Here is a 72,089-nt window from a genome sequence, read left to right on the forward strand (position 1 = left end):
TGAATAAAGTATGGACTTTGGTTAATGATAATATATCAATGTTGGCTCATTAATTGTAACAAATGTGCCATGATAGTGTAAGATAGTGTAAGGGGAAACTGGATATGAGTCTGAGGTAGGGCACAGGGGAAGTCTCTGTACTATTTGCCTAATTTTTCTGTACATCTAAAACTTCTAAAAAATAAGGTCTTTTTTTTAAAGTATAATTTGCTTGAGACAAAGACATGACTCTTCAGAATGAAAAACCTAAAGAATGCTGAGTATAATGAAAGAAAAAAAACTCAGAAATTACTGTTTCATTTCATGATTCTGAATCCCTCCCTCTCATATTTGCCGAGTGCTTATTTTTAGGCTCTCAAGGGAGTGAGTTTCAACCCTTCCAATGGCCTCGGTTTCTAAATTTTTTTAAATGTTAGTTACGTGTATCTTCTCTGTAATGACAAGAACGCACAGTAAAAGGACACTACTATGCATTTAAAAAATTCTCTAATTCCGTTTTTAAAAACTCACACTTAGAGATAAATTTACAAAATTAAAAAAACTCCAAGGTAAAAGAAAAAAATCCAGGGCCAGGCGTGGTGGCTCACACCTGTAATCCTAGCACTCTGGGAGGCCGAGGCGGGAGGATCGTTTGAGCTCAGGAGTTTGGGACCAGCCTGAGCAAGAGTGGGACCCCATCTCTACTAAAAATAGAAAGAAATTAGCTGGACAACTAAAAATACATAGAAAAAAAATTAGCCGGGCATGGTAGCACATGCCTGTGGTCCCAACTACTCAGGAGGCTGAGGCAGGAGGATCGCTTGAGCCCAGGAGTTTGAGGTTGCTGTGAGTTAGGCTTACGCCACAGCACCCTAGCCCAGGCAACAGAGTGAGAGGAGACTCTGTCTCAAAAAAAATAAGAGAAAAAGAAAAAAATCCACATAGCTTTCAAAGGAAAAAGGTTACTCAGGTTCAAAATCAGAATGACATAATGCAACATCAAATTCTAAGATACTAGGATATAATGGAGCAATGTCTTCAAAATTCTAAGGGAAAAATATTGTCAATCTTGAATTGCATGAGAACAAAAGATTTATAAGACACACAAGAACTCGGGAAAGATTACCATCCACATTCCGTAAGAATTATTCAAGAAAATAGTTTAACCAAAAATATAAGTAATCCAAGAAACAAGATGACATGAAATATAAGAAACAGTAGGTGCTGAAGTCTATCCCAGATTGGAGGTGGGGACAGGAAAATTAGAAAAAAATTAAGAGGCTTTATTATATCTTGACACCTGGAGAATTCTCCATTGAATGGTGAAGTTTTATAAACATTTCCTTTTCTATGGAGCTAAGCCCACTTCTTGATTCTACACAGAATGATGTTTATATAAAGTCATTGTGCTCCGAGCAAATCAAATGTGTTTAAAAAAAAAAGAAAAAAAAATCACATTTCAAATTCTGTTCATGTTTTTCTTTTGAAGTGTGATTACTGCTATATTTGGATTTATTTTTGCCATCTTCTTTTATGCTTCTTCTTTATCTTGCTTTCTCTATGCTTCTTTCTTCTTTCCTGCCTTCATTTAGATGGGATTGCTTATTTATATGTTTGAAATGTATTTGTTCACAACTAATAGTAATGCGCTTGGGGACTGACCTTAAAATTTTAACATGCATACACACTCAAAAATCTAAGGTTAATCATTATATTTTGGAACAACACAAGGACTTTACACCACAACTCCAAATATTACAGTTCTACACTTGTTTTATTGTCCTCTCCCTCCCCCACTGACTGAATAGACATAACTATTATTTCACACATGCAGTATTGGCTTAGATTTACCCCCTATAATGGAGACTGTTGGTGCCCCATCCAGATCCCTTTTATTGGGACAGTACACCAACTGGCCAGCTCTAGTATTAGCTGACAGTTATCCCATTCTGAGAATTGCTTCCCTCAGGACAAGGCCTCCCTAGCTGGGAGGTTACCCATCCTAATCCCTGAGGGCACACTGCAGCCAATGCCTGCCAGGAGATACAAAAAGCCAGCCTCCCTTGCCACAGTGGGGACAACTCCGCGGTGCCTCTATTAGTTGTCTAGTGCAGCTGTAACATATTACCACAAACTTAATGGCTTAAAGCAACACAAATTTATAATCTTAGAGGTCTGGAGGAGAAGTCTGGCATGGGCCTTACTGGGCTAAAGTCAAGGTGTCAACAGAGCTGTGTTCCTTTCTGGGAACATTCTGTTATCTTGCCTTTTCCAGCTCCAAGTAGCCACAAGCATCCCTTAACTCATGGCCCCCTTCCTCCATCTTCAAGGCCAGTAACATGACATCTGTCTGACCATTCTTCTGTAGTCACATCTCTTTCTCTGACTCTCTCTTCTGCCTCCCTCTTCCTCTTTTAAGGACCTTTGTGATTACATTGGGCCCACCTAGATAATCCAGAATAATCTCTTTGTTTGAGGTCAGCTGATTAGCAACCTTAATTCCATCTGCAACCTGAATTCCCCTTTGCCATGTAACCTAACTTATTCACAGGTTCAGGGGATTAGGACGTGGCCATCATTCTACCGACCACAGTATCTGCAGATACTGCTCCAGAGCTATCTGCAGGATCAGGTCAAGGTTAGATTCCAGCTGAACCCACATAAGGGGACTTATAGGAAGCTGTGTCCTTATGCAACAGTAAACAGTATTTGTCATAATGTATAAAATTTTATAGGAATTTAATAAATTGTTACTATAAAGGATGTGAAAGGGAAGGTGTTAATAGAGCTAAATCCACATCTACCATAATAGGAAGTCTAAGTCATTTATCATAATAGAAAGTCTAAAAAATATGGTTGTAGTAATTACCAAAAGAAACAACTAATATAGTTGAAACTTCTCTGGGGAAAAAGCCACTAAATTAGAGACAGGTGGAACAGAGAAGTGTTCTTTTTCTTTAGAAGCCTTATAATAAGTATTTGATTTTTTTGAACTATGTGCAATATTTTGATAAAATTAACTTTAAAAATAGCCAAGCACAGTGGCTCATGCCTGTAATCCCAGCTACTTGGGAGGCTGAGGTGGGAGGATCATTTGAGGCCAGGAGTTGACCAGCCTGGGCAACATAGCAAGATCCTGTCTCTAAATAAATAAATAATTTAAAAATTTTTTAAAACTTAAAAAATAAATTCCATGAAGCAGAAAAGAAGAAAAAGCCTCCTAAGATAGCAATAACCTAATAATTTTAAATCCCTATTCCTGGTTCTAAAACAATAACTTTTTCTAACTATAAGTTAACATGCACTCAATATAAAACTGTTGAAAAAAAGTAAAAATCCTATATACCAACCTCTTAGAGATAACCACTATGAACATTTGTGTGCAAACTTACTCTCACCTGGGTATTTTTTTCCAAAAAATGCAAGAGCTGGTTGTAACCTGATTTTATTACTAACATGTGGATATCATTTTAGATCAATGTATACAGCTTTACATTGCTCTTAATAAATAGAGCCAGGTGTGGTGGCACACAGCTACTCAGGAGGCCTCAGGCGGGAGGATCGCTTGAGCCCAGGAGTTCAAGGCTGTAGTGTGCTATGTTCACCCCTGTGAATAACCACTGCACTCCAGCCTGAGCAACACAGTGAGATCTCATCTCTTAAAAAAATTATATAAAATTCTAGGATTTGAATATATAATTTAGTAATAATAATTTAATAAAGACTAGGAGGGAAGAGAGGCTCTATTGTCTTCATCTTTCATTATAGGGAATTAACAGATATTACCTAAAGTTGGTAAATAAAGACTGAAAAATTAATGTACGATATTTAAAGTAATAAAGGCAGCCATTAGACAAACTTAAAACATATTAGCAATCAAAACAAACAAAAGTCCTGCATATATGTACACAAAATTTTTCACCTTTCAGAGTGGACATTCAATATACACTATCCAAACTTTGACAATAAAAGTAAGTATATTAAAATCTATTTCAAGACAACTATGGTTGTTCCGTAAAGGGGATGAGGGTAGGCACTTATGTTATACCTTTCTGTTGTCATGTATGTACCTGTTATTATAAAAAGATATTTATAATATATAACTAAAAATAGCTGACTTGTAAAGTAGTACTTTTCTGTGTAAGAGAGGTAGGTGAAAAAAAGTCCATAAACTCTGACTCAATTTTTATACAATATACACGTGCTCATGCACAGATAAAAAAGACTCCAAAAGCTACACACCAAGATATGAAAAATAATTATCCCTAAGTACATATTATAAACATTCTATATATTCTTTATGCTGATCTATTTTTCTATAATGAACATTTCATTCATATTATATTTGAAGTAAGAAAACACATTGAAAAGGGGAAATGGGAAAGGCTATAAGAATAAAAATAAAATCAGTCAAAATGCCCCTACGTATCTTTCAAAGCTTAGGTCTCAAAATAGATACATTCCATATATCCAAGTTTTAATAAATATTGCAAACAGCCTTTATGCCCTCCAACATAAAAATATCCACTTTAAACAAAGGCAGGCTATACAGGCGTTTCATTGCAAGCAAGCCTCTGATTCACCAGATTGCCACACAGAGATACAGCATAGACAGGAGGCACAACGAGGAATACCAACAGAGATGGGATAGTACAGAGAGTACTGGTAATATTTTGTACTTGCATACAAATATTTTCAAATATTACAACAGATAATGAGAAATAAATAGGCAAAAATGAAGTGCTACCTTTTTCAATTTTCATTCTTATGTTTGGACTCTCATAGTAGTTATCCCAACTCTTCATTTGCCACTAGGTCATATTGCCAGGTTCTCCTATATTATTATATAACCATTCATATAGGAATATTTTAGTGTCTTCAACTGAAAGCTCAAGGGCAGACATTTTTGTGCTCCCCACTTTCCTAGTGTATCATGCACAGAACATACATTGTATTTTCAAAATGAACAAACTGAGCCAGCTACTAGAGCTCCCCACAGTAGCCTGCCTCACTGTATCACAGCATCATGCTGAAGTGTAAGCGGCACACAGAAGTCCAGCCTAGGCTCTACCTAATATGACCTGATCATATTTATGAATATTTTCCCTTTTTAATCCCACAGCAATGAAAAGCTGTGCTTGGCAAGGCAGAAATAGAGAAAAGCTCAAAGAAGAAAAAACAAGTATTTATAAGCAAAATCACTTCATCTTAAGAAAGTCTGAATTTTATTTAGCATTATATCTGAGGCACTAATGATAATACAAGAAGAAACTAAAGATCAATCCCACATTCAATTTTAAGAAGTCTCATGATTATGAAAGCATGCAGCCTGTAACCAATCTTGAAAGTATGCAGTGTCATGTATTTATAAGATAGAAAATATACTATGGGGACTTCCTGTCAAAAGGAAATGGTCTGAATATCTGCAAAGTCTTTCCAATCTGAACACTTCAATACACATTCTACTGTTTTTCCCAATTCCAACCTAGAGCTCTACAGACAAAACAAACAATACAGAAAGCTTTTTTGGGCAAATGAGCCTCTGGAAAGTGTGATATTGGCTCTGAGAAACAAGTACACTGACCTAGTGTTCAACCAACATAATGTTACCAAAAGTCTGAAAGCCTCGGTACTTAACATCTCAGACTAGATCAAGGAGACAGTTCTCTTTAAGCTACAATTTCATTACATAGAAAATCACCGTTCTTCAGACAGCAAATTCACACTATACTACTAAGTATTTTAAAGTGATTTTTACCTCTCAGTGAATAAGGGGCCAATTAGGATCTTTCAGAAAGAAAAGGTTGATAAGATGAATCAGTGATTCAACTATATGTACCCTCAAAGTAATTGGCTTTGCCCAGGCTGCCAGGATAAACAAAAAAATTATAAGCTTACACATAAGAAGGTACTTTTAAAATTACAAATACCAAAAAAAAGGACAGATACCAAAAAAAGGGAAAAGAGCTTTAGACATGTAGTATTCCCTTAGAAGACCTTTTTTGAAATGTACAGTTATTATATAAGAACTGCAGGAAAAAAAATCAACTTAAATTGATATTAAATTAAGTCAGTAGAATTTGTTTAATATCTTTAATAATTATATTCTTTCTAAAGCTTTCCACAAAATGGCATTACAGTTCTTCAACTTATTGAAAACATATCTTAAAAACAAAAAGTCAGCCCTAATATTAAAGCTATAATACAAATTTTTAGTTATTGGCACTATACCATAAAACACAATGAAGAACATCTTATTTAAATAAAATCATATTTCAATCCAACAGATTTTTTTTCTCTTCATATCTACACCCAATAGTGGTATTTTATAGGCTAATTTCTAAACAGACACAAATTTTTAAAAAATGATGAAAGCCATGTTTTGCTCAGGAATACTATTATTGTTCACATAACATATAGGTTGTTTAACAGCAGATACAAGTTTGCCAAGCTTCAGATGGCAAAATGCTAAGTTGTGGATTTAGTATTATCCAGCTAGTTGTTTCTCCTTTCCCTGGAGACTCTGGTAGCACATACTGTTGAGAGACCACCACCTTGTTGCCACCACTTCTCCTTACTGAATCCACTATAGTAGAACATCCATCCATGTCCTTAAGATGCAAGGCCTAGTAAAAAGCCTCCCACAAATCCACTGGATATCACGATGTTTTGTTTGATAAATTCTGTGGCCTGAAACAAAGTTTAAACAAAAATACTCTTAATTACTCTACAATGTGGATGAACCTTGAAAACATTATGCAAAGTAAAATAAGACAGACAAAAAAAGGACAAATATTATATGATTCTACTTATATGAATGATCAAATTCAGAGTTAAAAAGTAGAATAGAGATTATAAAGGCCAGGGAAAGGTGGAAATTGCGGGAATTACTGTTTAATGGGCACAGAGTTTGGGATGATGAAAAAGTTCCAGAAACAGATAGTGGTAATGATTGCACAGAAGTGTGAATGTACTTGATGCTACTGAATTGTACTTAAAAATGTTTAAAATGATACATTTTATGTTATATATATCTTACCACAATAAAAAAAAAAGGAAATTTAAAAAACAAACTCTTAGTTACTGAATCCAGAGTTAAGTAACAATTTTAGCTATTTTCTTCAATTCGATAAATATTCAGCAAAAATTCCTGTGAACCTACTACTGCAGGTGCCAAACACCACACAAAATCCCAGAAATGTCCATTACAAACAGAAGGGGCCTACAGGACACAGCTAGGCCCAGTAAGCTACTTGGCCACAGAGATAATAAGCATATGGGCAGAAATAACCTCACAGGTAAAAAGAAATCTACCTATAGGACAGATATAAGTGGTTCACGACCAACTTATTAACACAAATTATATAATAAATTGTCACAGCAGGCACAATTATATTTATTATTAGTCCATTTAGCCTGTAAGAAAAAATGTACATGATTAAAAATCACTTTGATAAAATGTTTAATCCAAAAAAACTCATGAGGAAGCCACTAGACAAAGCCAGACTATGATATATTCTGCCTAGAGGCTTTAAATGCCATGAAAGATGAGAGTGAAAAACCCCAGATGAGAAGACTGTTTAAGACTAGAGGAGACTTCAGAGACATGACAACCAAATGTAATACATAATTCTTAATTAGGAAAAAAAGCCATAAAAGATATTTTGTGGAAAAATTTTAATATGAACTATATATTATAAAATATTATTATATCACGTTAAGTATTTTTAAGAGTAATAATGGTATTTGTAGTTGTGTAGGAGAATATCCATATTCTTAGGAGATACACAGGGAAGTATCTAGGAGTGAAAAGTCATGACATATTAAATAGTTCAGCAAAAATATGTAAATCTCACCCACACACAGTTTATAAAGCAAATGTGGCAAAATGTGAACTTGGTGAATAGGTGAAGGGTATTTGGGTATTCACTCTATTTACCTTTCAACTTGGTTGAAATTTTCAAACTAAAAAATTGAGGGAGGTAAAAGGATAAAACAAAAACAAAGGCAAGGAAGTATTCAATTCAATTTTAAACAGAGTACAAAAAAGACGAAATATACATAAAAACATTAAGAAAACTAATATATTAATCACATTGATAAAATATATACATTTTCAAACTATTCTACTTCAAAAAAAGTTTTTTTTCTTTTTTTTTATTTCAGCATATTATGGGGGTACAAATTTTAAGGTTTCAAATAATGCCATTGCTCCCCTCCCCCCACGAGTCTGAGCTTCAAGTGTGACCATCCCCCAGATGGTGCAAATCTCACTCATTGTGTATATATGTACCTGCCCCCCTCCCCCGTCCCACCTGCCCAATACCCAATTAATGTAGTTCCTATGCATCCACTTAGGTGCTGATCAGTTAATACCAATTTGCTGGTGAGTATACATGGTACTTGTTTTTCCATTCTTGGGATACTTCATTTAGTAGTATGGGTTACAGCTCTATCCAGGAAAATACAAGAGGTGCTATATCACCATTGTTTTTTAGAGCTGAATAGTACTCCATGGTATACATATACCACATTTTATTAATCCATTCATGAATTGATGGGCACTTGGGTTGTTTCCACAGCTTTGCAATTATGAATTGTGCTGCTATAAACATTTGAGTACAGGTGTCTTTTTTGTAGAGTGTCATTGGATCTTTTGGGTAGATGCCCAGTAATGGGATTGCTGGATCAAATGGTAGATCTAATTGTATTGCTTTAAGGTATCTCCATATTGCTTTCCATAGAGAAAAAGAGTAGTTTTTAGTACATCTCTATGCACTGTACATGTACACATTTATAAAAACAGAGAAAAAATTTTGGAAAAATAATGTTTTCAGCTTTTACATGCAGATAGAAATGGGTGGGAGATGGGCAGGAGAATCTAAGTTAACCACCAAAAAATAATAATAATAATAATAATAATGACTGATTTAAATGGTGGCTTGATCCCAAATTAACACACTCTGAATATATAACCAAAAGATCATTTTTTTTAAAAAAGGAAGGTAATCCCCAGTCGCATTTTCTGCTAAGTGAGCCCATTAACAAAAACAAACAAAGAAAAGGAGCCAAAAGTGCATATCATCTTACTTCTTCAATTATGTTGTTGATTTCAGGTGCTGCTTTATTTGCTCGTTTCTTAATCTGTCTTTTTGCTTTATTTACATCTTTTTCAACTCTGTTCCAGTCGATCTGCACATAGCCACTGTGACTGGCAACCTGCAAAATGTAATAAAAACAGTTAATTCTAAACCAACTATGTTACTAACTAATCAATTACCCAAGAATATATGAACAATTAGATTTCAAGAAATCTATGAAACTAATAAGCAAGAAATTGCTTTTTATTCACTAATTTATTCATCTAACAGATACTGAGTGCCTACTCTGTGCCAAGCACTGAATATGGGAGACATAAGTTTCCACCCTGAGACAGCTTCAGGTCTGTTAGGGAAAACAGATATTAAGCATAAGTAACTACTTAGATATGATGAACACTGTGTTGAATACAGTAAGGAAAAAAAGATTCCAAAAACTGTATTATAACTGTACTATCATCTATCATACTTTTAGAATAGGAAATTAGCTAAAAAGATACCAAAACTATCCAGATTATATAGCTAATAAGAAATACCTTTTAATTAAATAGATATTTAATTATAAGGGGTCATGATGAGCCAATCAGTTATTAGGTCACTAAAGAAATTTAAGTAGCCTGATAAAAGCCCTTCACTAACTCTGACTCTTAAGAATACTTTCTGATAATTGCTTTTATAAGTATAAAAGAAATATGCTCTATACAAGTTTCATGCCATAAACACTTTTAATAAAACTAAATAAAACTATAGCTAAATGCCTATTAATAAGAAAAACCCTCATATGGTGGTACTGAGACACTGCAAAATCCAAACAGGAACAATAGCATACGTATAAGCCAGTACAGCAAGTCAGAGCCTCCAAATAATAGGATCAAAATATAGTCACGTGAGTAGTACACAATTAAGCCATATATGATTATAAATCACTTCATCAAGCTTATACTTTCTTTGTAATCTTTTAATGCAACACCGAGACTTATCTACACATAAAATAGATTAAATAATAAAAATATCTGATTTTATATAAATAGGTTGACTGGAAATCTTAGGTTCTATTTTCTCTGTGAGTGTGACTCCATAGAAGAATTTATTTATCTACATTTCTTCCTGTATTTATTCACCTATTACTTCAAACTCCACCCTCAGCAAAACACAGTGGTGATCAAATCCAATGACAAGTGAAAGCTTTTTGTCGTAGTATTTGACACAGCAATTTGAGTTACAGACGTGGAGGTGATGATGAACCTTACAGAAAGGAGCCTTTCCTGCATATAAATTGAAAAGACTTATAACTTACTTGCAGTAAGTAATCAAATTAGTTGATTACTTTGACGCTTTTGCAGTTTCACTTTTTGCTGAATTTCAAAACATCTTCTTACTCAAGCCAAAGCTTGTGAGAAGTACAAACATTTCATGTATGTATATGGCTTTATTTTATGGTTAGAAAAAAACAAAATTATTATCTATGCCACCATTCATCAGCAAACCCCAATTCAACTGTCATTTTCAAGCTTAACATTTTAAATTATGAAATCTTTTAAAAATCCCATGAGTTATATTGGTGATAAAATAAACAAAAAACTTCAATTATATTCCCTAGGTGACCCCTTATGTACCCCCCATCCCCAGCAAATGAATAAAGGAAGCCATTTAATGAGACAGGTTAAACAAATCCTCACAAACAGCGTTCTATACACTATATAAAAATATTTTTACACAGCCATTTGTCAGTGAAAATTTATAAATATGAGCTTATCTGAGATAAAGATTTTGCATAGTTTAATCTTCAATGTTTTGGGGGAAAATGTCAAACAGCTGCAGGGAAAATGAAAAACATGAGATGCTAACAATATTTATGCCTCTCTGGGTTCTCCTTCCCCAACACCTTCAAGCAGATACCCTTCTAGCTTGACACTGACCAGATCATTAAATTTATTTCTCAATACCTAGCTCTTCCAGTGGACTGTGAATCTCTTAGCATCCCCCCAAATGCCAGGCAAACAGATAAATGAGACAAATCGAATGAATGATAATAAAAGACAGTAAGTAAAGACTAAATCTCTATCTATGCTGGAGTAATCTGGTATTGTTGAACAAATTTCCTTAAGAAGTTCACTTCTATGCTTCCTTGGAAGCAGATCTGGTCAAACTGAAGAATACCAGTCCAAATTGAGCAGCATGCTCCAATGCAGAGATGACCAAGGAAAGCAATCTGCACCCCCCCCCCCAGTGGGATTCAGGTACATCCAACCTCATGAACAAATAATACCTTCTAAGAACTGACCAACCACACAGGACCCAATTCAGTCTTGTCCACCCAGAACTCATCAATTATAGGGAAATGCAAGCCAATGAATTGGGGAGAGGGTGGGGAAGTGATAACTGCTTTTTGAACAACATTTGACTATCCTACAACATTAAAATATTTAATGGAGTTAGGTAAAGTGGCTTCATTAGAATAAAAGCTTCCAAGTTAAAAATAATGCCAGGCTTTCAATAAAGATTCATGTCTACCAGAAAGCTCTAAACAGGTAGATGGGGCTTTTTGCTTGTGAACCTTACCATATGGTGATCTACCTAGGCCATTTCATTGGAGGAAATTCCCCCCACCTCCAACTCTATAACTTTAGATTATTTTTCTTGGACTGGTCAGATTTCCCAGAGAAGGAAAAGCCCCATATACACATTTAGAGCTTTCAGCAGTTTTTAGCGCTCAATTCTTAAATTTGAACAGACAACCAAGAATCATCAGGCATGGAGAAAGGCATCTAACATAAAAACTAGAGACCAAAATAAACAAAGAAGAGAAGAGGGGAAAAAAAAACTTAGAGGAACAGAGATTTTACAGGAAGAAGTTTTAAAAAATTGATCATTTATGTCCTCAAAGAGATTTAAAAAGGTAATGTACAACTGAAAGAGCTCCCAATGGCCAAAGCTGGAACAATCTGAGCAATAAAACAGTATTAGATTATAACCCAAAGTATAAAATCAATATCTATGAGTCCATACTGATATAAATAAATGATTGAATAAATAAATGGAGAAGAGAAAAATCTTCTAGCAGAAAATTTCTAAATAACTCCTACTCCTGATGTGTGGGCTATATAGAGTGACTTCCTTCTAAAGAATACCATACAGTATGGAAAGGGGGGAAAGCTGGTAGATTCTGTATATAGGGTTGGTGGGAATGTAATGGATGCAGACTTTCTAGAAGGTCACCTGACAATCAAAAGGCTTACATATATATATTTGCTTTATCTTAGACAAGTGTGCAAAGATGTGTATAAATAGCTAGTCACTGCAGTGGAGTTTATGAAACTGAAAAAATAAACTGCTAGATGAATATTCTGTGTAGATGCTAAGAATTCCATGCAGGACAGACCCTTTGGATCAACACTCTGCTGTCTATTGAGGCAATCATTTCAAACTAGCTTCTGATGATCTAAGGGAAACTTTCAGTCTCTGCCACTCTTTAAGAACATTCTATCTTCAAATTATAGAGGACAACTACACCATCTCTCACCAACCTTCTCAGTCTATAGACATGGAATTAAAATGGTTTCCAAAGATGCTAGTATTCTAGGATACAATGTATTTCTAAAGGTCTTATTGAAGGGACTGTCTTCTAACCACTGCATTGGTTGAAATGATGGGTTGAGGGAAGACAAGTTACACAAAATAAATACATTCCACCTTTTCCAATCTATTAAAAAAAAAAAAGGTATTGCATCCATGAAGGAAGAACAAGAAACAAGATGCTAAAGTCACATCAAGAAAAGAAACAAACAAAAAAGGAGCTCATGGAAATTAAAAATATGGAGCCGAAAAGAAAACTCAGTAAGATGGTAAGAAGATAAAGTTGAAGTCATCTCCCATAAAGTAGACCAAAAAGACAGAACTGGAAAATTGGAAAGAAAAAATGAGAAATTAGACAACCAGTCCAAGAGATCCACATAACAGGAACTACAGAAAGAAAAATGAGAAAAAAATAAAAGGCAAGAAATCATTAACTAAATAAATATTAAGAAAATTTCCCCCAGGGGCTTGAGGCAGGAGTTCGAGGCTGCAGTGAGCTCTGATTATGCCACTGAACTCCAGCATGGGTGACAGAGTAAAATTCTGTGTCTCCCCCCCCCCAAAAAAAGGGGGCTGGGCGTGGTGGCTCACGCCTGTAATCCTAGCACTCTGGGTGGGAGGACTGCTTGAGCTCAGGAGTTTGAGACCAGCCTGAGCAAGAGCGAGACCCCATCTCTACTAAAAATAGAAAGAAATTAGTCAGACAACTAAAAAATATATAGAAAAAATTAGCCGGGCATGGAGGTACATGCTTGTAGTCCCAGCTACTTAGGAGGCTGAGGCAGAAGGATCGCTTGAGCCCAGGAGTTTGAGGCTGCTGTGAGCTAGGCTGACGCCATGGCACTCTAGCTCGGGCAACAGAGTGAGACTCTGTCTCAAAAATAAAATAAAATAAAATAAAATAATAAAAAAGTAAAAAAAAAAGAGAGAGAGAGAAAGAAAATTTCCCCAAACTGAAAAATAGGCTCACAGCAAGGCATATCACTGTAAAAAAATCAGAACATGGGGACAAAAAGAAAATCCTGTAAGAATTTAGTGAGGAAACACACACACACACACACACACACACACACACAGGTTTAGGAATTAGAATTACTTTAGACTTTTAACAGTAACACCGTAAGTCAGAAGACAATGGAGCAAACCCAGCTAAATTATCAATCAAATGTGAATATGAAGAAATTTTCAAACATGCAAAGTCTCAAAAACTACACTTCCTGTGCTCATTTTCTCCAAAAGTTATTGGAGGACATGTCCCACCAAAACAAGAGAATATACCCAAGAAGACACAAGATATAGGAAACAACCCAAGACAAAAACAAAGGGAATATTCAGAATGGTACTGAAGGAAGATCCCAGGATAAGAGCTGTACACAAGGCCTAGAAAACAAGCAGAACAAAGGACTCTGGGACCAAGTTTGTCCAGAAGATTAAACTGACAAACTATTTGATGCATATGAGGACAATGAAAAGAGATTTAGACAACCAGGAGTTGGCTAAAGTAATCCCAAACTCTCTTGTAGAAATAACAGTCAAAAACCTTCCCAAAGATGGTTAAAGACATAAATTCACAGATTCAAGAAGTTCAGTGAATTCCAAGTAATGATCTAACGCAATTATGAAATAACAATACTAAGATGATGTGGGGGGAGGAGGCAGAAAGCATTCAGGTGTGTGAGATGGGGGGATGTGTGCAGAGAACAGAAGAACAGTTCAATAAATGATAAATTATCATATTCCATAGTGGGAAGCCAATAGTTAATACCTATACCATCGTCTATTTTAAGATGGCAGTGTGATAAATATCTACTGGAAAACACTATTATTACTATAAAAACTGTAAGTTCTAAATAAGCTAACAGTTATCTTAAAATATAAAGTCATAAAAATATTGATGGCAACTAGTCTAAAAGCCATTTGTTACTCTATTTCCACTTTCACTTTCCTTCTACTGAATTTTCAAGGCTAGTTATATTTGTGGGAAAAATTGGTTTGATGCAGACAGGGCCTGTGTTCTTCTGCCTTAGAGACTTCAAAGAATACGAGGACTACACACAGGAAAGTAGGAAATGGCAATGGCAAAACATGGATTTGAATGGCGCATATTAAGTGAACCAAAATGGACTTCTGAAAAATTGACATGCAGAGTAAATTAAAATATACAATTCTCTCTATTCTGTGAATATTTTAGGAAACTCTGCTTCAGTCCTGTACCCTATTGCACTAAACATAAATGACAACTGAATTTTCAAAACAGTTATAGAATTAAATATGTTCTTGATTCTATACAAACTCAAGTCAAAATCAGCTTAAATAAAATTCTCTACCGCACAAAGGCTGGCATATTCATCTAAAGAACGAAATTTAGATATTAATCATATTCTTTTTCACCTCTTACCACAATTAATAAGCAATTATTCCCAATAATGTCATAAGAGAAAGAATATTATGTATTTTAAAAGGCTGTTTAGTAAACAACTCAAAAATCTTTGCTTAACACATACGAATCCAGTTCCTTTGTACTTAAGGCAACTACTAGTTATTATATGATCAATGGCTTAGTTGCTAAAGTCAGATTTTGGTTGCTATGAACATCAATCATTTTTAAAATCTGGTACAACTGACAGTTCTCTGTATCTTTAAAATTGTTGCTAACATTCATTCCCAAGGATTTTCAATGTTTGGATTTACTATATTTAATCTTCAGAGAATGATATTTTTGGAAAAATATATGCCAAACAGACATGAATGCCAGATAGTATCCTGATAAACATTTTATAATGACAAAGCATTTTTAGACCTCATACTTAGAGGAACATGAACAAAACTAAAATTTCAAATCTACCTGCCACAGGAACAGAATTATAGATGATTTTTTTAAACTCAATTTTCCACTTTCTATATTATTATGGTTCTCTAGTTAAAAGAAAAATGGTAGAAATTGCTAGCAGTACTTTCCTCTGGGGAGAAAAACTGCATGGCCAGGAAACAGAAAAGAGACCTTTTGCATTTTATATACTATGTGTTGAAATGTTTATTTTGCTAGGGAGATGCTAGAAGGGAAATCTGGGTAAGTAATAAAAACATGAGGCACTTCAAATTTTAATAGTTATCTTTTTAATAGCTGGAATCAAACTATGCTTAAGGAACTTAGAAATATTTAAATTGTCGCCTTTCAAGACATGCCAGCTTTCAAAACTCATTATAGTTTTTCCATAAACTGATGCCTAAGAGAAAAATTCCATCTTTTATTAAAATGGACAAGAGTGTCTGGGCATGGTGGCTCACACCTGTAATTTCAGCACTTTGAGAGGCGGAGGCAGGAGGATTGCTTGAGACGAGACGTTCAAGACCAGTCTGGGTAATGTAGCAAGACCCCATCTCTACAAAAACTTTTTTTTAAAAAAATGGGACAGTAGTGTAATAGCTAAACTTGACTTTCTCAGTTCCCAAGGGCTTCCTATGTAAGCAGAGACAAGTGCCTAAAGCTCTGACATACCTGAAGGAGAAGAAAGCCACCACCTACTGCAGTTGCTGCAAGCTTTCCAACTTTCTGGAACAAAAATCCTGCACACCTTAATGAAAGAAATAACAAAAGATGAGAATAATCAATGATGTGATAAACCCTCTCCCTCTTCTACTTTTCATTGCTTTCCAAATAAAATCTGAATGTCTTCAATTTCTTTTGATCACATGCATTACCTGCTCAGAAACCTTTAATGTTTTCTTTTGATTATACAGGCTAGTCAAAAATGCACAATCTAAAATGTCTGAGATTTGCTTCAAAATAAAGGATGGAGAGAGGAGGAAGGGACTTTATAGGAAAAAAGAGTGGCTGCTGAAACTGAATGATGAGTACTCAGGAGTTCATTATACTCCTTCATTTGTATAAGTTGAAATTTCCCATAATAAAAGTGATTTTTTTTTGTTTTGCTTAATATAGTTAAGATGTTCCATACACCTGGCTGAGCCCAACTCTTACTCAAACCTTCTGTTCCAGCCCAATTAGTTTCCAAATAGGTCATTACCTTTCCTCAAGATATTAATCTCCCTGCTTCTAGTTGTTTCTGCCTAGCTCTGCCTATCTAAAGCTTTCCTACTCTTTGAGGTCCAGCTGTAGCTCCACCTCAATGACTATATTTCAGCCCACATTTCTCATGGCCTCCTTATCTATATCTATCTATTTTTATATGAAACCTGTTTTGTGTCTCATCTATCCTGTAGGAATGTCAGCCTATACTTCTTTTGTGATTAATTCTCTCCTTCAGTAAGCTCACATTCCCTTAGTATTCCAGATCCATACTGGGCAAAAGAATTCCAGATTTCTAACTCTAGCCTTCTGCACTGGGTTAATGGTGTTCCCCCACCCTCAAAATTCATGTCCTTCCCAGAGGCTCAAAATGTGACCTTATTTGTAAATAGGGTCACCAAAAAGGTAATTAGGTAAGATGAGATCATACTAGAGCAGGGTAGACCCTGAATCCAATATTAGACACAAGCTCACAGAGGGAGGATGACCATGTGAGGACAACAGAGGCAGAGATTGGAGTGATATTCTACAGCCAAAGAATGTCTAGGATTGCTGGCAACCACCAGAAGCTAGGAGAGAAACATAAAACAGATTTCTCTCCCACTGAGTCTCCAATAAGGAACCAGACTTGTTGACACCCTGATTTCTAACTTTTGGCCTCCAGAATTGTAAGAAAATAAATTTGTTATTTTAATCCACCTAGTTTGTGATACTTTGTTAAAACAGCCCAAGGAAACTAATAAATCTTCCTAAATGGAAAATTTACATTTAAAACTACATGATGGGTTTCTCCAGCATTCAGAATCACATATTCAAAATGTTCCAAAGTACATATCATCTTTCTAGCCAAACCAAGTATTGCTGAAGTCTTGCCATCTTATATTTATCTCAGACAATGCCTTCTTCATCCTTGGTACAATTGATTGCACAGTTCTACATACTATATCTCCAAAACATTCCTTGACTCTGTCTTCTCCTTTCCATTCTCAAGGCCATCATGACCTTACTTTCAGACCACTCTAAGAGCCCTCGAACTGGTCTTCAGACATCCCATCTCTCCTAGCAACTACTCATCCTGATGTTAGTTTTAATTTTTTATCATGATCAAAAACCTAGGGCTACCTACAGCTAAATAAAATCTCCTCAGCCTCCCATTCATGTCCTGAGTCGATATGAATTGTTAACTGGTTAGGTTAACACATATTTTCCTGATTAGGTTTCCTGATTAACCTGATTAGGTTAACGCTATTTCTCCTTAACATACACCACAATATCCTATCAATTTTATACCCTAAGAAGATGGCTAAAATTTACTACACTGAAACTAGTCATTGCAATAAATCACCTGTATAATATTAGAGTCCTATTACACAGCTCCTGGGCCAACAGCTGGTTATAATCCAAATGTATATACAGTCAGCCTTCTGTATCTGCAGGTTTCACACCCTCGGATTCAACCAAGGGAGGACCTAAGATATTCAGAAAAAAAACCAAAAACAATAAAAATAACAATACAGGCTGGGTGCAGTGGCTCACCCCTATAATCCTAGCACTTTGGTAGGCCAAGGTGGGAGGATGGCTTTAGGTCAAGAGGTCAAGACCAGCTCGAGCAAGGGCAAGACCCCTGTCTCTATAAAAATAGAAAACTTAGCCAGGCATGGTGGCACTGGCCTGTAGTCCCAGCTACTTGGGAGGTTGAGGCAGGAGGATCACCTGAGCCCAGAAGTTTGAGGTTACAGTGAGCTATGATCATGCCACCGCCCTTGGGCCCAAAGCAAGACCCTGTCTCAAACAAAATAAAACAAACAAACAAACAAAAACAGCAATAAAAAATAATACAAATAAGATTTTTAAAAATACTAATAAAAACCAATTCAGTATAATAACCATTTATATAGTATTTATATTGTATTAGGTACTATAAATAACTTAGAGATGATTTAAAATATATAGGAGATGAGCATAGGTTATATGCAAATATTACATCATTTTATATCAGGGGCTTGAGCATCCAAGGAATTTGTTATTGGGGAAGGGGCGGGGGTCCTGGAAACCAATCCCCTGCAGATACTGAGGGATGACTGCACTAATGTGTCCCTCAGTAGGGGAGTCAGCAACAAAGGCTCAGAAAAGGGAACAGAAGAGGCAAGCAGCAGCCAGGTCTCCACAATATTCCTGGGATGTGCTCCACAAGCAAATGGATCATTGCTTGATGGCATTAGTCACTAAAATGAACCTACTAACTCGTGCTGATCTGTCTCTAGGCTTTCCAAGCAAACTTCTGCCAATTATGAGGCTTCTCACCATGTCTGTCTACAAGGAAAAACCACACAATGACTGGTAATTCCATTTCTCAACTATTTTTTAGTTTCTTTAAAGATTGGGCATTAGGCCCTGACTCACATTGACTGACCTATGGCACCAAATTGTGAGCTTATTTAAACAGAGCGCCATGCCCTAAATTATGGGGATAGAGGTACCATCAGCCTGTGGAGAATCAGCTGCATGACTGGGGGGCCCTGACAGGTATCTCTCTTCTAATTGCAGGCTTTCTTCATACAGCAGCATTAATACACATCATGAATAAATATTGCACATCTGCATCACAGAATCTTCACAATGAATGTCTGTATCATAAAATGGCATTTACAAAAAAGACAAAGAGCTGAGTGTGCCATTGTGCCAAAGTGCATGTAAGATACAAATCAAAAACTTCAATTTTATACCTATCAAGTAGAAATATGTAAATATGTAAACTAAATCAATGTAAGATGAATTTGACTTAGAATCTAAGAAAAAATGATTATTCACAAGTTAAGCACCCTAACTTTAAAAATTCTCTATAGTCATGAACATTTTCAAAATAAAGGGTCGGATTGTTCTTGCCCCTCATTACCTGGCCAGCCTTTTATACAAAAAATAACAGAATTAGATCCATTGTAGCAATTGTGTAACACATGGTCTGAAATGTTAACTGGTTTAGGCTAATGCTTATTAACCACTTCTTAATGTATTACAATATTATTACAAAGTAAGCAATCAGACTTTTAATTCCAACATAGAACCAATGTTCTTCTACAGCTATTCTTCAAAGCATTATCATAATCTGATCATAATTTTTACTGAACATTTTACACTGCTCTCTACAGGGTTGACAATCCTAGAGGTCAGTTCTACTGTGGGAGTTTCTCAGGTTTTTCCAGTTGTCAGCAAGTAAAAATTTACATACAATTAACTCATATATTTCTTCCTATCTACCATCACTGAATCAGATCCACTACATCTGCTGAACTTGAGAAAGGGGAAAATGTAAAAGGAATTAAAAGAGTGAGGAGGGAGGAGTGAAACAATGGGTGGGCATGGAGGAGATCACCAATCCCAATAGGGAAGCCTCTGAATGTAGATTACACCAATTATAATTTTGAGAAAGCCTCAAAGTAGTGCTCTTTTGGAATTAACAATGTAGACCCACTGAATGTGCACAGTGACTCTGGCCCATGTATAAAAGGGCAGCAGTCAGGCCCCCAAATGAAATTTAATGAAAAAGATGTTGTTCTCACCAGCCAGTCACACCACCCATTACAATCTGGGTAGCTACTGAGTATTTTTCTACCATTGGTCCCGAACTGTGGCCAAACACTCGATTCCACCAGTGGTGTCTTCTCGCATACTCTGTTAAATCCAAGACTTCGTAAGAGTCGTCATCACTTTCATAGTCTTCAAGATACAAAATGGAAAAAATAAATTTAGAGTCAATCAAAAGTCAGAAATGTTCCACACATTTTTTTAAATCTGTCATATAACTCATTGTTACTTTTGGCCTACAGCTAAAAATGCCCAGATGAAAACTGAGTTTGTTAAACTCAATTCCTGAGCTGAGACCCTCAAGACTAAGAGCCTGACACTAATGCCCTCATCTCCTTTCCAAAGACCCACGGACCCGCCTGGGGTCACGGAGCCAGGGCCAGTTCAGTTACACAGCAGTGCGGGGTCACCCCCCAAATCTCAGTAGGGTCAAGGTCAGAACAGAGTCCATTTTCATCAGTGATCGGTCAGGAGCCCCACGAGGAGAAATCACTTCAGAGTCACGAGTATTAAAAAAGAGAGAGAGAGAGGTTTAAAGATGGAGACGAAGGGCCAAAGGTGAAGGTAAGACAGGAGGTAGGGGTGTGTTGAGGTAGGGGTCACTCCCCGTCCGAGTTCCGCAGAGAGGGGAGGGAGAAGTCTAGCTCGAAAGGGGTGCTCAAGGGGGCTGCCTCAAAAAAAAAAAAAAAAAAAAAATAGAGCTCCAGGTATCCTGGGGCTAGGGGAAGGAAGAGGCGCCCCGGGAACAAGGTCGAAAGCTGTGAGCCGCGTCCCAGATACCACTTCAGGCCCTGGCCGCTCACCTGGGGGAGGGGGATTCCGGGTCGCCATTATACCGCCGGCGGCCTGTTCTGGGGTGATCCCCGCCCACCCTCCTTTCGTCTGCACTTTAAGGGCCGCTCTAGGCCAAGGTAAAAGTCTATGGTTTCTTTTTTCCTCCTCCTCCTCCTTATCCGTCTTATCCTCCTCCTCCTTCCCCTGGCGCGTTGTCCTGTCCCCGCCCCCTTTTCTCAGCGGAGGACCTTCCGCGCAGGCGCAAGGTTCAGGGGCGGAAAGAAGGGCCGTCGGATCTCAGCCCCGCGAGGGCTTATGGGAGTTGGAGTCCGTTGGCCTCCGCAACTTGGGGTAGGGGGACCTTTCCCCCTAGAATTTTAATGATCTGAATTCCGTTATTTTATTTTAAAGTCTCCAGTCTGGAGGAATGGGGAGAAGGGCGCCGCTTGGCGGTATAAAGGGAAAACCAGCTTGGTACTGACAAAGACTCTCGTTAGCTAAACTTTGGTCAGGAGCCTCTTCTGAGCTCTCTTTTTGACCAAGCCTCCTTCTTGGGCCATCTTTGGCCTGCCTAGTCCAATGAGTGAGATGTGCCCCATCTGGGGGATGGTCATGCTGGAAACTCAGACTTGTGGGGGGAGGGGGGAAAGGGCATTTATTGAAACCTTAAAATTTGTACCCCCATAATATGCCGAAATAAAAAAAAAAGAATCCTGCTAAGTCAGTTAAGTGAGAATCCCCCCACCCTTAATATCTAATTACCCTCAATATAGGTTAAAATTCCTCATCCCCTACCCTTGATATCTGCTCACACTGGCTTGCCATCAGCAAGAATCCCATTAAACAGGCTTAGCAAGAATCTTCCCACCTTTGATGTCTCATCCACATATTGATCCGTTCACTCTCAGCATTGGCTGGCAATCCCCAGCTGTCTTTGCTGTATTCAGAATAAGCCCTATTGCAATAGTCCTGACACCTATTGCAATATCCTGAATAAAGTCTTCCTTACCATTTTGTTTGTTCGTTTATTTGCTTGCTTTTTGAGAGACCTGGTCTTGCTCTGTCACCCAGACTGGAGTGTAGTGGTGTGATCACTGCAACCTCCAAATCCTGGGCTCAAGGGATCCTCCCACTTTGGCTTCCTGAGTAGTTGGGACTACAGGTGTGCACCACCATGCCCAGCTAATTTTTTTAATTTTTTGTAGAGATGGGGTCTTGCTATGTTGCCCAGTCTAGTCTTCAACTCCTGGCCTCAAGTGATCCTCCCATCTCTGCTTCCCAAAGTGCTGGGATTGCAGGCATGAGCCACTGCGCCAGGCCTTTCTTGCCCTTTTAACAAGTATCAGATATTTTTTTATCTGGCCTAGCACTTGCACAGTGTAGGAATAATTTTTTAATGCTATTTTAAACACTATTAGAATTCAAGCGCTTGAGGAAAAAGGCTTTTAAAAAGAGATAAGAGAAATCCTGTTTCAAAGCATACTTTTCTAAGGATTCAAGGGTTCACAAAGGGACCAAAATTTTTCTAATTCCCTGCTGCTGGAAATTGGAACTTGTTTACCTACTCCCTCTCCACACTTTCCTGCCAGAAACCCAAGGGAGGCAGAGGAAGGCCTAGCAACCTCCTGAGTAACTCCTGACCTGGAAAGAGCACATAGTTTTTTTTTTTTTTGTTTTTTTTTTTGAGACAGAGTCTCACTTTGTTGCCCAGGCTAGAGTGAGTGCCATGGCGTCAGCCTAGCTCACAGCAACCTCAAACTCCTGGGCTCCAGTGATCCTTCTGCCTCAGCCTCCCGGGTAGCTGGGACTACAGGCATGCGCCACCATGCCCGGCTAATTTTTTCTATATATATCAGTTGGCCAATTAATTTCTTTCTATTTATAGTAGACACGGGGTCTCGCTCTTGCTCAGGCTGGTTTTGAACTCCTGACCTTGAGCAATCCGCCCACCTCGGCCTCCCAAGAGCTAGGATTACAGGCGTGAGCCACAGCGCCCGGCGAGCACATAGTTTTTTAGCATCATTTTTATTATTTAAATCTAACGAGGAACAAGATTGAGTTATTCATCTAGAAACCCCATGGAATTCTGTAGAATGAAAACCCATACTAAACACTGAAGAAGCTCAGGAAACTTCACCCCAAAATATGACTCCTTGGTATAAAGGGTATTTTGAATTAAAGGCCCTTGGGATCTATGACCAGCATTGAAAGGGGCTTTCCCTCTGGTTTAATCTTTATAAAACCAGACCCATCAAAAAGAGCAATCGACTTCTCTTCCCCTCCCAGTTATTTCAATATATTTCAGGAAAGAAGATCAAGAATACACTAGACCTGTCCCAAATCAATTTAAGATAATACCTGCTCTCTTGGTTAATTTAGTTTCCACAGAGAATTATTTACAAGTCAATCTGTTTCGACCCCCACCACAATCCATTCATTCTCCCAACTATCTATCCATCCTCCCCAGTAACCATTTATTGCCACAGAATTACCTATATTCCTCATTATCGCCTGCCCTATAAAATGAGAGTATATAAATTTCTGGACCCCATTAGGAAATTGGGGAATCACTGCATGATTCTTTCTGTGCACACAGTACAAAGGTAAATAAATCTTTCTCTTATTAATCTACCTTATTGTGAGTTGATCTTTCAGCATACCTTCTGGGGTGAAGGGGAAGTTTCCCCTCACTCCTACAACACCAAGCAGCTAACAAGTTTACATGAATCAGTAAACTCTAAATCTCTAAATCTAAACTCTAAAACTCTAAATCAGCTCTAAACTTGTTTTGAACTTACATTACATCCACATTTGCTGTACAATTAAACAAAATAGTCCTTTCAGTATTAGTTTTAATGGAAAAACAAGGAATTCTGGCATAAATTATATCACTTAAAATATTGACTTGCATAATTGCACTTAGATTTTCAAATCCTGGCACTTTTTTTTTACAATATCCTTATTTATTAATATCCTTATTTATGTACCTTGCAAGTTTATGTTTCAGCCAATTGTTGCCTGAGAAAGTAATTTTCCTTAGCATGTAATATCCCTATAAATTGAATGGCTTACCTTCATTGCCATTTGTATTATAATACTAATTTCTAGTAACTATTAAGTAACTTGTGTTCCTTTATGTCTTACAATATCCATGCAAATAATTAACCTGTTAGCTTCAACTATATGTTCTCTTTTAATATAAAATTAATCAGGCCGGGCGCAGTGGCTCGCATCTGTAATCCTAGCACTCTCAAAGGCCAAGGTGGGCGGATTGCTCGAGGTCAGGAGTTTGAAACCAGCCTGAGCAAGAGTGAGACTCCGTCTCTACTATAAATAGAAAGAAATTAATTGGCCAATTAATATATATAGAAAAAATTAGCCGGGCATGGTGGCGCATGCCTGTAGTCCCAGCTACTTGGGAGGCTGAGGCAGAAGGACCGCTTGAGCCCAGGAGTTTGAGGTTGCTGTGAACTAGGCTGATGTCATGGCACTCACTCTAGCCTGGGCAACAAAGTGAGACTCTGTCTCAAAAATAAGTAAATAAATAAATAAAATTATAACAAAAAAATATAAAATTGATCAGAAAGAGCCAATTATCTTTTGTCAGGACCCAATATGATTTCACTAATCTGTAGAGACTAGTAAGGACATGAGGACAATCCTGGCAATCATTTCATTTAAATTAATCTTCATGGAGATGGTTTGTAAGGTTGGAGATGGAGGAGCTGTTACAGCTCAACCAGGTTAATTGCCCTCTACTCAAGAGGAAGCCAAGACACTGAGACAGCAGGGGTTACAGTGGAGTAAGAGTTTAATATTGCAGGTGTGCCATTCTAGGAGACGGGAGGAATTTCTCACATCCCTTACTCTAAGAATTTGGGAGAAAGAGTTTTTAAAAATAGTTTGATGTGCAAAGGGCTAGGTAACTGATTGGCTGGGTTCAGGGTGGAATCATAGGGGTACAAAAATTGTCTTCTTGTGCTGAGTCAGTTCCTGGATGGGGGGGTTGCAAGATCAGTTGAGTCAGTTCCTTAGTATGGGCCACTGGTCTGGGTGACTCAGCCATTCAATCATTCAGACTGGAATGTAGGGCCTGGAAGATATCTCAAAAACTAGCCTTAGGTTTCACAAGGATGATGTTACCTATGGTAGCAATGAAGAAAGCTAAGAATCTTTTTGACCATGAGCTACATGACTCCTGAGTAGTAAGCAAGGAAAGCAAGCTAGAGAACAATGGCTGTTTATATATATTAGGTCATTAAATATGAAATGTCCAATTTTTGATCAAAAGTTTAGTTTATTGTATCTCAAACAAGAAGCAGTACAATTAATCAAAGTATGTGGCTGAACTATCAACAGTTTTGCCATCTTAATAGTAGCTTCTTTATGTCAACAGCAAAGAAGCCTAGAGAATGAGTGGTGATAAAATTGCAAAAGGTGTTTTCCACACCTTGTTGAGAATTGAATATTTTTCCTTGCAAGAGGTGGTCCAAAGCCTGGGAGAAGTGGTAGTCAGTTGGTGCAAGGTCTGATGAATACAGTGGATGACCGAGAGTTTCCAAGTCCAGATTCTGTAGTTTGAGCAGCGTTGTGTGACATGTGGTCGAGCGTTGTCTTCTAAGAGGATTGGCCTGTCTCTAATAACCAATCTCAGCTGCTTAATAACAAGCCTCCTCATCATTTCATCCAATTGGTTACAGTAGACACCTGCTGTAATCAACTGACCAGGTTTCATGACACTGTAGTGGATAATACCAGCACTGGACCACCAAACACATACCATTAGCTTTTTTTGGATGAATATTTGGTTTTGCACTGTGTTTCAGCACTTCATCTTTATCCAACCATTGTGTCAAATGCTTATGATTGTCAAAAAGAATCCATTTTTCATCACACATAACAATACAGTGTAGAAATGGTTGGCTTTTATGTTGTGACAGCAAAGAAAGGCAAGCTTCGAGATGATTCCTCTTCTGTTTCTCATTTAATTCATGCAGAACCCATCTATCCAGCTTCTTTACCTTGCCCATTTGTTTCAAATAGCTCAGTATTCTTGGAATAGTACGTCAAACCTTGCTGCTAAGTCACCCATAGATTGAGATAGATTCGCTCCCACTATAACTTTCAGCTCATCATTATCCACCTTGGTCGCCCATGTGGCTCATTTTCATCACCAAAATGGAACTTCTCAAACCCTTAACGTACTGTGCATTCATTAGCCACATCCTTCCCAAACACTTTGTTGGTATTTTGAGCTGTCTGCATAACATTGTTTCCACAACAGAACTCATATTCGAAAATAACACAAATTTTTGACATATCCATGGTTTGATAAAAAATTGCTCTAAAAACAATTTGAAAGATAATCTCAAGCCAAATCTTCTGTTTGAAAGAATGAGGGTATACCTTCACAATAAAAATAAAACAAGAAGTGTCAAAGTGAAATGTCAGAGATATCAACTGTCAAACAGTACTTAACGGAATTGGACTTTTCATACTTAATAAACTTTATATATATTTTAACTATGCCTATACCTTTGCAGAGTTCAGGTCCCTACCATAGTTCCCACCTTGTGGCCCTTTATTATTAATAAGTTTTTAAAGGACAGTTTCAGAGGGAGGGGATGATGAAAAACTCTCCTAACACAGGACAGAAAGAGGACACAATATAAGGGAGTGAAGTGTCTCAAAGAAGGTGATGACATTGGAAAATTTGGACAGGGTGGTCTAACAGGTCTAACACTGAAACAGGTCACTGTTTCACTACAGAAACAGTGAAATAATGTGCCCATTCTAAGGCGATTAAGTTCATTGTGTTGCTGATCCCAAGAAACAGCATTTTATCCACACATGACTAAAATTTTAAAAATACTGTTATGACTGAACCTGCACTCATCCTGTAACTCCCCAAACTCATACCTAAATTGAGAATGGGACTGAGAAAGATGCCTTGTTCAAGATTTTAAATCAAGCCCTGAGAGTAATTAAAGTGATCATTTCAGGACGTTGGTTAAAATTTTGTGAATAAAGGAAATAGATATTAAAGCAAATATGATATAAGGAAATCCTGACACTTTAAATGCAAAGTTTAGTTCTCTAAAGTTCCTCATCCTGTAGCCCCCAAAAGCAATTCAAAGACTGACTGGAGATGTTAGTGTTCATTTAAAACTCAAGAATCAGTTACTTTTTGTAAAACTACACTTTTCGGAAACAAAATGAATTTATGGGACATAACTTCAGATCTCCTCACTGAAATACTTTTCCAAAAATTACAGATTTGAATTTATACACTCCTTCTTCCCCATTGTTGGCCCATTCCTAATGAGGTGCCAAGAATAGAGAAATAGCAAATGACAGGCCACTGAAAGAAGAGAAAGGAAAAAAGAGAGAGAGAGAGACAAAGGAAAATTCTAACTTGGAAGAGCAAATTGGAGGGTGGACTAGGCCAGTGACAACCAAATGACAGAGTGACATATTAATATTTCTAACAATGTCTGCCAAATATGGAAAGAAGCCCACTTACCTATCAGGGAAATGGTATTTAGAATCAAATGGCTATGGAGAAATGAGGGACAGAATTAAAAATAACACTACCTTTAAAATTCTGTTAAATCAAATTTATACGAGGCCATTGGTTTGGACTGAGCTCGTGCACTAGGTCCAATAGACCAAACCAAAATGGAGTCACTAATGCTGAAGTTCCATGCCACCAAGCCAAAACTAAGTTGTTTATCTGACCTTTGGAGAAATCATAAGAAAGAGATAATAGCCAAATCCCTAAATAGGCCAGTTTTAGCAGGTAGGATAAGGAAGTCTCCTCTGCTTTAATCTTTACAAGGAAAGTGACTTTGAAATGACCAGTCCACAATTGTTCTCTGTGTCAGCTTTCCTAAGCCCTTTGAGCTGATGAAGCCAACCTCTTGTGTTCAGATCTTTGTAACACTCATTCTACTTCACAGAACAAAATGTTGCCTGATTCTAGAATCACAAATAAAAGCCAATTAAGATCTTTAAACTAAATTTGTTGTAATTTTGTCTTTTGACAATTCCAAAGAATATAACTTTGTATTGCTACAGAGGGAATGGCCTGAAAAAAATGGCAAAAAATTTTCTGTCTATTTAAAACATCCTCCACTCCTTTTTGAGAACTAAAACCTGCATCTCTGTCTCAGGCCAGTGGTTGGGAGAGGTAGGGTAATATCTTTTGTTTTTGTGCTACAGGAGATGACTCTGCAGAACTGCCATCTACCTGGACAGGGCAGATGGAAGTCCTGGAAGTCATGGAGGCCCAGGTGAGTCTCCCAGGTGGGCAGAGGTCAGAGGATGGTCTTAGTTAGAGATGAGACCATCAGAATAATCAACTGTAGTTGAACAGAAATTACCTGAAACTGAATGACCTCCTTTAAAGCTCTGTATTTCTTCTTATTATTAGAATGATGGCATTTTTAAACAGTAGTCTCCATCCTCCTCATTTGCTGGCAAATTAATAAATTCCTCTTTCCTTCTCAAACTACTTGTTCTCATTATTCTCATGCGGCCTTGAGGACAAGTGCCAAGCTTTCAGTAACAGTATCCAAAAGTGAATTAAAAGGCAACCATTTCTCTAATAGCTTTGAAGCCTGAGAAGGAAGTTTATAATATGCTTCCTTTCCGTCTTGCGGTGACATGCCTTTGCCATTACCTTAAGGAAGTTGGTTGTATAAAGTATTTTTCTAGTGTGAATTTTTCTTTCCTAGTAGTGAAAAAATTGTCATTTTGGTGGCTGAATGACAAGTGGTTTAATGTGCAAATTGTATACATAGACTTTCCAAAGCACTATGATCCTCTTCATGTGTTCAAGATGATAATTTTTTAAATTCCCATTTTATTTTTTTTACCTTTTTATTGTATTTATTTATGTTTTTGGCTTGGTGCAGTTGAAAGATAAATTCCCATTTTAAATAGTGTAAATTTTTTTCACTCAGCACAGATAAATGCTTTCATTGTGAACACGGATATCTTATCCATGACTATACCAAAACATAATTCAGATAATGCTATGGAAAGTTCAACACTTGTCCCAAGGCTGCATCAGAAGAACAAAGGCAAGTGGTTAGGGGAGAAGGAAAGAGGAGTTCATTAATTTTCTGGCAAATGAGGAGGTTGGCAGATTCCTGTCTCAAAGTACCAACATCCTGCTTCTGAGCAGAAGTACAGAGCTTTTACAGGTTCTGATACATCCCATCTTTGGCTAAGACAATCTCGTGAGCTCTGTCTAGACAATTCTCTTGAGCCATCTCCTGTGGTACAAAGAATAAAGGACACTCCCCTGCTTCTCCTGACCACTGTCCTGAGGCAGGGATGTAGGTTTTAGTTCTCAACATGGGTAACGGGGTTTTGAAGAGACAGAAAACATTTTACCCCTTTCCAGGCCATTTTATCTGTTAGAATAGTCCCCAACTTTTCAATGCCTAATGTTACAAAGAATGTGAGCAACTTATTTGAAATAGAGAATATTTTCCCTTTAATCCATATTGAAGCTATCTGAACCCCTATCATCCTTTCCTGATCTCCACCTTCCCTTAAGGTCTTTGGAAAGCTCAGTTGTTAAAAATAGTTTAGTGAGAATTGAGAAAAACAAAAAGCAGACAGGGTAACAAACAACACTTCCCACTCCCTGGGCAACCTCACTCCCAACCTTGGCTATACCAGTCAGGCCTACTAGGTATGCACTACACCAGGCATGCTTAACTAGATATCTGCATTTGAATGATCTACGGGTTCAATCAGGGCAAACAACTCCCACTATCTTTGAAGCCACCCAAAGGAACAAGACAAAATTCAAGCTCGATTTCTCCTTTTCCCCTTCCTTTTCTCCCACAGGTAATCATCCTTTCTCTACTTGAATACCTGGCAACAATTTCCCCTTACAAGATAAAGTCTTTATAAAATAAAGTCTAAATTTCTCCAGGCACACTGCGGGGGGGGGGGGGGGTAGCACTTTTTTTGTAAAGGACCAGATAGTAAATATTTTAGGCTTTGTTAGCCACCTATGGTCTTTGTAGAATATTCTTTTTTTTTTTTTTTTAATAATTCTTTAAAAATGAGGCCGGGCATGGTGGCTCATGCTTGTAATCCTAGTATTTTGGGAGGCTCACTTGAGGCCAGGAGTTTGAGACCAGCCTGATCAAGAGCAATACTCTGTCCTTATAAATAATAGAAAAATTAGCTGGGTATGGTGGCCCTCGACTATGGTCCCAGCTATTTGGGAGGCTGAGGCAGGAGAGAATTGCTTGAGCCCAGGAGTCCGAGGTTGCAGTGAGCTATGACACCACTGCACTTCAGCCTAAGTGACAGAGTGAGAACCTGTCTCAAAAAAAAAAAAAAAAAAGGGAAAAACCCTTCCCTATACAGACTCTACAAAAATAGGGTGTAGGGTAAATTTGTCCAGCAGATCTTGGTTTGCTGACCCCTGGCATATAAGACCCTTCACATTTTGGACCCAAATTACCTGTCTTGTCCCCTTTTGCAACTTGCTCTAATACCTCTTCTTCTAGGCCTATTAAACTTACTAAGTTTTCAGAATACACATTGCTTTTTCCAACCTCCATGACTTGGTTCATGTTCTTTTCTCTATATGAAAGCAATGGCTCTGCCAGGCGACACTCAAGACATGTTTAAGAAACAACTTAAACAACTTCTACATGGTTTTTCTCTATTCCCCCCCCCCAAGGACCTCCCTCCCATTCTCGTGATCCTTGTATTGAATTTGAAGCAGGCAATTTAGCGTTTTGATTAAACATTTGGATGAATGTCAGAGTTGCCAGACCTGAGTTCATATTCCAGCTCTGTTCTTCCTAGCTTTGTCTTTGGAAAAGGTGTTAGCCTTCCTGAGCTTCAAGTTTCTCCTCTCAAAATTTAGAAAGATGAATTAAAAATAAGATAATACAATCAAGTATGTAAGAGTTTTGAGCATGGATCGTAATGAATATTCACTAGTGGTTAGATTTTATCATTCAATCATTTATTCATTCACCAAATATTTCCTGAGCACTTCCGAAGAGCTAGGCAATGTGCTAGTCACTGTCAGTGATATATCAATAAACAAGATGGGCAAGTTTTTGGTCTTCCTGTATGTTACAGCAACAAAATGAAACAGATAATTACAGATTGTAATTAGTGCTGGGAAAGAAATGTGAAGGGCATAAGGCCTAACATATAATCAATAATCTACTTGGAGTAAAATGAATTAAGTCTCAAATTTAATTGAGACTAATCTTTTGAGCTCTTTGGGCCTCCCTTAACTACAAAATAAGGATTAGATTTCTAAACTCGCTTCCAACTTCCAACTCTATGTGTAATATCCCACATCAATTTTGGTATTCTCTACTTCCCTGTCCAAACTGCCAATAGCAGCAAGAACTCTAGAGACCCAAGCTACCCTCCTAAGGATCCTGTTGTCAACCTTAAATAATGAGATTCAGCAAATATGATAAAGTATAGTATTTATTCAAGTGCAAAGCTTGAGGATAGCCACCCAGGAGACATTGACTTCAAACTAATGGTATCAGCATTGTAGGTTTCACTTATTTAGGCAGACACAGAGAAATTTTAGCAGTATTATATTTTCCATAGGAGACTAGTGCATACATTACAGCAATTTGACTGGTTACAGATCACCACATTCCAGGGAGGATTATTACTCCCTGAGGAGGAGCGGTGATCTGAGGGGGTCTTTTATTTCTGATGCTATTTGGTCTGCCCCTTGCCCATTGTCTATATGATGGTATATATATTTCTCTCTCTCTCAACTTGGTCTTAATTATTTACAGGAAAAAGAGAAAATAGGTAGAAGTTGTTGCTGCATGCCACGTGACTCATGCTGCATAGCCACATTTTCTCAAGGCTCAAAATAGTTTTTTTTTGTTTTTTGTTTTGTTTTGTTTTTTTTAGCAGGCACCTTCAAAAGAAGGCTCAGAATAGTTTAAAGGTCCAATGGCTTTAAGTTTGAATTGTTTTAAGTTTATATTATTTAATATCACACTATTATGGACTGAATTGTGTCTCTCCCCAAATTCATATGTTGAAGCCCTAATTCCCAATGTGACTGTACCTGGAAATAGGTCCTTTAAAGAGGTAATTAAGGTTAAATGAGGTCATATGGCTGGGGCCCTGATCTGATAGAACTGATGCCTTTATAATAAGAAGAAAGAGAGACACCAGAGATCTCCCTCTCTACATGTGTGCACAGAGGAAAGGTCATGTAAGGACACAGTGAGAAGGGTGGCCCTCTGCAAGCCAGGAGGAGCGGCTTCACCAGAAACCAACCCTGATGGCACATTGATCTTGGACTTCCAGCCTCTAGAACTGTGAGGACATAAATTTCTGTTGTTTAACCCAACTGCCTGTGGTGTTTTGTTATGGCAGCCAGAACAAATATAGTTCTTCAGCCCCTTTCTGCTCTCTGTATGTCTAGAGATCTCCAAGAACTTACCAGAAGTTCAAGTTAGAAAAGTCCCATCCAGACTGATCCAGCCTTGGAACCTAGATGCAAATGGAGAGGACTCAGCTGTCAATAAGGGACTAGGGTTGGAGAGAGAGGGTCACACACACAGAAGCAAGAATTTCAGCCCCTAAGATAGCCATGAAAATCACATAGATGCTATTTGTAGGTAAAGTAGTCTTCCTGTGCTGGAGTAAATTAGAAGAGCTTCTCAGCTCTCTCTCACCAAGCTTTCTCAGCCTCTGGGATTGAGGATCTTTATTTCTTTTTCCTATTCAGTGTCAAGGCTTATCCATTAGTTCCATTTCTCTTAACATTTCTGATAATTTTATTTCAAGACTTATAATGGTTATTTAGGCCACTGAGCCTTGATTAGTAGGACCCTCATCCACCCCCATAGATGTTCCTAATTCAAATCTCCAGAAGTATTTTTTAAAGCGGGCGAGAGGGACTTGTAATCATTAACTCCCAGAAGGTACCTGGACCACTATTTAAATCAATCTACTCCTCCCCAGACCATATGAGCATTCTAAGAGAGAGAAAAGTTGTATGAAACTTATTTTTTAAATGATCTTGTTCCATACTAATCCCAACACAATGGGGCCCACTCACCCCACATTGACACAATTTAAAATGCCCTAAGTGATCTCTCAAAGGACTAAGATGATCAACTGCTATTGAGCAAAGTATGGTAAAATTGATAGTGCATACACAAGCACGTTGGCATGTAAACAGATACAAAATTTTAATAATGTGTATCCACAGTCTTAGAGATGCCCTTGTCTCTTGCTTCAATAATCTCACTTAAAAATCAGTGCTAAAAATTGCATTAAGAACTCTTATGCTTAAAGATATTCATTGCAGGGTTGGTTTTTTGTTTGTTTTCTTTTCATAATGAAAAGGAATAGAAACAATAGGGGAAAATGGAAAGTGTCCAACAATAGATGAATAGTTAAGGAAATTATGGAATGTTATGTTTTAAAAGACTGTAATAGCAGGAAAATGCTTAAATAAAAAAATTGAATACCAAATTGTATGTACAGTTTTATTATGTTATTTATTCAATTTCTGCTAAAAAGGCATTAGGACTTGATACTGCAATGGATTACACTGCAGACTTGATTCTGGCCCTTTGGCATTTATCCCCACATTAGGCTGAACTAAATGGTTTATAAGGTAGTGATAAAAAGTGCTGGGTGGAAAAATAAGCATAGACAGCCAGGATGCAATGAGAGAAGACTAGTCTGACCAGATATGGTAATATAATTTGTGAAAAGCCAATAATTAAAACAGTGTGATATTGCTGCATGAACAGACAGAATAAAGGAACAGAGCAGAAAGTCTAGAAATAAAAACAACACATGCCAGAATTGAGTATATGATAAAGGTGGAATCTAAAATCAGGTAAGGATGGACTTTATTAAAAACTGTTGTCAGAAAACTAACGCTGATACTTGACATCTGGAAAAAGATACAGGTGGATCTGTGCTTCACAATATATACCAGGATGAACTCCAAATGGCTCAAGTATCTAGATGTAAAAATTGGAATAATAAAAACGCTGAGGAAAACCCAGGAAAATTCCTGTATAACTTTGCAGTGGAACGCCCTTTTATGAATGACTCAAAAGATCAATAAATTTGACTACATAAAAATTAAAACTTAAGCATAAAAAAACCAAAGCCAAAAGACAAATTATAAACTGGGAATAATGTTTGCAATTCATATCAAAGGCAAACGACTAATCTCCCTAATATAAAAAAGCTCCTATAAAAGATAGATGGAAAAAGACTGACCACCTCAATAGAGGACTAGAAAGGACATATAGGCAATTCACAGAAAAAATACAAATGGCCTTAGATATGTGAAAAATCCTCAACTTCAGTCATAGTAATTGAACATAGTAAATCTCACTTAACAGAGTAGCAAAAACCCAAAAGTGTAATGAAATACTTGATATATTTACTTGATACCTTCATATATTCATACAAGTTTATTCCTGGCACCACTGTTTGGAGTAGCAAAAGATTGGAAACAACTCAAGTGTTCAGCATTAGGGGACTGGTTAATAAACCATAGTGTATTCACACAACCCCAGCTGTCATAAATAAATAAGAATGAGGAAGTTCTCTACTTTCTGATTTGGAAAGCTCTCTAGCATATGTTGTTAAAAGGAAAAAAAACAAGCTGCAGAACAATGTGCTACCTTTTTAAAAAATAGCTTTATTGAAATATAATTCATGTATCATACAATTCATCCATTTAAAGTATACTATATCATATTATTAATTTTTAAAAATTGTGGTAAAATATATATCATAACATTTGCCATTTTAACCATTTTTAAGTGTACAATTCAGTCATAGTCAATACATCTACAAGGTTGTACAACCATTACCATTATCTATTTCCAAAACTTTTTCATCACCCTAAACAGAAACTCTGTGCTCATCAAGCAATAACTCCCCATTTCACCTCCCCCCATTGCCCCTTCCTAGACTAGACCTCTAGTCTACTTTTCATCTCCAGGAATTTGCCTCTTCTGGGTACTTCTTATAAGGGGAATCATACAATATTTGTCCTTTTGTGTCTGACTTATTTCACTTAGCATGATGTTTGTAAGCTTCAACCCTGTTGGAACATGTATCAGAACTTCCTTCTTTTTTATGACTGAATGATATTCCATTGGATAAATATACCACATTTTGTTTATCCATTCATCTATTGATGGGCATTTGGTTTGTTTTCACCTTTTGGCTATTGTAAATAATACTGCGGTGAACATTGGTGTACACGTCTCTGAACATTGGGATACTACTCTTTGTCCAAGTCTCTGCTCAGTATGTTACTTTTTGTGTAACAACCTTCAGTCAGATACAAATATGTGCTTGCTTATAGCTTGTTTCTGTATACAGAAACACTGGAAGACTACACAAGACACCAATAAAAGTGGTTGAGGGTGGAGAAGGAACAGGGTAGATACAGACAGAGGAGTAAGATTTCTCATTAGGTACACCTTTTTATATTGTTTTAATTTTTGACAATGTTAAATGTATTGCATAAGCAAAAATCCAATCATGTGACATTCTTGAGTTCCTAAGAGCATGGAACCTATGAAGAACGGTAGAAACCTACAAATGGGGAAAGGTAGAGGAGCAAAGTAGACATGAATACAAGTTACCCACTCTCCAGTCAATGGACTGTTTCCACAAGTTCAAACTGAGTAAAGAATAATTTAGCACTGAATTAAATCATTCAGCAATGTTTATTAAGTTTTCCTATATGCAAAAGACAGGAATGTCAAATTATACTGATCATTTTTACCTCTAATGTTTACTTAAATTAATTATTCCTGCAAACTCCTCACAACATTGCTAATGATATTATCTTGCTATTTTTCAAATTATAATATTCTAGGATGGAAAATAAAATAACCACCATAGGAGGAGAACCGTGGATGAAGAAAGTCGGTTGCCCAAGGAAATAAACAAAACAAAAAATAAAGCCAAATTTTCCTGGTTCTGTCAGAAATATATAGCATTGCCGGAGAAATTAAACTCACACTGCCTCATGCTTTCTTCCAAAAAAGTAGGGTTCTAATGGCCCAGGACCAAAAAAAAAAAAAAAAAAAAAAAAAAAAAAAGGATTCAAAAGCCATTATCTTTTATTGTAATCAAAAAACCCCAGAGCATGAGAGAAATAATTCATTTTTTAAAGAAAGGCACAGGAGGCAGAAGACAAGGTTAATAATAATGCCAACCAATTATTTAACAAAAGGAAGCAGCACTCATCTCAGATCAGTAAACACGCTACTATTAAAGAGTACACAGGGTGAAAATTGTTCACATGAGTCAGAGATGATGGAAATAACCCTCAATCAGATACAAATCCTTAAAGTCATAGGCAAAATTTGCCTCGGCACCTGTCTGATCAGAGGGTATCCAAAGCTTGTTGGTGGGTCTTAGGAAAACTCCTTCTGTGGCTTTATCTTTTCTGGCTAGTTTTTATATAACTCAACACACTTCCTCAGGGGACTAAAAAGCAAACACGTAGCCAGCGCAGTCAGCCCTGAGTATGTCAGGAGACGGGAAGGCTGCCAACAGCCCCATTCCCTGATGTAAGTCTTCCTGCCCATAAGCAGATTTCAAAATAACATTTCTCTCTCCAAAATATCTACCGCATTCTGACAGGTCTTAAATGGGCGGAAGTGGATCTGTTCTTTGAGGGTACTTTGAGAACACATCTCTTGTAAAAGTTTTGAGAGCCATTAAATATGGGGAAACATACAGAACATCAGGCCCTTAAAAACAAGCAAACAGAACAAATAAAAAAAGACCAGTCTTTCCAGCAGTTTGCTGTGCCCTAGTCACCTTGTGAGGATCCATTAGAGTCCCCAGATTAATTATTCTTCCACTCTCCTCATTATGCCTGTAGGCAGTGCTCTTGTAGTCCAGCTTGGGTAAGCGTTTGATTACAACTTTGGCTTTTTATGAGGAAGAATTAAAAACATTTAATACGGGTGGTTTTCAATTACGTTAATCTGATTCCCAGCCACAGACTTTCAGTTAAGATTTTTGAATTAGCTCTTCTGAGCTAAGAAAGCTTTGGAATTGCTAATCATGAACTCAGCAGCCAGCCAGGGGAAAGCTCCAAAGACAGCTCCCCACAGGCCCAGGAAGTCTGCAGGGCCAGGAGCTGAATCAGTTAATGCTCTACCCAGAGCAGGCAGCCATTTCAGTTCCTCTAGATTTGAACCCTTCCAATGGTCATTTTATAAAGCCCTCGTCACCTCCACTTGGAAGACTAAATATTAAATAGGAAATTTGCTGAAAGATATGTGAACTAAAATGCTCAACCCCTACCGGCTGACTGAATGGACCCCCTCGTGGCCAGAGGAATATTCAAGGGCAAAGTTGCCTGCCAGAAGGAGGGAGGTCAGACAGGCCTTATCATGCCCCCCTCCCTTCTTGGAGACTTCCTTTGTAACCCATTAACAGGCCTAAGGGTATGCAAGACAAACCTGCAGGCCCTCAATTTGCAACAAAATGGTGGCTTATCTCTGGTAAACAGTTTATGTTAAAACATTCCACGTCTTTAGACAAAGCTTCATGTCTTTAGCCAATTACAATCTAAAGAATCTTTAAACCCACCTATAACCTGTAAGCCCCCCCCCTTCGAGATGGCCCTCCTTTTTGGGCCAAACCAATGTATGCCTCCCACACATTGATTGATGGCTTTACCCATAACCCTTGCCTCTAAACTGTATAAAAACCAAACTGTAACCCAGCCACAGCGAGTCCACTTGCCCAAGGCCTCTTGGCAGTGGCTCCGGGTCATGGTCCTCAAATTTGGCTCAGAATAAATCTCTTTAAAATTATTTTGCAGACTTGGCTTTTTTCCGTTGACAGATACATATAACCTCAGGGTCTTTGTTTCACTTAAAAAAGGATCCAAACATTACACAAATGAGATGGAAGAAGGTGATAGGGTGGAAGGAAGGAGGGGAGCTATGCAGGGTTTGTTATGTCAGTTGAAAAGTCACCTTGGAGAAAACATTGATCTCTCATTTCCACAAGCAGTAGTTATTAGAGTTCATTTCTATCCTCTCGTATTCATTAATATTCTAGCATTTGATGAACTTTAAAAATCATTGCAAGCATTAAAAAAATCTGACATAGTACAATTATTTTCTACTTCCAACAGATATTCTACTTTGGTGGTGGGGCAGCTTTATAATTCTTTTTGCATAAAAAATATTTCAGGCTGGCCAGCTGCAGTGGCTCATGCCTGTAATCCTAGTACTCTGGGAGGCCAAGGCTGGTGGATCATTTGAGCTCAGGAGTTCGAGACCAGCCTGAGCAAGAGTGAGACCCCATCTCTACCAAAAATAGAAAAAATTAGCCGGGCATGGTGGCACATGCCTGTAGTCCTAGCTGCTCAGGAGGCTGAGGCAGGAGGATTGCTTGAGCCCAGGAGTTTGAGGTTGCTGTGAGCTAGGCTGATGCCACAGCACTCTAGCTGGGACAACAGAGTGAGATTCTGTTTCAAAAAAAAAAAATTTCAGGCTGGGCTTGGTGACATGTTCCTGTAGTTCCAGCTACTCAGGAGGCTGAGGCAGGAGGATTACTTGAGCCCAGGAGTTTGAGGTTGCTGTGAGCTATGATGATGACATGGCACTCTAGCCCAGGATGACAGAGCAAGACCATCTCTAAAAAAATTTTTTTTCAAATATTGATAACAAAAGTATCATGCTTTTTGTTATTTTTTATTTGTTATGAAAAGGAAATCTCTTCATTTATTGAGGAAGTTCCAATGTTTTTACATACATGCACAGTGCTTACACACAAAATCAATGTTGTGATAATGCACTTTCATGAAGTAAATTTGCAAAAAAAAAGCATAAAATGATTTAGAACTCTAAAAATATCTACATAATTTATACCTCCAGTATTGAAAATGATGCAAAGATGAAATACATAGCATAGCAAATTGTAAAAGAAAATAATGCTCACAATTTAATGTTTAAAAAAAATGCTAGAAAAAGTAAAAGGGCCTGGTGCAGTGGCTCATGCCTTTAATCCCAGCACTCTGGGATGCTGAGGTGGAGGATCACTTGAGCTCAGGTGTTTGAGACCGTCTGAGCCAGAGCAATAACCTGTCTCTACGAAAAATAGAAAAATTAGCTGTGCACGGTGGTGCTTGCCTGTAGTCCCAGCTACTCTGGAGGCTGAACAGAAGGATCACTTGAGCCTAGGAGTTCGAGGTTGCTGCGAGGATTGTTGCAAATAACAGCAGTTTCCCCAGTCCCACAAGCCCATTTCTCTGGAGGCAACAACATTCAACTCTTTTAACTGATTGTTGTGGTGTTTACCATAGTATCTCCAAATATTCTTGATTTTGTAGTTTCAGGCCCAATATATGAACTTCCCTCTATAGTAGGAGAGGATTTCTGTCTCTCACACAAGCACAGCTTCCACCCCACTGCAGCCATTCTCCCAATATAGTTTTATCATCATTTTGGCTAGCTCAATTAGATATCTGAGCTATTATGACTATGTAAATCCTGTTGCCCACCAAGACATGTCATTCTATATACTCCTGGTATATAGAAAAAATGCTATTCTTTATTTTACAATTTGAAAAACAAAAAAGTAATTTACATTGGCCACTTTGGAAGTGTAGATACCTCATCTGCAGACTGAGCTTTCTAGCTGAGCATCTATCTGGCACATTGCTGGCACTCAGTAAGTAATTGTAGGATGATTTAACACAGACTGGCTCTCAGGTGATATGTTTAGCCTGTTCAAGACCCTGATTATTTGACTGAGTTACACTATGTGAACAAGCTATTTGAAGTCATCAAAATAGTCTTTATTGGCATTATCAATGTATCAGATAAGTTTTTTCAATCTCATTCCTCATTTCCCAAATTCTTGGCACCTTTCCTGTCACCAGGGAGCATATTTCAGTACGGAAAATCAGTCTTCTATCTTTCTATATTCTGCTCTTTTCTTCACACTTGATGCTGAAAAAAATCACATGATTTAGTTATGTTGTAACAGAGAAAATGACCTGAAAAGGGGTAAAAATGTTTTCTGTCTCTTCAGAACCCCTTTACCCTTTGTGAGAACTAAAACCTATATCCCTGCCTCAGGACAGTGGTCAGCAGGGGCAGGTGAGTGCCCTTTGTTCTTTGTGCCACAGGAGTTGGCTCAAGGAAATTGTCCAGGCGGAGCTCAGGAGATTGTCTTAGCCAAAGATAGGATGAATCAGAACCTTTAAAAGCTCTGTACTTCTGCTCAGATGCAGGATGTTGGTACTTTGAGACAGGAGTCTGACAATCTCCTCATTTGTCAGCAAAGTGATAAACTCCTTTTTCCTTCTCCTCAAACCATGTGTCCTCCTTCTTCTGATAATGGCCTCAGGGACAAGTGCTGAACTTTTGGTAACAATATGCATAGTTTTTACTTTTCTTGCAATACTCAAAATCAGGAGGTTGGTTTGTTTCCTCTGGATTGTTTTCTGGGAATACAGCAGGGTGTGGATTGGTGTCAAGTTGAACCTGCTCTCTGAATAAAGATAGTTGTACCTAAAGAGCAATTCACATATTGCCCCAGGTACATGTCTCACTTTGGAAGGCCACATCATGCCTCATAAAATAGCCACTAGTGAACAAAGCAACTCTTCTCCTATAACATCATTTCTGCTATGATCAGAACAAGCTGTCATCCAGCCATTCCTCTGTATATCTGTGAAACATTTTTGCTAAGTGCTGAGTCATGCTTGTCACTTCAGTGGTTTCACCTCACTGTAAAGCAAAATATCAATCTAGCACATGATATTATTTTTTTTGCCAGTAGCTAATTCTGTTTTTTCTTTGGGCAAAATACATATCATCAATTTTGAGTTTGCTTTTGCAAGCTTCCAGAAGTAACATGATTTATATTAATATGTGTATTTGCCACAAGAAGGGCAACTTTGAATCATACCTCTTTAGGTGGATCTCTTCTCTATCTTCAGGTATAAAATTCATAATTTGCACAATAGAAAGCATTATTTTATGCTTGTTTTGAGTAAACACAATAAATTTACCAGAGAGGTCACTCTGTTTGATTTGAAATAACAGAAGTTTCAGTGCCTTCATCCTACTATTTAACAAAGTTACATACCAGACTATGCCCTGGGGGGTTTTAAATAGATCACAAATCTAAGAAAAATCTAATGTTTAGATATTATTAATATTTATTGTGCTTCCAATTTAAACTTTTCTTTTTTGGCTACTTGTCAGAAATCATCACAAGCAGATTCACTTGTACTAGGAATTATAGACTCATAGCAAAAATTAAACTGGAACCCTGTTGACTATATTGATGACATTAATTTTAGTTGGAACATGTTTATCACCATTTTCATTACTACTTTTCAATAAACCACTTGTGAGTCATTGACCCATTTCTGTGAGTTATGGATTCCACATAAGAACACAACAATAACCATGAAAAAATGCAAATTTAATGAATGTACTCAAGAGCTTGGAAACAATGTGAGATAATATTAGCCAAGCCAACAACACTGCTAACTTAATGTTAGTAGCAATGAACTGGCTAAATTTCAGAATGTGTTTATCCAAAGATATACAAGTTCGTAACATGAGGTGAAGTGTGGCTGAAGGCAGACCTGGGGGAGAGGGTGGACTATCCCCAAACCACTGGTTAATAGGAGAATGAACACATTATGAGCACATTAAAAAGGCCTTTGCCTACCTGTGCCTTGTGTTATGGTCAAGCTTTTCCCACCCCTTCATCTAACAGCCTTTCATCACAATATCAACAGCTATCAAGCCAACAAGGTACCTTAAACATTGCTGAGGCATTAACCCTTTTGAAGGATGAGCTTTGGGATCCTCCCTGCCCACCACTTCTTCCTCCTCCAGCTACACAAAGAAGGTAAGGCTCATCAAGAAGATAGCAGGTGCTCTGTGAAAACAATTAATAATTAATCTTGTATTTCAAATTTGACAAAAGTGGATGAACAAAATTGTTCCACTGTTTCTTCCTCTGAAGCAATCCTACCATCCATGGACACATTGCCCCCTCCCCTTTGCTCCTTGTTGAGAAAGTTTAGGAGGGTTCTCTGAGGGAAAGGAAGTTAGTGAGCAGCATGTCAAGGGATTATGGAGCTGAGCTGCAGAAGGAAGGCTTGAAGAGGGCATGGAGAGCAGGACCCCAGAGATAGCTTCATCTCCTCATCTAACAGACAAAGATCTCAAGTTTCAGACTGAACTTGTCACTTGAGGACCAGTCTGTACTTAATCATTCTACAGCTGCTTACGAGTGCCAACCATGTGCCAGATAGGTGCTCAGCCAAAAAGCTCTCAGAAATTCTCAGTGTTTAAGTAACACAGCCTGTAGATGAGCTACCTACATTTCCAAAGTAGCCAGTATAAATTATTTGTTTTTCAAATTGTAAAACAAAGAATATAATTTTTTTCTGTTTAACAAGAATACACAAAACGAAATGGCTTGGTGCTCAATAGGATTTACATAGTTGTAATAAATACCTAATTGATCTGGCCAAAATGATGGTGTAACTCTAGTGAGAAAATGGCTGCGGTGGGGTGGCAGGCTTGCTTGGGTGTCAGATGGAAATACTCTTCTACCACACAGAGAAATCCAACCTCCAGGTGACTGCAGCAGCATGAGTGACCCAGGCCATACCAATGGAAGGACTGGCTAGTCAACGCACTGACTCAAGAGAAATAATAAATCATAGTTGTCTCAATCCTCTAAATTTGGAGGTGATTTGCTTCCTAGCAATAGACAACTGAAACAATGAGTTACTGGCATAGTGAAGACAAGAACGAAAGCCACTCTAGAGGGCATAAACTTTGAATTTAGACTTCTCTGCATTCAACCTATTTTATTAACTTACTAGCTGTATGATCTTGGGTACGCTCCTGAAATTTTCTAAGCCTCAGCTTTTTCTTCCATAAAATGAGGATAGGATGGGTATGGTGGCTCACACCTGTAATCCTAGCACTCTGGGAGGCCAAGTTGGGAAGATCACTTGAGGTCAGGAGTTCGAGACCAGCCTGAGGAAAAGCAAGACCCCATCTCTACTAAAAATAGAAAAAGTTAGCCAAGTGTGGTGGTGCGAGCCTGTAGTCCCAGCTACTTGGGAGGCTGAGGCAGGAGGATCACTTGGGTCCAGGAGTTTGAGGTTTCTGTGAGCTAGGCTGATATCAGGGTACTGTAGCCTGGGCAACAGAGCAAGATTCTGCCTCAGAAAAAAAAAACAAAAAAACATGAAGATAATTATGACTACCCAGTGGCATTGTTCTATGGATCAAAAGAATTTACCAATTTACATGCACTGTGCTAAGAACAGTGCCTAGCAGATAATAAGTATCCAATCCATATCTTTGAGTTAATATTCAAATAGTGTTGGAATACTAATTGTCCATTGTACTAATAACCATCATCGTGGCACATAAATAATATCCAATACATATATGGTGGCTATCATGACATCTCTTCTGAACTTTTATAGAACTCTTCTTGTTTTTATCACTCCTGCAGCTGTTATTATGTTGCCATTACTACGTCCATCATCTCTATGCTAGATTATAATATTTAGGGCAAGGTGTGTGTGACTCATATTTATATTTTCCATTGTGTAAGCCCTCAACATTTATGTGTTAAGTGATTGCATGTTATAAAGTAGGTCATTGGTCATAACATTGCCCTTGCTTTTATGAAGAAAGACTATTACATTGTGAGCAAATACTAATAGTAACCTTCCCAAGAAAAGAGAATACAACAGGTTCTTGCCTTCCTTTAACGCAATACAAAATACTGTACTTAGTTAAGTAGATATCCACTTAAACTATTAGCTGGTCCAAAAGATTTCTTCTTTCATCAGAGAATTATTAATTTATTAAATAATTCATTCCCTTTTTGGCAGTGGAGCTATATTCTAGCAGTTTATAATGTGGTATGATGTTTTCTGTATTTCTATGTCTACTCCAATTTACATAAGAAATATTTTAAATGTTTATAGGTAAAAAAGATTATATTAACACACTAATGAAGAAAATTTGAAAAATAATAGAATTTTAAATCAGAACTGACATTGTATATCATATGGTTTTGCTTTTAATGCAACAAGATGTTTGTTGTTTTCAATAAATTCAAACTGCATGGTGACAACAGATGTAATAAACATGGAAAATACAAAGATCCATTTTGTCTGTCAATTTCTGATTGTAAACAGATTAAAAGAATGTTGTATTTGTCTCCTGAGAAGACAATAGTAACAGATTGCTTATTAGGAAAAAGAATTTCATTCCTATACAAAGGAAAAATGAAATTAAAAGTCAAATACAACAAAAAATTCATATGGAATTGATTCTACACTTTATGCCAATACAAAAATACCTTATTTTATTGTGCTTCACTTTATTGTACCTTGTAGATTTTGCATTTATCACTAATTGAAAGTTTTTGGCAACCCTGTGTTGAGTAAGTCTATGGATGCCATTTTTCCAACAACATGTGTTAACTTCACATCTCTATGTCACATTTTGGTAATTATGGTAATATTTCAAACTTTTTCATTATTATTATATCTGTTATGGTGATCTTTGATCAGTGATCTTTGATGTTACTATCTCTTTTAGAAATGGGGTCTTTGATTTTTTTTTTTTAGAAAAGGAATCTCACTTTGTTGCCCAAGCTGGAATGCAGTGGTATGATCATAGCTCACTGCAGCCTTGAACTCTTGGGCTCAAGCGATCCTCCTGCCTCAGCCTCCTGAGTAGCTAGGACTATAGGTAGATGCCACCACTCTTAGCAAAATTTAAAACAATTTTTTGTTTTGTAGAGACAGGGGTCTCGCCACATCACCCAGGCTGGTCTCAAACGCCTGGCCTCAAGCGATCCTCCTATCTGGGCCTCCCAAAGTGCTGGGATTACAGGCATGAGCCACTGTGCCTGGCCCTAACTGCCACAGGTATTGTGTTAGTCCATTCAGGCTGCTATAACAAAATACCACAAACTAGATGGCTTGTAAACAACAGAAATTTATTGCTCACAATTCTGGAGGCTGAGAAGTACAAGATCAAGGCACCAGCAGATTCAGTATCAGCAGATTCAGACGGCTCATTCCTCCTAGAGAGTGCCTTTGTGCTGTGTTCACACATGAAGGAATTTTTGCATTTTCAGTTATATACAGGATTGTTATCATGTTAAAAGGAATCATGACCTTGTTACTGCCTTTCTTTGGAGATTAAGTATGGCTTAAAAGAATGCTTATGGGTGCCAAGTTCATAAGAGGTGGATTTGTGATGGTTAGTTTTATGTATCAACTTGATTGGATTAAGGGATATCTAGATAGCTCATAAAACACTATTTCTAGGTGTGTCTGTGAAGGTGTTTCTGGAAGAGATTGGCACTCAAATCATTCGCATTCAATCAGAGTAAGAAAAATCCGCCCTTACCAAGTCAGGCATTATTCTAGCCATTGGTAGCTCAGATAGAACGAAAAGGTAGAGGAAAGGCAATACACACACACACACACACACACACACACATACATGTATATGTATATACATACACATATATACACACACACGTATATGTATATGTATATACATATACGTGTGTATGTGTGTGTATCCTATTGGTCTGTTTCTCTGGAAAACCCTGACCAATACACTCTCCCATGCCTCTCATCCAGCCCCCAGCCCCACTGATCTGCTTACTGTCACTATAGATTAGCTAGCATTTTCTAGAAATTTATATAAATGGAATTAAACAGTATGTACTCTCTTTTGTCTAATTTCTTTCACTCAGCATAATTATTGATGTTCATTCATATTGTTGCCTCTAGTTATTATTTATTGCTAACTAGTATTTCATTATATGGATATACTACAATTTGTTTGTTCAATATATATTCATAGATAACTGGATTATTTCTAGCTTTGGCTATAATAAATAAAGTTGCTATGTACAAGTCTTTGTGTGAACATAAGCTTTCATCTCTCTTGTGTAAATACCTAAGAATGATGTTGCTGGATCATATGATGGGCATAGGTTTAATTTTATAAGACATTGCCAAACTGTTTCCCAAAGTTGTTGTATAATACAACATTCCCACTAGCAATGTTTCAGAGTTCCTGTTGCTCCACATCCTTGTTAACACTTGGCATGGTCAGATTTCTTTTACATTATAGACATTATAATATATATATGTATATATATATATATATATATATATATAGTGATATCTTGTTGTGGTTTAATTTGCATTTCTCTATTTTTTTTTGAGACAGAGTCTCGCTTTGTTGCCCAGGCTAGAGTGAGTGCCGTGGCACCAGCCTAGCTCCCAGCAACCTCAAGCTCCTGGGCTCAAGCAATCCTCCTGCCTCAGCCTCCTGAGTAGCTGGGACTACAGACATGCGCCACCATGCCTGGCTAATTTTTTCTATATATATTAGTTGGCCAATTAATTTCTTTCTATTTATAGTAGAGACGGGGTCTCGCTCTTGCTCAGGCTGGTTTCAAACTCCTGACCTCGAGCAATCCGCCCACCTCGGCCTCCCAGAATGCTAGGTTTACAGGCGTGAGCCACCATGCCCGGCCGGCATTTCTCTATTGACTAACGACTTTAAGCATCTTTTCATGTACTTATTTCATGTGTATATCTTCTGTGGTGAAATGTCTATTCAAACCTTTTGTCTATTCTTTTATTGGGTTGTTTGTCTCATTATTGAGTTTGGAACTTCTTTATGTATTCAGAATATAAGTTTTTATTAGATATGTGTTTTCCAAATATTTTCTCCTAGTCTATGGCTTACCTTTTCATTCGCTTATCAGTGTCATTTAAAAAACAGAAGTTCTTAATTTTAAGTACAATATGTCAATTTTTTCTTTTTTGCATTGCACTGTTGATGTACCATCAAAGAAATCTTTGCCTAACCCAAGATCACAATATTTTATCCTATTTATCTGCCAGTGGGGTGAAAAAGATATATTAGAAAGAAGACAGTGGAGGAATATCTTTAAAGTACTAGAATTCTACATCCAGTGAAAATATCTTTCAAAAACTAAGGCAAAATAAAGACTTTTTTTGGACATACAAGACTGGAAATAATTTATTACCAGCAGATCTGCACAAGAAGAAATATTAAAGTCCACCAGGCAAAAGGGAAATGATACCAGATGGAAATTTGGATCTGTACAAAAGAATAAAGAACACCAGAAATTATATATATATATATATATTAGATAGATATAGATATATAGATGGTATATTAGTTTCTATTGCTGCTATAACAAATTACTACAAATTTAGCAGATTAAAACAACATAAATTTATTATTTTATGGTTCTGTAGATGAGAAATCTGAACCATATCTCTCTAAGCTAAAATCAAGGTACTGGCAGGGCTGTGTTCTCTTCTAGAAGTTCTAGGGAATAATCCATTTCCTTGTTGGCTGTCCATGTTCCCTGGTCCTTGCACATGACCTTCTACATCTCAGAATCTTTCTCACGATGCCATCTCTCTGGCTCACTCTTTCACTCCCCTCTTTCACTTTTAAGATTTGTGCAATTAGATTGGGCCAACCTAATAATCCAGGATAATCTCCCTATCTCAAAGTACTTAACCTTAATTACCTCTTTAAGCTCCCTTTTGCCATGTAAGGTAACATATTCACAGGTGCCAGGAATAATTAGGACATGGACATCTTTGGGGAGACATTACTCTGCCTACCACAGTGGTAAACATAAAAGACTGCTTTCTTATTATTTAAATAACTTTAAAAGATAATTGACTGTGTAATGCAAAAATAAAAACAATATGTTGTGGGGTTTATAAGATATAAAAGTAAAACATATGACAACAATAGCATAAAGGCCTGGAGGGGAGAAATAGAAGTGTACTAATGTAGAGTTATAAACTTCACTAAACGTGAAGTGATATAATTTCATTTGAAGGTAGACTTTAATAAGTCAAAGATGTTTCCATTTTAGCTAATATAAGAAATGTACATCCTTGTGCAGTTTTCCTTGTATGTTTCAATGAGAACTTTTTTAGTTTTTTTATCAACGGAGGGAATTTGTAAGGTCAAAGAGCATGTGCTTATTGAACTTCACTAGAAATCGCCAAACTGGTTGTATTCATTTTTATTAGCAATGAATGCGAATTTCTGTTTTATCACAATAGTACTTGGTGTTGATAGATTGTTTAGTTTTTGTTAACCTCATGGGTGTGAATATGATATCTCATTTCACTTTACATATTGAGCATCTATTCATATCTTTTCATGTTTTTTAACCATCTAGATTTCCTCATCTGTTAAAAGCCTATTTACCCTATTTGTTTTTCTTTTTCCTTGGATTTATAAAAATTCATTTTTTTCCACAGTGTACAGCATAAAAGTTTTTTATATACAGTCTGTATACTAATGTTTTGTTATATGGATTGTAAATGTCTTTTTCTTAGTCTCTGACTTGTTTTTTCATTTTGCTCATGGTCTCTTTTTTGTATAGATGTTTAAATATTTTAATTCAGGCAAATATATTGATCTTTTCTTTGATGATTTGTATTGATTTTTATGTTTTGCTAAAGAAACTCTACTCTTTTTTGCAAGTTTAAAGGGTTTTCTTCTCACGTTTAAGCCTTTAATTCACCTGAAATTCATTTTTTGTTTAAGAATAAAATGTTTTTCTGTTTGCCCCAGTTGCTCCAGTATCAGGTCATCCTTTGCCTATTGATTTATAATGCCACCTCTTCTATATATCAAATTTCTGTAACTGTTTGAGTCTGTTTCTGAATTTTTTATTATGTTGAATCAGTCTATTTATCTATCTCTGAACTGTTACCACACCAGTTTGTTTTTACTATAACTGAATAATAATGCTTAATGTTTGGTAGGGCATATCTTACCTCGATATTTAGGAGATTCTTAAGTATTCTACAAAATTTCTTCATATTGCAGACAGGGTGTTTTATTATTATTATTGTTATTTTTGTAAATGAGATTAGCACTAACTTTGTAAAAGGCATCACTCAGTTCCCACCACAGTTGAAAAAAGTCTAAATTCCTTACCCTGACCCACAAAGCCCTCTGTGATTTGTCTCTATATCTTCTATCTTCTACATATAATCTTTCATATGAGTTTTAAAATTTGCTTGTCAAGTTCCCACCAAAAAAATTACATTTAGTTTTTGTTTGGAATTGCATTGCATTTGTAGATTTCATTTATTCTGAGATGCTGTAGATTGTGAGACACATCATTATTTTAGATGCCACTAGGAAAGAAAAATTGCTGCACATTGAACTGATATAATGCTTTCTTATCATTTAAACTTTTTATTTTATACTTATTCAAAGACTTTTAGACTTATTTAGATGTATACTTGTATCCTATATTTTTTTGTGTGTTCACAAAAATAAAAGTATAAGTGAAATAAATTGGTTAAGATAACTGTAAAACGTCAACATCCGTGTGTTTCCACACAATAATAGCCTCTGTGCCATCAAGGACATGGGTAATGCCGCATTTATTATAAGAACAGACCATTCATTGCTGTCTCTGAAATGTTCTTCCCAACCACAATACCAAAATATAATTCAGCTTCACCTACTGTGCAAATCTTCTTGTCTTAGATCCTATAAAGTTCTTGACTATTCTTTGCAAGAAAATATGCAATTTCAGTCATTTCTCTAATGACATAGATTTGCTTCCTTGATATCAAATTTATGCCTGTTGTTCTGTTTCTGTGTCTTTCTGCACACACAATAAATTTTCATTTTAATGCTAAATCATAATGTTACCATTTTAAGACATTTTATGCAGCCATTAAACACACAGTCCAAAAATGCACATAACTCAGTTAAAGTAACAAGAATATGAACAGCTATGAGCAAAAGTTTACCCAGGCTCAGGCAATGACAGCTACATTGTAATCTATCCTGGGGGACAAGATGCAAGAAACCATTGGTCATAACAAAGTTTTAGAGCCACTTAAAAAATATGTTTATAATTAATGAACTGTGTTATTTGTAGCAGAATTATCTTTTTAAAATGGAGTTATAAAAGTATCATAGATGAAATGATACAATGTCTGAGATATGCTTCAAAACAATCCTGTGGCAAGGTGGGAGAAGAAGAGTGGTGAGAACACAGATGAAACAAGAGATTAGTAGGTGTTGACAGTTGTTGAAGCTGAGTGAGGGTTATGTGAGAGTTCATTATGCTTTCTTATTTTTGAATATATTTGACAATCTTTTAATTTTTTAAAAAAAGGATTTAAGATAAACTAAAGTTTAAATGTATAACTTAAATAGAATATTAATGGCTGGGCACAGCGGCTCATGCCTGTAATCCTAGCACTTTGAGATGCCGAGGCCAAGAGTTTCAGACAAGCCTGGGCAACATAGCCAGACCTGGTTTCTACAAAAAATAAAAAAATTTAGCTGGGTGTGGTGGTGTGCACTGCCAGGCCCAGCTACTCAGGAGGCTGAGGCAGGAGGACTGCTTGAGCCTAGAAATTTGAGGTTGCTGTGAGCTAGGCTGACGCCACTGCAGTCTACCCAGGGCGACAGAGTAAGACTCTGTCTCAAAAAATATATATACAATATTAATTAAGACACAATCAACTATCAATTTGCATGCCTACACAATAATTGAAAGGAAGGAAAATTTAAATTAGAATTTGGTGAAAATGATTATGCTGTATTTTTTTTTCATCTATGTTTACAGGCCCCTTGAATTTACCCAGAGACTTCTTTGGAACCGTAGGGTTCCATGAATCTTAGATTAGGAACTCCTAACTTGAGCAAAACAAAAAATGTCTTGGGGGTTTCCAGAAACGGAATTGAAATGCACATGGGGAGGGCCAATTTAAATATGAGGAACTAAGTGGAAGAAACATTGTAGAAGCAGAAAAGTTTATGCCCCACATTCCTTAATCCCACAGTGACTAAAAAGTATACCTGAAGCCAGAGCCTCAAGATGCAGTTAGAAGTTTGTGAGAAAACTTGAAAATATTAATAATAAGAATGCTATTGGTACACAATCACACCTGTGTTAAAGAACAATTTTAAAAATATTTACAAACCATTACCCACAATATTTAAGTTAAATTTGTATTTAATCTGTATCTTATAATTGTAGCCTTGTTTCTAGATCTGTTTTTCTATAGTATTAAAAAGTTAAAACTTCCAAAAAGTTGACTTATTAAAAAAAATTAACTTGTAACCTTGAAATGATAAATGACCATTATAGGAAATTATAATTGTTAAAATGTGGGGGGAAAGGAGTTATATAATTCTTGAATATCATAAATGGAGATTTAAAGTGGCTTTTTGTCTTTTAATAACATTTTGTATTTTTCTTATAATTTGCTACTACAAATCTTATATTTTATACAATTGCATTTTATATTTGATTATTGGGTTTAAGAATTAGGAATTATTGGACTATTATTATTGTTTTATTTGTTGATCATGCACTCAGCAATCTTGCTAAACGAATTCTATAGATTTCCTTAGTTTTCTATCTAGACAAATCATGTTGTCTACAAATAACAGAACCATGTCTCTTCCTTGAGAATCTATGCCTCCTAATTAATTTTCCTTTCTTGTTTCATTGGCTAGGACAACTAATACAATTTGGAATAAATGTGGTTACAATGAGCACCTTTGTCTTATTCAAAAAGTTATTCATTCTTGAATTTCATCATCAAACAGGAAGTTTGGTCTGGGTTTTCAGACATCTTTCTTTTCTTTTCTTTCTTTCTTTCTTTTTTTTTTTTTTTTTGAGAGAGAGTCTCAGTCTGTCACCTGAGCTAGAGTACAGTGGCCTCATCATAGGTCACTGCAACCTTAAACTCTTGGGCTCAAGTAATCATCCTGCCTCAGCCTCCTGAGTAGCTGGGACTACAGATATGCACCACCACACCCAGATAATTTTTCTATTTTCTGTAGAGATGGGGTCTCACACTTTGCTGTGTCTGGTCTCAAACTCCCGAACTCAAGTGATCCTCCTGCCTCAGCCTCCCAGAGTGCTAGGATTGCAAGTGTGAGCCACTGCACCCAGCCTACCTTTCTGAAGGTAAGGCCATTTCCTTACATTCCCATTTTGCTGCAAGTTTTAATCCTGAATCAGTGTTGAATTTTATCACATGTCTTTTCTGTCTACTTAACATGACTGTATAGTTCTAATCTATTGGTGTGATGAATTCAGTTGATAAAATTTTCTGATTTTTAACAACTCCTTACACTCCTGCCATATACCCTACCTAGTCATATTATTATATTGCTTCTTTGATCAGAGTTGCATATAAGTTGTCATTATTTTATTTAGGATTTTAAAATCCACAATTAGATGTAAGATTAGTCTATAATTTTTCTTACTCCTCATAAAATATATGAAGTAGTTCTCTCTCTCTTTCTATTCTCTGATACACCTTGCACAAATGAATCTTTTTTTTATTTTAGCGTATTATGGGGGTACAAGTGTTAAGTTTACGTATATTGCCCATGCCCCCCGCCCCCTTAGAATCAGAGCTTCAAGCGTGACCATCCCCCAAATGTTGTACCTCTTACCCATTGTGTTTGCATATACCCATCCCTTCCTCCCCCCTCCCACCTGCCCGACACCCGATAAATGTTATTCCTATATGTGCACTTAAGTGTTGATCTGTTAATACCAATTTGCTGGTGAGTACATGTGGTGCTTGTTTTTTCATTCTTGAGATACTTCACTTAGTAAAATGGGTTCCAGCTGTATCCAGGAATATACAAGAGGTGCTATATCGCCATTGTTTTTTAAAGCTGAGTAGCACTCCATGGTATACATATACCACATTTTATTAATCCACTCATGAATTGAGGGGCACTTAGGTTGTTCCCATGGCTTTGCAATTGTGAATTGTGCTGCTATAAACATTCGAGTACAGGTGTCTTTTTCATAAAGTGACTTTTGATCTTTCGGGTAGATGCCCACTAGTGGAATTGCTGGATCAAATGACAGATCTACTTGCATCTCTTTCAGGTATCTCCATATTGCTTTCCACAGAGGTTGAACTAGTTTGCAGTCCCACTGGCAGTGTAGGAGTGTTCCTATCTCTCTGCAACCACGCCAGCATTTATTGTTTGGAGATTTTTTGATAAAGGCCATTCTCACTGGAGTTAAGTGATTAAGTGATTGTGGTTTTGATTTGCATTTCCCTGATGATTAGAGATGTTGAGCATTTTTTCATATGTTTGTTGGCCATTATTCTGTCTTCTTTTGAAAAGTTTCTGTTCATGTCCTTTGCCCATTTTTTGATGGGGTCGTTTGATTTTTTCTGGCTGATTTTCCTGAGTTCTAAATAGATACTAGTTATTAGCCCTTTATCGGATGTGTAGCTCGTGAAAATTTTCTCCCATTCTGTGGGTTGTCTGTTTGCTCTCTTGACAGTTTCTTTGGCTGTGCAGAAGACAAAACACAAATGAATCTTAACTGCCAGTGAGCATGGCTTTATCGAAAAGTCCCCAAATGGCCAGGCACGGTGGCTCACGCCTATAATCCTAGCATTCTGAGAGGCTGAGGCTGGCGGATCATTTGAGCTCAGGAGTTCAAGACCAGCCTGAGCAAGAGCGAGACCCCGTCTCTACTAAAAATAGAAAGAAATTAATTGGCCAATATATTTATATATATAAAAATATATAGAGAGAAAAAATTAGCCAGGCATGGTGGCGCATGCCTGTAGTCCTAGCTACTCAGGAGGCTGAGGCAGAAGGATCACTTGAGCCTAGGAGTTTGAGGTTGCTGTGAGCTAGGCTGATGCCATGGCACTCTAGCCAGGGCAACAAGAGTGAGACTCTGTCTCAAAAAAAAAGAAAAGTCCCAAAACAACAAATGCTGGCATGGACGTGGAGAGACAGGAATGCTCATATACTGCTGGTGGGACTGCAAACTAATACAACCTCAGCAAACAGCAAACCTCATGGAAAAGAGTATGGAAATACCTGAAAGAGCTAAAAGTAAAACTACCATTTGATCTAGCAATCCCACTACTAGGTATTTACCCAAAGGAAAAAAATGCATTCTATAAAAAAGACACCTGCGCTCAAATGTTTATAGCAGCACAACTCACAATTGCAAAGATGTAGAAACAACCCAAATGCCCATCAATATATGAGTGGATTAATAAAATATGGTATATGTATACCGTGGAGTCTTAGCCATAAGAAAATGGTGAACAAATACCTCTTGTATTAACCTGGATGGAACTGGAGACCATTCTTCTAAGTGAAGTATCACAAGAATGGAAAAACAGACACCACATGTACTCACCATTAAATTGGAACTAATTGATCAACACTTATAAGCACATATGAAAATATTAATAACATTCATTGGAAATCAAGCAGGAGAGAAGGAGGAGGTGAGGATTGGTAAATTCACACCTAATGGGTATAATGCACACTATCTGGGACATGAGCACATTTATAACGTTGACTCAGATGGTACAAAAGCAATTTATGTTGCCAAAACATTTGTACTCTCATAATATTCTGAAATTTAAAAAACAACAAAGATACATCTTCAACAGAATGAATGGTCAAAGGCTTTACTTTTATTTAATGATTTGAATAAAAAATAAGTCATTATTCCAATTTAAAAAATAAATGAATCTTAAAAGTTTCTTAAAACTCACCTGTAAAATTATCTTAACCTGGGACTTTGGTGATATATTTTATTACCAATTAAATTTCTGCTCATGGTTAATAGTCTGCTCATGTTTTCTATTTCTTCTTGAATCAACTTTGGATATATATTTCTTAATTACTCATTTTATATGCTCTTTAATTTATTGGCACAAATTTGTTAACAGTGCTGTCTTAGGCTGGGCGCGGTGGCTCACGCCTGTAATCCTAGCACTCTGGGAGGCCAAGGCGGGCAGATTGCTCTAGGTCAGGAGTTCGAAACCAACCTGAGCAAGAGCGAGACCTCGTCTCTACTATAAATAGAAAGAAATTAATTGGCCAACTAATATATATAGAAAAAATTAGCCGGGCATGGTGGCACATGCCTGTAGTCCCAGCTGCTGGGGAGGCTGAGACAGGATTGGATTGCTTGAGCCCAGGAGTTTGAGGTTGCTGTGAGCTAGGTTGACGCCACGGCATTCACTCTAGCCTGGGCAACAAAGCGAGACTGTCTAAAAAAAAAACAAAACAAAAAACAGTGCTGTCTTATTATTTCTAAATTTCTGCGGTAATTTAATAATAATTGCTTTTTATTCCTAATTTTCTTTCACTTATTTTTTTTCCTTGATGAATTTTGCTAGACATTTATCTCTGTGAATTTGTGAAGAAAATTTTTCATAAGTATTTTGCACAAAAATATTTTCTGTTTTTGTTCCTGGGAATTTATTTTGTTATTTTCATTAGCTTTAGTGATGTTTTCTAATTTAAAAAGTAATACCTGCTCAATATTTTAATATTTCAAGAGTAACTAGTATCTTGAATGTAGCAAGTGACCTATTTCCTTGTTTATTAAAAATATGATCTTACAGTACATATTGTCCTACAATTTGCTGTTATCTTGTATATCTTTTTTCAAATGAAGATATTTTACTTAGAGCCAGGACATTATTAACCTCGATAATAGCAATCTAAAGCTGAACAAAATTAATGAATTTGCTGTTATTTTGGCTACAGACATTAACCTCTGACTTGCATACACATGACATTCAAGATGAGTCTTGCACTGCATGTAAACATTTAACTCTGCTGGTTCAACTTGCTGACATGCATATTGAAAGACTTCTCTTGGGTTGGCTCACATAACAGCTCACATTTCACCCTTAAATATATTGGTTTTGAATTTAATCAATTATCTTTTTAATGTAACTATTTTTTTTTCCATCTTCAGAATATTTGTATTCCTCTTTTCTGCTTTGAGATCCCCAAAATATTCTCTGTGGACATCTGTCTTAGCTTCTTTAGAGTAAGGGCCTCAAGTCTTCTGTTTATGAATCTCCAGCCTCCAGCACAGTGCCTGGACCACGACAGATGATGACATTATCAATAGCTACCCTTCATTAAGCATTACTTGCTATATTCTAGGCATTGTGCCAAATTTTTTGCATGCATTATCAAAATTTGATGAAATAATAATTTCTTTTTAAAAATCAGGCTCTCTTAAAACAGAAAGTAGAATGGTGGTTGCCAGGGGCTGGGGGCAGGGGAGAATGGGGAGTTGTGCAATGGATATAGAGAACCTTGAAGACATTATGCTAAGTGCAATAAGCCAGTCACCAAAGGACAAATATTGTATAATTCCACTTATATGAATTCCCTACAGTAGTCAGATTTATAGAGACAGAAAATAGAATGGTAGTTGCCAGGGGTTGGGGAGAGGGGGAATAAGGAGTTGTTTAAATGCATACAGAGTTTCAGTTTTGCAAGAAGAATTTTAGAGATCTGTTGCACAACAATGTAAATGTACTTACACCACTGTACTGTACACTTAAAAATGGTTAAGATGATAAATTTTATGATATGTATATGTTTTTTATCACAATTAAAAAAATTATTTATTGTTAATTTTTTACTTTGGGGACAGGGTCTTGCTCTATTGCTCAGACTGAATTGCAGTAGCATCATCATAGCTCACTGCAACCTCAAACTCCTGGGCTCAAGCAATCCTCCTGCCTGTGCCTCTCAAGCAGCTGGGACTACAGGTGTGCACTACCGCACCCAGCTAATTTTTCTTTTTCTTTTTGTAGAGATGGGTTCTAACTATGTTGCTCAGGCTGGTCTTGAACTCCTGCCCTCAGGTGATCCTCCTATCTGGACCTCCCAAAGTGCTGGGGTTACAGGTGTGAGCCACTGTACCTGGCCAAAAATTTAAAAATTTAAAAAATCAGGCTCTCTCATTTTGAGGATTAAGAAACTAATTACATGTTCATTGGCTAATTGGACATTATAAAAAAATTTTTTTTAAAAGAAAACTAAAACCCAGGCTCATTCAAGGGCAAAGAACAAACTCTGAAGCACTGATCCGAGACATGAAAGTAGCACATGCCAAAGAAAGTTTTCACTTACTTTAAATTTTATTTTCCTTAGAATTTAACAAAATCTGATACATATTAAAAATTTCCTCTTTTGGACCTTTTAAAGGGAAAAGTGTATCTGTTTATTTTTATTTTCAGTCTGCATGACATAAGGATTTGTCTCCCTAAAATGATTTACTCTGGACAAAGGCAAAATATGGATGTTTCAAAACCCAATATTCACTTTCAAATAAAGGGATAGGATAAAAATGAGTGGATGAGATAATTTAAAATCTTCAAATATCGTATACTGTGATCTTTGAAAAATAAGATCTAATAAACCAATTGGCATAGAATATATGAGTTGTGCTGTGGAAATTAAAATATATTCCTCTAATAGGACCTTAATCTCTCTGAGTTTATATTAGCCTTTCCCACTGACTGCAACAAATTTCTGCTTTCTTCCTCTTCCCTAAATGAACTTTTCTAACTCATTTCCCTCCTTCCATCCTAAGGGTCTCTGTAACTTGCCTTTTCTAAACAGTTTTAACTCTCATGTTAGAGAGAAAGAGACTAATTTATGTAGTATTCTAGTAGGTTGATTAATGGCTACCATATCAAGTCCTAATCCTTTTGAATTTGTAAATGTTAGGTAATTTGGAAAAAGAATCTTTGCAGATGTGATTAAATTAAGGATTTTGAGATGAGGCAATAACCCTGGATTGTTGGGGGGGAGGGCTTTAAATGCCATCACAAGTTTCCTTATAAGTGAGAGCTGATGAGGGATAACACAGATATGGAAGAGAAGGTGATGTGAAGACTATGTAAAGGCAGAAATTGGGATGATCCAGCCACAAACCAGGCATGCTGGCAGCCACCAGAAGCTGGAAGAGAAAGGGAATGGATTCTGCTCTGGGATACTTACCAAGGGAGCACGGCCTTGCCAGGTTTCAGAGTTCTGGTCTACAAAACTTCAAGAGAGTAAATCTCTTCATTGTTTAAGCCACCAAGTTTGTGGTGATTTATTACAGCAGCCTCAGGAAGTGGAATAAAGTTATTTTTATGTGTGCCCTGTTTACTCTCAGTGGTCACTGAAATTGACTACAAATAAGCAGTTGATAGGGAAAGATTGTCTATAAAATAAATTTATAAAACATCTTTATAGCCAGAAGGAAACGAATCTAGTGGGAATTCATAATGAGATCATCAAAAGTCAATGCATGAGGTATCAAATGCATTTCTCGTGGCCTCACAGAAGTTTCTCTAATAATATTTGAAACTGCAAGAGTTGTGCTCAGAAGAAAGCTCTGTGAAGAAAACAGGCTGGGCGCTGCGGCTCATACCTGTAATCCTAGCACTTTGGGAGGCCAAGGCGGGAGGATCACTTAATATCAGGAGTTCAAATCCAGCCTGGGCAACATAGCAAGACCCCATCTCTATAAAAAATAAATTCGAGGCTGCAGTGATTATGATTGTGCCACTGCACTGTAGCCCAGGCAACGGCATGAGACCCTGTATCAAAAAACAAATAAACAAAGTAAAAACAAAAATTATGAAGGAAACACAGCATGGCTTGCATTCATTGGGATCAGTCAACAAAAACCAAGGATAAGTAGCCAGGACGTTATCACAGACTTCAGTGTTCTGATGCCAAATGCCAGCCGTGGCTCGGTCCTGAGATTATGGGCCTGTGGATCTTGTCTTCAGTTCCAGAAGTGCTGAAACCATTAATGCTAGTTCACATAATCTCTGGCCTCATATTATGTTCTAGAATAGGGCCCTCAGCCTTTCCTGAGTCAGGCAAGAACCATATCCCCTTCATAGATGTTGACCCTAGGAGATCAGAGATGAATAAAGCCTGGGGTTGCCAGATTTAACAAGTAAACATACAGGATACCCAGTTAAATTTGAACTTCAGGTAAACAATGAAAAATTTTCAGTATAAGTATGTCCAGTGGAATATTTGAAACATGGTTATGCCAAAAAGAATATTTGTTATTTATCTGAAATTCAAATTTAACTGGATATTCTAATAAGGAAACTAATAACCCTAATGAGGGACAACCCCTACTCTCAGAGACCTTACACCCTGGGGGCTTGGTGATGGGGAGTGGGGAGATAAAATAAGTGCAAAACAAGTGTGGTGTGGGCCACAGGCTGTCTTGAGAGGGGTACCACCGAGATACTACAGGCCCACTGAGACCAGAGTTAATTCTGCCTGGCCAAAGTATTGCAAGCCTGGGAAGGCTGCAGCCTTGGAAGGATGATTAACATATGGGTAGGCAGAGATGGGGTGAGGTGGTGGGGAGGCCTTTCAGGCAGTGAGGCCAACCTGAGCTGGGCAAGAAAGTGAGGGCTGGTACTGGGAAATTAGCAGATAGCCTGCAAGATGGCAGTTTGGGACAGAATAGAGAGAGGCCAACAGCTGACAAGGATGTTGACTGTGGCCTTGGATAGACAATGGACTAAGGCAAGTCAAGGTACATTCGTCAGACCCCACCACTTCCACCCCACCCCCTTAACCCACCACTTTCCCACAAGACCTAAGGCTTCTGATATTGTGAAAGAGGCAAAGTGTCCAGAAGCCAATGGTGTTTCAATTCTCTCAATAGAGTGCTACATTTATGATATTAACAAGGCATTAAGATTTCTTACAGACTCTAGGTTAGCAGTGCAATGATACACTTTGAAATCTATCCAGGATTGTAAAATGATTAAAGAGGAGGCATAATCCTTTTGTTACAGAAGGAATCTCTGAATTGAGAGTCATACTCCATGGGGCCTGGAAGAGGAAAATGTGCAAGTAGTGACCTGGAGCAACAAATCATTTTCTGTTGGTCGTGAGAATCCTTGCAGAGCAAAAGGTCATGAGAGGAAGCAGGTACTACTTGGAGTGGGGCCATGGAAGAAGTTGGAGAGGTATTGTTGACTCCAAGAGTCTCCTAGCAGTCCCCAGCCTTTTTGGCACCAGGGACCAGTTTCATAGAAGACAATTTTTCCACAAACCAGGCAGGGTTGGGTGGGAGAATGGTTTCAGGATGATTCAAGCACATTACATTTCTTATGCACTTTATGTCTATTATTATTACATTGTAATATGTAATGAAATAATTATACAACTCACCATAATGCAGAATCTAATGCTGCTGGTGATCTGACAGGAGGCAGAGCTCAGGCGGCGATGTGAGGGATAGGGAGCAGCTGTAAATACAGATGAAGCTTCATTTGCTCACGCCCCTGCTCACCTCCTGCGTTGTGGTCCAGTTCCTAAGAGGCCATGGACCAGTACTAGTCCTCAGCCTGGGGCTTAGGGACTGAAGGCCTAGGGGTCACCACTTCACCTCAGGATCGATAGGGGGGAAAGAATCAGGGATCTTGTACCTTAGTCCCTACCTCATATGGAAATTTCTGCTTGGAGAGCAAGAACTGTGCAGGAGCTCTATGTGTGGGGATTTGGAAGTGTGTGGGGGCAGGTGAGGGAGCTGCCTAGAAGCTGCCATCTTCAAACAGGGATCACTGAGCCCCTCTTCTGAGTCCTCACAGTTTTGAAGTAACAATAAGGACCAGCTTGCAGAAGACTGAGCGTGTGCAATGACACACACTGACAATATGATCCAAGGTGATAAAACTATTCTTTATTACCTAAATTACTCAAATCACAAAGAGTACATATAATTGCAGATGAGTTAGTGAACTATAACTGTTTACTTAGAATGGAGGATTCTGTAATGGGGCTTTCTTCATTAAAAAGCAGAGGGTTTTAAAGGGAGACGAACAATTTTTGGGTGCCAGGCTAAGTGTGCTTATGTTCATTCACCTTTAAGGAAAAATATCAAACATCTCTGAATATCATCCTGAAGTTCCATGCTTATAATTTATGGTAACATTTATGGTAGCAACTCCTGAACAGCATACATCATTGTCATATTATGTCTTCTCACTCCTGCAACATCATTTTCTGGGTGTCCATCCAGGCTGATGCATATAAATCTTCATTTCCCATTGGGATGTACCCAGAAACATTCAGCACTAATGTATCATTTGTTCATGTCTTGTGCTAAAATTTATATAAGACGAGTAGGTGTCTTATTTGTGCTGTCATTAGTGAGGCCATATGCTAGCACAGCCGTATGTGGGAGTGTTTTTATTCTTTTAAGAGTTCAGAAAAGGGCATCTCCTGAGAAGCCTTAATTGCATGTCAAAGTACAATATAAAAGCAGAAAAATAATCAAAGTTCTAGCCATGCCAATTATCTATTTATTTTATTCCATTTATTTCCAACATTAAGTTTAATGTCTAAAAGCAAAGCAAAACAAAGCAGGAGCCAATTTTATTATACGGCTAGACACTGTATAATCTTGGTGCCCGAGAAAACCATACCTGCACATTCTGAACCTAATAGCAACTCTCTAAGTCTAATCAAACTATACACTAGTATAGCAGTCAGACTCCAAAATAAATATTTCTTTTCTATGCAGTGGAAAAAAAGAACTAAGTTTTAACATTGAAAAGTGTTTACTATCCTTGGAATTGATAATTGGTTTTATCTTTGACACTACTTATACATTTTGTAAGTATAGCATAATTTCCCCAAAGTAAAGGCTCCATTTAAATACAAAATAATAAAAATTATTTTTCTTATAATGCACAAGAAGTTATTTTTTAGAAAATAGAAGGCCATTTCTTTGAGGATTTTTCAAACTAGATTTCTCTGATTCTTTTTGTAATTCTTCTCTTTCAAAACATTTATTCTTTACCCTTTAAAAAGAATTTATGCATCTGCTATTTTGAAAACATTTCAAGGTCTTCTTGGGAATACACACATTATGCTCTCAAATCTTGAAATAGCTGTAGCTCTGGAATATATACCAATATTACTCAAGTTCTTAAGATGATGAACTCTCTAATTTCTTCAATTTTTACATGTTTTCAGTTCTTAGGGTCCCGAGTTTCTAAGTATTATATATTATATTCTAATCTATGACTTTCCTCCCCCACTGTGTGTTTTGCGATTGTGATGTTACAGAGTTAGAGTAGCTGCTAAGAAATATCTTCCATATTAATTCCTTGCCTTAAACCTTTGAAATACTCAAGCTAAGGTTCTTCTGGCTTCATTAAAAGCCCAGAAGGTCTTGGGGTGGAGGCAGAGATTGGTACAAAAGGGAGTCTACATTCATGCAGTTTTTCAGTCATTCATGTGCTGGAAAAGGTTAAAACTTCTAAAGCTCCAAACATGATGCCAGCTTGTTGATCTAATTTGAAGGAATTAAATATTTCCAGAGGAGTTTGTTCAAGAATATGCAGATCTATATCTTTGGGAAAGCTATTGCTGATTAGTGTCCCTTGTGTGGCTGTATAGGCGTTTATTCAATCAGTTCCCTATTGACATGTGGATTGATCCCAAACTTTTGTTTGTACAAATAATGCTCAATAAATAACCTTGTGCATATGTTACTTCAAATCTGTTCAGATATGATTCACATTTAATTTGTAGAAGTGAGATTTCTCAGCCAAACTGTAAACGAATTTGCATTTTTGCTACTTATTCCCTCCGCCCCCACTGTTTTAACACCTTAAGCCTCACATAAAACTCTCGGGTATAATTTCAGTGTTGGTGTTCTTACCCCCACCACAGTAGCACTAGAGCACTTTGGCTATTAAGGAGAATGACACTGGACTCATCTCTAGGAAGGACAGGCAGGCATATCCACTCATGTGACATCGATAACTTGTCTGCCCTTTTTTTGGTTGCTCCCTTCAGCATGTCTCTCTTCAGGGCCTTTGTGAGGCCCCAAGATTTGCTCCCCAGGGAACCCCAGCAATGCCCCATCCATCCCTGCCCTCTCTTTTGTGTCTTAGAATGATCTCATGTCTTCAAAAAGCATCTTTCCCATTCCCCCTGAGGTCTTCTCTGAAGATTTATAAATAACCCACCACCAAGTTTTAATGACATCATGAATTACTGAACAGGGATTTCAGTTAAACACTGCCTTCCCCAAAGGATCCACTCTAATGGTGGAAATTTCGATACAGGAGGCAGGCCTAGTGATAAGTCACTGCTCTGTAGGAAGCCTTTGTTCATGCTCCATCCCCACCCCACCCCACCCCAAAGTCAAGGTGCTGTGTGCTCCCCTCCCAGTCTTTTCTAATTACAGGCCTTCACAGGGGATGTATCCCTTGTTTCTTTACTCTTTACTCATATTGAGAAAATTCCTGGATTGTCAAGTCTGATAATAGAAATACAGCCTGGTGCCTGGTGAAAGAGTGATCCTCAGGCTCTTTCAGGAAACTATCATTCAAAGAGTTGACCTTATTAAGAGTTTAGATTTGATGACTTGTTAATCAGCGTGTATCTTTGTGGCAATTCTTCCACCCAAGAGAGATAGAGCCAATGGATAAATTCATTCCCCCTTTCTTTGCTGTTCCCATCCCCTGCCCCCAACTTTCTCCTGTCTCCACCAGTCTGGGAAGCCCTGAGATAGAGATGACATGGCTTCTCTAGAGCATACTCCCACAGATTGAGCAATCAAATCACACTTAGAGGTGGCCAGTTTGATAATACACCATTATATTGGTTCTCTGTCCTTCTCTGCTTTCCTCCTCCACTGGGGGAAACAGAATATATGTCCTCTGCCTTGGGCTCTGCTTTCTGAGGAAATCAATCTAAGACATAAAAGAAAAAAAGAGTAACAGGAGCTATGGTGTAGCTAAAATCTGATTTTAATTGAGAAGAGCTGATAGAAAGGAGTCAGATATTGGTGAACAATGATTCAGAGTAGAGTACAGCTCAGCATAGACTCAGGGAAGGATATAGGTCAGGAAGGCTTCTTAGGCTGGGAAGCATTGATAATCCTTGCGTGTTAAAAATTGAAAAAAAATTTGCGTGATAAAAAGCCATAGATGTAGTCAAAAGAAATATAACAAACAAAAAATTTGCAAGTTATAATTATATTGCAAAAGTTGTTAACAATTGAGAAGAAAAAACTAAATGGAAAAATAGGTAAAAGACATGCTCAGAGGGTTCATAAGAAAAAGCAATGAATCTCAAACATGAAAAAAATGCTCAATTTCTCTCATAATAAGGGAAATGCAAATTATAACTACACTGAAATACTGTTTCTTGTTTATAAAACTGGCAAAAAAATTCAAGTTTGAAAATGCACTCTGTCAGTAAGCCTGTGGGGAAGTAAGCACTCTTATTCATTGCTGGTTGGAGTGCAAAATGGTACAGCCCCTATGGAGGGGAATTTGGCAATGTCTATCAAAAAGAAAAATGCACTTACAATTTGACCCAGCAATTCTACTTCTAAAAATCAAATGTAAATTATAACCGAATAGATTTGAAATTATATGCACAAGGTTATTTACTGAGCATTATTTGTACGAACAATAGTTTGGGAGAAATCCATGTGTCCATCAATAAGAACTGATTGAATAAACCATCATATAGCCAGCCACCCAAGGGATGATATTCAGTCATTAAAAACAAAAAAAAGAATAAGGAAGATTTCTGTATTACTTTATTATGGCTGCTATAACAAATTACTATAAACTTGGTGGCTTAAAACAACAGAAATTTATTCTCTCACAGTTCTGGAGGCCAGAAGTCCAAAATCAACATATCAGCAGGGCTGGTTCCTTTTCAAGGCTCTGAAGGAGAATCTGTTCCACGCTTCTCTCCTGGCTTCTGATGGCTGCTCACAACCCTTGGCATTATTTGGCTTGTAACTTCATCACTCTAATCTCTATGTCCATCTTCACACAGCCTTCCCCTCTGTATCTCAAATTTCCCTCTCTTTTTCCTTATAAGGACACCTGTAATTGAATTGAGGGCTCACCTTAATCCAGGATGATCTCATTTTGAGATTCTTATCTTAATTACATCTGCAAATACCCTTATTTCAAATAAGGTTACATTCTGAGGTTCTGGGTGAACATATATTTTGGGGGGAAACAATTCAACCCACTATATAATGATGTGGATTAATTTCCAAAATATATCATTAAGCTTTGATATCATATATCAAAGCAAGGTACAGAATACTGTTTATAGCATGCTATATTTTGTGAGAAACCAGGAGAAATAAACACACATACACACACACATACACATATATGTATGTATTTATACATGCACACGTTTTCAAACAGTAGCACTAGAATAATAAACCAGAAACTAATCAAAATGGTTAACTCTGAGGGTGGGGAGGGTGGTGAGAAGAAAGAAATAGAAGAGAGACTTTGGAGTATACCTTTTATATAGTTTTAACTTTTAAAACATGCAAATATTCTACCCATTTAAAATTAACTTAAATATTTTAAAAACCCTTAAAATTTAAAATAAACTTGAACAAATGAACCTAATTCTGTATCAGGTAATATTACTAAACAGAGGAAATAATTACTTAATGTGACATTATAATACTGAAATCTGTATATCCTTATTGGTATGTATTCTAAGACAAAAAGAACTATAAACAAATTTTTATTTCATAGTTTGTTGGTAGTAATATCTGTGTTATTGTTTTAAAACCATTTTATATATATTGTAAGGTAGAGCAAATAATTATGTTAATATTATTAAGAATCAAGATTTTCAGTGTAAAAAATAATACAAGTAAAATGCTATAATTTTACATTTTAATTTAAAATATCAATAAAAGGAAAGCAGAAAAACAATGAAACCAAAAGCTGTTTTTTGGGTTTTTTTTTGAGACAGAGTCTCACTCTGTTGCCCGGGCTAGAGTGCCATGGCATCAGCCTAGCTCACAGTAACCTCAAACTCCTGGGCTCAAGCCATCCTGCTGCCTCAGCCTCCCGAGTAGCTGGAAATACAAGCATGTGCCACCATGCCTGGCTAAATTTTTCTATATATTTTTAGTTGGCCAATTAATTTCTTTCTATTTTTAGTAGAGATGAAGTCTCGCTCTTGCTCAGGCTGGTCTTGAACTCCTGAGCTCAAACAATCCGCCCACTTTGACCTCCTAGATAGAGTTCTAGGCAAAAGCTGTTTTTTTTAAAAGATCAATAAAATTGAATTTTTCAATTTCATCTATGTTAACACATATATGTTGCCATAAAGCAGTTGATAATATCTCCTCACTAGCCTTTTAATGTCTGTAAGACCTGTAGTGATAAACCCTCCTTAATTCCTGGTACTGGTGTTTTATATCTCTCTTTCTCTCTCTCTCTTTTTTTTTTGACTAGTCTCATGCATGTTTTTGTGCTAGAAGCAAGGAAATACTCAAAAATTAATGGAGGTTTGTTGAAAGGATATAAGAACTAGATTGAAGAGGCTCTTGCTGATTAAATTTGTGACAATTTGAGCATTAAAAAACAATGGAAATAATTGAACAAAACACATGAAATAAGAAAAAAATACACCAAAAAAGGCCCCAAACAAAAGCAAACTTTATTTCTCAACATTAGGGGCAGTTATTATACAAAACCTGACTCTGAAAATTGATTATTAAACGGGAAGATCTAAGCACCTTTTTTGGCCTTTTCAGTAGGAATTATATTTCAGGGGCAATAAAATAATCCCAGCTGTAAAGGAAACTCTTCTTTTCCAAAGACTGCCTGATAATAAATGGAGAGGACATGATAAAAATGACAGTCCCCATTTGCTACCCTCAGCAAAATAATTGATTCATACTATCAATAGATGCTAAACCCATTACACAAAAACATTACATCTCCTTTACATCAGGGAAAACTGGATATTCCCATGGCACCAAGTATTACTCCATATATAACTCCCTAGTTGAAAAGCAAAAACCATTAACTTTATAATGGAGAGATCTAGAGTGTGGGGAAAAATTGTAAAAGACTGAAATAAATCAAAGATTCTATTCTTCAATGGAAAATTAGATGTCCAAATTATCTGATTCCAGGTGGGTCTCTGAGCCTTTCTTTGTCTTTGAGCTATTTTACAATGCTTGAAGTTGTAGAATATTGAGGATAATGCAAATGATTCATGTCCATAGAAGTGGAAATTGTCTGGTAGACATGCAGTTGATTATTGCACTGTGGATATTGACCAATTTAAGCAAATTTATTTCAGCATTCATTCAGCCCGTATATGTATCTGCTCTTTGGATTTTCCTTTGAACCAGCTGTAACATCTTATTGGATCCCTCATTAATTAATGAGTTAAATAAAATTTTTGACTCATGTTCATTTTGTATTTTTTTGAGAGTCCTGAGTTTACCTTTTTCAAAAATTGTCCTTTAACAAGCAGAGACAACCTAATTCAGGGAACAAAGTTAGCATCACTAATAATAGTCACATTAAAAATGTATCTCCTGATGTAATATATTTCTGAATCACACAACATCACCTATATAGTATTCTTTTTTTTATCTTTTTTTTTATTTCAGCATATTATGGGGGGTACAGAATTTAAGGTTTCAATAAATGCTCATTTCCCCCCCTCCCCCCACAAGTCTGAGTCTCGATCATGACCATCCCCAGATGGTGCACATCTCACTCATTATGTATGTATATACCCGCCCCTCTCCCCCCTCCCACCTGCCCAATACCCTATTACTGTAGTACCTATGTGTCCACTTAGGTGCTACGCAGTTAATACCAGTTTGCTGGAGAATATATCTGGTGCTTGTTTTTCCATTCTTGGGATACTTCACTTAGTAGTATGGGTTCCAGCTCTAACCAGAAAAATATAAGATGTGCTATATCACTGTTGTTTCTTAGAGCTGAATAGTACTCCATGGTATACATATACCACATTTTATTAATCCATTCTTGGATTGATGGGCACTTGGGCTGTTTCCACAGCCTTGCAATTATGAATTGTGCTGCTATAAACATTCGAGTGCAGGTGTCTTGTTTGTAGAGTGTCATTGGATCATTTGGGTAGATGCCCAGCAATGGGATTGCTGGATCAAATGGTAGATTCACTTGTATCGCTTTAAGGTATCTCCATATTGCTTTCCACAGAGGTTGAACTAGTTTGCAGTCCCACCAGCAGTGTAGGAGTGTTCCTCTCTCTCCGCAACCACGCCAGCATTTATTGTTTGGAGATTTTTTGATAAAGGCCATTCTCACTGGGGTTAAGTGGTATCTCATTGTGGTTTTGATTTGCATTTCCCTGATGATTAGAGATGTTGAGCATTTCTTCATATGTTTGTTGGCCATGCTTCTGTCTTCTTTAGAAAAATTTCTGTTCAAGTCCTTTGCCCACTTTTAATGGGGTTATTTGATTTTTTCTTCCTGATTTTCATGAGTTCTAAGTATATTCTAGTTATCAGTCCCTTATCGGATACATAGGATGCAAAAATTTTCTCCCATTCTGTAGGTTGTCTGTTTACTTTCATGACTATTTCTTTGGCTGTGCAGAAGCTTTGTAGTTTGATCATGTCCCATTTATTTATTTTTGTTGCTGCTGTGATTGCCTTTGGGGACTTCTTCATAAACTCTTTGCCCCGGCTGATGTCTAGGAGAGTGTTTCCAACATTTTCCTCTAGAGTTCTAATAGTTTCATACCTTAGGTTTAAGTCTGTTATCCAGCGTGAGTTGGTTTTCGTGAGAGGTGAAAGGTGTGGGTCCTGTTTTAGCCTTCTACAGGTGGCTATCCAGTTTTCCCAGCACCATTTATTGAAAAGGGGTTCTTTTCCCCAGCGTATGTTTTTGTCTGCTTTGTCAAAGATGAGATGGCTATATGAGGATGGTTTTATATCAGGATTCTCACATCTGTTCCACTGGTCAATATTCCTATTTTTGTGCCAATACCATATTGATTTAATTACTACAGCTTTGTAGTATAGTTTGATATCTGGCATATTAATGCCTCCCATTTTGTTTTTGTTGCCTAGAATTGCTCTTGATATTCGGGGTCTTCTTTGGTTCCATACGAAGCGTAAAATTATTTTTTCTATATCTGTGAAGAATGCTGATGGGATTTTAATAGGTATTGCATTGAGTCTGTAGATCAGTTTGGGTAGTATAGACATTTTGATGATATTGAGTCTGCCCATCCACGAGCATGGTATGGATTTCCATCTGTTTACATCCTCTGCTATTTCCTTCCTCAGTGTTTCATAGTTCTCCCTGTAGAGGTCTTTTACGTCCTTGGTTAAGTATATTCCTAGGTACGATAATTTCTTTGTTGCTATTGTGAAGGGAATTGAGTCTTTGATTTGGTTCTCAAATAGATTGTTGTTGGCGTATATGAATGCCTCTGATTTCTGTGTATTGATTTTGTATCCTGAGACTTTACTAAATTCATTGATCAGTTCCAGGAGTTTCTTGGTTGAATCCTTGGGGTTTTCTAGATACAATATCATATCATCAGCAAACAGTGAAAGTTTGATCTCTTCTGCCCCTATTTGGATACCTTTGATTCCATTTTCCTGTCTGATTGCTGTAGCCAAGACTTCCAGCACTATGTTGAACAGAAGTGGAGATAGTGGGCAGCCTTGTCTGGTTCCAGTTCTAAGTGGGAATGATTTCAATTTTTCCCCATTCAGTATGATGTTGGCTATGGGTCTGTCATATATGGCTTGTATCATTTTTAGGTATGTCCCTTCTATGCCTATTTTCTTAAGTGTTCGTATCATGAAAGGGTGTTGAATTTTGTCAAAAGCTTTTTCTGCATCTATTGAAAGAATCATGCGGGCTTTGTTTTTGCTTCTGTTTATGTGGTAAATTGCATTTATAGATTTACATATGTTGAACCATCCCTGCATCCCTGGGATGAAGCCCACTTGGTCGTGGTGGATTATATTTTTGATAAGTGTCTGGATTCGATTAGCTAAGATTTTGTTGAAAATTTTTGCATCTATATTCATTAGGGATATTGGTCTGTAGTTTTCTTTTTTTGTTGTATCCTTTCCTGGTTTGGTATCTGAGTAATATTCGCTTCATAAAAGATGTCGGGGAGGTTTCCGTTCTTCTCGATGTTGTGGAATAGTTTCTGCAAGATAGGTACTAGTTCTTCTTTGTAAGTTTGGTAAAATTCAGATGTGAAGCCATCTGGACCGGGACTTTTCTTTTTAGGGAGATTTTTAATTGCTGTTTCTATTTCAGCTCTTGAGATTGGTCTGTTCAGGGAGTCTATTTCTTCCTGGTTGAGCCTAGGGAGGCTGTGTGTTTCTAGAAAATTGTCCATTTCCTCCACATTTTCCAGTTTGTGTGCATAAAGATTTTTGTAGTATTCATAAATTGTATCTTGTATCTCTTTGGGATCAGTTGTGATATCTCCTTTTTTTATTCCTGATGGAGCTTATTAGAGATTTCTCTTTTCTGCTTTTCATTAGCTTAGCCAATGGTGTGTCAATTTTGTTTATTTTTTCAAAGAACCAGCTTTTTGTTTTATTAATCTCCTGAATAGCTTCCCTGTTTTCAATTTCGTTTAGTTCTGATTTGATCTTGTTGATTTCACTTCTTCTGCTGGGTTTGGGGTTGGTCTGTTCTTCTTTTTCCAGCTCTTTGAGTTGTTTCATTAGATTGTCTATTTGTGATCTTCTTGTCTTTTCGTTATAGGCATTTATGGAGATAAACTTTCCTCTCAGAACTGCTTTAGCTGTGTCCCAGAGGAGTTGATAACTTGTCTCTCCATTGTCGTTTTCTTCATAGAATTTTTTTATTTCCGTCTTGATTTCTTCATTCACGAAGTAATCATTTAGTAGGAGGTTGTTTAATTTCCACGTTTTTGTGTAGAAATGTGAGTTTCTGTTAGGGTTGATTTCTAGTTTTATTCCACTGTGATCTGAGAAGGTACATGGTATGATTTCTATTTTTTTAAATTTCTTGAGATTTTCTTTGTGTCCTAGGATATGGTCAATCTTAGAGAATGTCCCGTGAGCTGATGAGAAGAACGTATATTCAGTTGATTTTGAGTAGAATGTTCTGTAAATGTCAGTCAGACCCAATTGTTTTAGAGTTTTGTTTAAGTCCATTATTTCTTTATTAATTTTCTGTTTGGAGGATCTGTCTCATGCCGTCAGTGGGGTGTTGAAATCTCCGGCGATTATGGAGTTGCTATTAATCCATTTGCTTAGCTCCAGTAAGGTTTGCTTTATGAATCTGGGTGCACCTAAGTTGGGTGCATATATATTTAAAATTATTATCTCTTCTTGTTGGACTGTGCCCTTCAGCATTATATAATGACCCTCTTTGTCTTTCACTACTTTTGTTGGTTTAAAAACTAAATCGTCTGAAATTAGAACTGCCACACCAGCCTTCTTTTGGCTTCTATTTGCTTGGAATATTGATCTCCACCCTTTTATTTTTAGTCTATATGTATCCTTGCAGGTTAGATGTGTTTCCTGAAGACAGCATATACTTGGCCTGTATTTTCTTATCCATTCAGCCAGCCTATGTCTCTTGAGTGGAGAGTTTAAGCCATTCACATTTATTGAGAGAACTGATAGGTAAGGTAGATTACTGTTCATTCTGTTGGGTTGGATGTTGTTGCTATGATTTCTGTCTTGAGCCATTGTAATATCTGGCCTTTAATATCTTTGGGTTTTGGTTGTTTTTATATTCGTGGGTTATTATTATGATGTTCCACGCGTAACGCTGTTTTAAGTACTTCTTGTAGGGCTGGTCTTGTCTTGGTGAATTCTCTGAGCCTTTGCTTGTCTGAGAATGTTTTTATTTCTCCTTCATATACGAAGCTTAGTTTTGCAGGGAATAATATTCTAGGCTGGGCATTGTTTTGTTTCAAAAGAGTGAGAATGGGGCCCCAGTCTCTCCTTGCTTGTAACGTCTCATTAGAGAAGTCTGATGTTATTCAAATTGGCTTTCCCTTGTATGTTACTTGCTTCTTTTGTCTTACAGGTCTTAGAAGGGCCTCTTTAGTTGATACTTTGGTCAGTCTGATGACTGCATGTCGTGACATCTTCCTGTTTGTGTTGAATCTCCCAGGGGTCCTCTGAGCTTCTTGAACTTGTATATCAAGATTTTGAGCAAGGCCTGGGAAATTTTCCTCTATTATATCTTCAAACAGCTTGTCCACCCCTTGAGTGTTGTCTTCTTCCCCTTC

General features: G+C 37.2%; 1 protein-coding gene across 1 annotated transcript; it reads right to left on the reverse strand.

Annotated features, from left to right (window-relative positions):
• Window positions 1-6,049: 6,049 nt before the first annotated feature.
• FUNDC1 (FUN14 domain containing 1) lies at window positions 6,050-21,274 on the reverse strand. Its single transcript, XM_012784392.3, has 5 exons — window positions 21,072-21,274; window positions 20,244-20,400; window positions 16,153-16,228; window positions 9,070-9,198; window positions 6,050-6,669 (listed from the first exon to the last, which is right to left on the reverse strand). The coding sequence occupies exons 1-5, from the start codon at window positions 21,097-21,099 to the stop codon at window positions 6,592-6,594; spliced, it is 468 nt and encodes a 155-aa protein (XP_012639846.1). The 5' UTR covers window positions 21,100-21,274; the 3' UTR covers window positions 6,050-6,591.
• Window positions 21,275-72,089: the final 50,815 nt, after the last annotated feature.

Source organism: Microcebus murinus, chromosome X (genome assembly GCF_040939455.1).
Source record: "Microcebus murinus isolate Inina chromosome X, M.murinus_Inina_mat1.0, whole genome shotgun sequence".
In the NCBI taxonomy this organism is placed as follows: Eukaryota; Metazoa; Chordata; class Mammalia; order Primates; family Cheirogaleidae; genus Microcebus; species Microcebus murinus.

What these genes read in the sequence shown, in the direction of transcription:
- FUNDC1 (XM_012784392.3), bottom strand. Translation starts at nt 21,099, where the DNA reads ATGGCGACCCGGAATCCCCCTCCCCCAG. An exon ending in ATGGGTGGTGTGACTGGCTG is followed by an intron (nt 16,229 to 20,243) that starts GTGAGAACAACA and finishes TCTTTCATTAAG; the next exon opens with GTGTGCAGGATTTTTGTTCC. An exon ending in TCAACAACATAATTGAAGAA is followed by an intron (nt 6,670 to 9,069) that starts GTAAGATGATAT and finishes ACTTTGTTTCAG; the next exon opens with GCCACAGAATTTATCAAACA.